Genomic DNA, 72,089 nt, shown 5'->3' with positions numbered 1-72,089 from the left:
CTGCCCAACTTACTGAGTGTACACAGTGACTTTATTCCCAGTGCCTTTCACACTGTCTCCGGCGGAGGTGCTGGAACGCTGTTCCAGCATGTTTCGCCAGAAAAAAAGCCCTACTTACAGGTAAGCCTATAATAGGGCTTACCTGTAGGTACTGTAAATATCTCCTAAACACACACCATTTAGAGCACCAGAGAATGTGCTCTCGGCATGCCCGTGCCGTTCCTTCAGAGCTGTGTACCATAGGAGTGACGTCATCACGGGTCTCGGCCATTCAAGCTGCCGGAGCCAGCACCCCCGGAAGAAGGAGCGGGTGAAGATGGAAGCCCTGTCAGCGGTGACAACTTTTTTCTTTTTTGGAGAGTACTACCGCTAATGCTGTCAAAGTGGAGCTTTGGTCAGAAAATTAAGTCTTGCTAGATTACTTCATACTGGTCCCTTTTGCAGGTATAACTGTGTGAAACAATAAAAAATAAATGTCTATACTATTTAACCACTTTAAGACCAGGCCTATTCTGACACTTCTTGCATATATGTAAAAATCTGCATTTTTTTGCTAGAAAATTACTTAGAATCCCCAAACTTTATATATATTTTAAGCAGAGACTCTAGAGAGTAAACTGTTGCCTTTTTTTCTGCCACAAAATATTTGCCAGCAGTTTTTATTTATTTATTTTTTTTAAAGATACAGTTTAATGAATTTTCGTGCACACAAACAAAATATAATACCACATTTTCTTGTAAAAGATAAAAGATGATGTTACCCCAAGGAAATAGATACTAAACATGTCATGCTTTAAAACTGCACATGCCAGTGGAACAGTGACAAACTATGTACATTTAATTATCTATAGGCAAAACTTTAAAAGCCTTTACAGGTTGCTTTCCTCATGATGTTTGCAGTAATACATGTGTGGTGCGGTTGCTGTTTATGTATGCACGCGAGACTGACATGTGCGCTCGCCTTTGCGCATGAGCATGGGGGACGTGGTTGATTTCAAATTTTTACGTATTATTTTTTTCTTTTTTACACTGTCTCTTTGCATTTTTTAAATCAACTTTATTGCTATCACAAGGGATGAACAACATCCCTTGTGATAGCATGGGCAGTGACAGGTACTCTTTTCTGTGATATCTGGAGTTTCTTCTGGCCTTAAAAGCATCAGATCAAACCAATCAATTTGATCTTATGTTTTCCCAAGCCATTAATGGGTAGTTTACATCTGGCAAAACAGGAAGTGACAAAATACTTGTTACTTCCAGTTTCTTAGACCATAGAGATGACCGAGGACGTTCTGGTCTTTGATTATCTCTATGGTCAGCTGGCGGACCTCCTTCCGCCGCCTGTAAAAGCGATCCAGCAGCTAATTAGATCCAGTGACCTGTCTAGGTCTATGGCAGGCTGTGCCTGGATGGGGCTGGACACTGCACAGAATGGTACCGGCAGTTAGAGCTCTGTGCGTTCAGGAACAAAGGTCTGGCATGCAGGTCTTTTGCATTCCAGACCTTCTTCCCTGAATGCACAGGGCCCTTAATGTGCATTGCGTTAGTGACAAAATGCTCCAGGGTGCCAAAGTGTTAATGGGCTCTCAATGTAAGTGTGGTAGGGTTGCCACAAGTTTAGTTTTGATAATGGCTGCATTTTTTAAATTGCTGGGCATGGTCATCACATTGTGTAGCAAACCAGAGCCCACTCTGCTTGTAGGCAGATTACCGACAGGTTGTTTAGCTAGACTGTGGCCAACCCAGGCTGGGAGTGGGTTGATGTTTTTCCCTGACTTTTTGGATCCATCCTACCTGCCTGTTATATAAATAAGGGAGAAGGATGGGTCCTGGGGGAGTCTCGGGCCGCGCAGGAGAAGAAGGATATGATCGCTGCAGAGGAGGACTGCTGTGCCTTGCAGTCCGCCAGAGGTACCAGGAGTCCAGAAAACAACCAGCTTCTGGAGTTCACCAAACGTGATCTACTACCTTGTTTAGGTATGCCTGGGCAGTCAGCCAGAGCTAGTTAGGGACATACTAAAGTTGTGGTTCATGTTAGGCTGTATTGTTTTTATAACCCAGTAAAGATTGCATCAACTGCTCTGAAGTTTATCTAACTAGTTGCCGACCGCAGATAGCTGAATGACGCTACACTGCGGCTGGCCAGTTCTGGGAGGGCGTCATATGACATCCTCCCAGAATGGACTATCCTGCATGCCCCCGAGGGCGTGCACCTGGTGATCTCCGTGATCGCTGTGTCCTACGAACACAGCTGATCACGTGATGTGGTAAAAGGCCAATCACAGCGGCTTTTTACCACGTGATTAGCCATGTCCAATGACACACTGATCACATGGAAATGCAATTGCCAGTTCTTGGCTGCACTTTCCTCACGCTGTCAGAACGTGGGGAAAGTACTGCCGAGAACCGGCAGTCTTCAGAGCAGAGATCGGCACTGATCATTGCATCATCTGCAGAGAGCCGGTAAGCGGCATTCCTCAGAGGGGACATCTACACTGATCATCTTGCATGACTACGCAATTGTCATTCAAAGTGTAACAGCCCTGAAAGCTGAAAATTGGCCTGGGCAGGAAGAGGGTAAAGTGCCCAGTAGGCAAGTGGTTAAAGAAACTCTGCTACCTTGCATAATCAGGGCAAAGTGACAGCATCTTTGCAAAGGGGCCCCCTGACCTATTGATACTCACTTTGCTTCCCTGCCATTTCCTGTCACAGCCAGCAGTAAAATTCTCGGTATCTGTCTGTCAGATGATAGGGGAAGCAGGAATATCACTCTCTCTGTTGTATGACAGTGCTTGAGCCTAGTGATTGGCTGCTAGACCCCAGTACTGTCATGTTCAAGAAGGTCACATGCATTCTTATACCCAGATATTTTGGCCAGTTGTGATGGAGAAAGAAGTAGCCGGGGAATGGTGACAAGGTGAGTATATGCAGAAAGAAGAAAGCTTTTGTAATAACATTGCCACTTTGCCCTTACAGTGGTTGTAAACCCTTACATATACCCAGTGAAGTGATTGGCCTTAGGCGATGCACAGAGATCAAACAAATCCACCTACATAAGTTGTACCTGTTTATCTAAAGACTTCTCTTTTCTACATCCATTCAAAGTGCAGAATTTACACAGGATCTCTCAGCTCTGAAAAGCAGTGGGCGGGGAGCTGAGGTTACATCAGTGAGGAGAGCTCTAAGAGCTGATTGGAGGGTAGGGTCACCCCCCCCCCTCCACAGGGTCACCCCCCTCTACACAGCACACAGGAACAGAGTTGGGGTTGTCAATCAGTGGCAGGTCCCTCCCCTTCACCATTTTTCTCTTGGTGTCAGGAAGACATGTCAGAGGTGACTCATGCTTATAGCAAAAGAACGAAGCAGGAGAGAGAAAATACACCTAGTGCTAATTGAGACCACTACACAGTACAGAGGGATATGATTTGTTCATATTTCATGTCTGAGGTTTACAAGCTCTTTAATGAGTAAGATGAAAGTGTCTCTTTTACCACTTGCCTACTGGGCACTTATACTCCCTTTCTGCCCAGGCCAATTTTCAGCATTCAGTGCTCTCACACTTTTGATGACAATTACTCAGTTATACAACACTGCACCCACATGCAACACTGTGTGATGAAATTTTCTTCATTTTTTTTTCTCCCAAATAGAGCTTTCTTTTGGTGGTATTTAATCACCACTGGGTTTTTTATTTTTTGCACTATAAATGAAAAAAACTGAAAATGTTGAAAAAAAATGTTTTTTTAGTTTCTGTTATAAAAATTTGCAAATAAGTAATTTTTCTTTATAAGCTTTGACCAAAATTTATTCTGCTACATTTGTTTGGTAAAAATAACCCAAATCAGTGTATATTATTTAGTCTGTATGAAAGCTATAGATTCTACAAGCTATGGTACCAATCAGTGAAAATTGATCACACCTGATGTACTAATGGCATCTCATTTCTTGAGGCCCTAACATGCCAGGACAGTACAAATACCCCCCAAATTACCCTTTTTTGGAAAGTAGACATTCAAAAGTATTTAGTAAGGTAGTTTGTCTACAATTCTTTGGAAAATGAAGATTTTGTTTTCACAAAATTGACATATTAACAAGTTATATCTCACACACAGCACAGGCATACTTGCAACTACACCCCAAAACACATTCTGCTACTCCTCCTGAGTATGGGGATACCACATATGTGAGACTTTTCCACAGCCTGGCCACATAGAGAAGTCCAGCATGCATGGAGCACCATCAGGTGTTCTATGGACATGCTGTAAATTACACATCTAATATCTTGACAACCTATTACACTTTTGAAGGCCCTGAAGCCCCGGGACAATGGAATTACCCACAAAATGACCCAATTTTGAGAAGCAAACACCCCAACCTACATTCTATGAGGCATATTGAGTCTTTTAAACATTGCTTTTTTTTCCACAAGTTTTTGGAATATGTGGAAAGAAAATGAAAATGAAAACGCAGGAGAGGGTCAGCATAAATCAGAACAGGCAGAGTTTGGCAACAAGGAAACGTACTAGCAGGAACAGGGGAACAGGAACAAGACCTTGAGGCAATTTGGAGAGGCACAGGGCAGGTTTAATTAGGGTGCCCTGTGTTCTCATTGGTGCGGCCGCGATCGCTAGTGCGCATGCGCAGCCGCCGCCGCGATCTCTGTGTTCGCTGGCTAGGAAGAATCGTCGATCTGCGCATGCGTGCAACGTTGAGCGGCCGGGATCACTGACATATTGGTTCTGGTAGTAGGCAGGAACATGGTCCATAGCACAGGTAGCAGACAGAGGTGTGGTCAGCTCATGCGGCAGGCAGAGGCATGATGGCAGTAAGTAGGCAGCAGGCAGAAATATCAGGCTTAGGGCCTCGGTCAGGTAAGACCTGGGCACAGGGGTAGAGGCTTTGTCGCACCCAATCCTTTCGAAGCCTCCAGAATAACCAAAAACACAGTTTTCTCCACTATGAAAAAATATTCTTAAGCCTTTCACATATGTGAGACCCCTGTGTTATCTTGAATCCTGCCACTACAGTAGCAGGGCAGAAGATCAGTCCAAGCAGCAGGCAAAAAACGTGATCAGTTAACAAGGTGAGGTCAGTTCAGATGGAAGGCAGAAACGTGGTTGATAGTTCAGACAGCAAGCAGAGGCATGGTCGAATAACAGGCCAGGGTCAGTTCCAGAGCAGGCAGAGGTATAGTCAGTTTAGGCGGCAGGAAGAGGCATGGTCGAATAACAGGCCAGGGTCAGTTCCAGAGCAGGCAGAGGTATAGTCAGTTTAGGCGGCAGGCAGAGGCATGGTCGAATAAAAGGCCAGGGTCAGTTCCAGAGCAGGCAGTGGCATGGTCAAAACACAGGCTAGGGTCAGTTCAGGAGCAAGTAGAGGCATGAGGAGTGTGAAGGCAAATGGCAGGAATTCAGAATTACATTTACCATACTTCAATAATATTGTAGAGAAGTATGGTAATGGCAGAAACAGTCACCTATGCAGAGGCCTGGTTCGGAAGGATACTGGGGACAATAAAAACTGGTGTCTCGTCTAACTCCTCTTCTGGAGCACACCCAACATTTTTTTTTACATCATTGACCTCTTTCTCTGGGAGGGACTTTTTTGGAAAAATGGCGTTCGTGGAGTCTGATCACTGCATATGAGTGAATGTTTTCTGGTGGGCCTCCAGGCTATAAAAGGGCAGGGACAATTTCCTCCTGCTAGCGAAGAAAGGATATGGGTGTCTTGGTGGATTTACGATAGATCACATATGAATTATAAATGGCCAAACTGAAAAAATAAATGGAGACTTTTTTTGTACCAATGGTGGGTTCTTCTTACAGCAAGGTAGGGCTGGATCATCTGATCATTGAAGTCGACTTCCCCCATGAACAAATTATAATGGTAGACACATTCTGGTTTTTGGATTGTGCTATTCCTTCTGGTGATTTGCACATGGGTGTCGTTGTAAATTGATGAGAGCATTTAGATGTCTCGTTTGTCTCTCCACTGCATAGCCCATATTTCTCTTCATTCCGAAAACTCATGGACTCCCCTCATTGTAGTGTTGTGTTCTCCAGCCTTTGCAGGAAGCCCTTCCTACAAGTTCTCAAGGTGCCATATGCTAGTGTTTTCCTTCGGTGAAGATTGCAAAAAAGGGGCAAACTGGTCTAGAAATGATCAACATAGAGATGATAACCCTTTTCAAGGAGTGGAAATACAAACTCTAAAACAATTTTTCCACTTGATCCAATGTAATCTAGGCATTCAGGGGGATGTAGTTGGGTGTCCTTTCCTTCGTACATGAGCAAGGCATACACGTACTCTGTGGCTCTGTTGCATAATTTGTAGCGATTAACCCCATATCAGGCCCTTTTGCTGGGGATAAACTGCTTGAAGCTCAGTCTGCCAATGAAGGGGACAAGCGACTCATCCACGCAGATATTTTTCTCCAGGATAAATAATTGGGTGGATTTCTCTGAGCAAAAATTAAGAATTGGATGAATTTTATACAATTTATCATATGCTGGGTCATTTTGGGGAGGGCACTGGGTGTTATCATTGTAATTTATGATCATTAATTAAATTAAATCTTGTTTTGGGCATGACTGATGAGTAAACGAGAATATGATGGATGAGGTGGGTGGACCAGCAGGAGTGTAATTCATTTTTTTGTGCAACCCAAAAAGGTTCTAAATTCCTCCACTATTAACTGCTTTCATTCATAGGGATGGGCATAACTTGAATCTGGGTGTGGGCTATGAATTGTTGAGCATAGAGGTTGCACTGGTCCACAACTGAATTTAGTAAGTCATTGGCAAAAATTAAATAAAAAAAATCAAAGGGGGGCAAAATTTTCCGTGTTGACCTGGACTCCTGGCTGGGTAATAAAAGAGGGGATGTTAGCCACTCCAGAGTTAGGGGGAAGCCACAGGAGGTTTTGAAGGCAATATGGAAAAGTGGCATGGGTCCTAAACCTTTGGGGCTGAGGTGACACCCCACTGGCCATTCTTGAGGTTCTCCATTTCTGGTGGATGCCACTATGCTAGTGGTGGATGCCACTGCTCTACTTGTGGATGCCACTGCTCTACTTGTGGTAGCCTGCTCCTCACCAGAACGCCTTCATTTGGTGGGCACATTTTCCTCCTCCTCTGATTCTGTAGCAGACTCACTGCTTACAACAGACTCATAATCCAAAGCAGAATCAGACTCAGGGAGCTCCCTGCTGCTCTTGTTGGTCATACTTAGGATTTGTTATGCCTCCTCACAGGACATACTGGGACAGATGTGGCTGCACTGATGGGTGCTGATGAGGTTGCTCTAATGAAGCTGCACTGATGGATGCTAAAGATGCTGCACTGCTGTGTGTAAAGAGGCTGCACTGCTGGGTGCTAATGAGGGTTCGCTGATGGGGGTACACTGATGGGTGCTGATGAGGATGCACTGATATAATGGTTCTTCAATTCATGTGTAATTTAAACACCACCACACCGTGCTGATCCACCACCCAATCGAATTGGATAAACACACCAGAGCTCCAGGCTGGTCAAATCATAAACCAGCTAACACACAGTGGCTCTGGGAGCAATGATCTGCAGCAATATCTCTGACTGCTACTCAACTGGTCAATCCTCATGAAAATGGATGGAATTACGTAGGAAGAAAGGAAGTGGAAACTCCATAGTGTAAAATCGTAAATAGCTTTATTCCATTTAAAAAATTAATTAAAAAATACGGTGCAACTCTGCATAGAAACCAATCAGCTTCCAGGTTTTATTGCCAAACTTAATTGAACGAGCTGAAGTTAGAAGATTAATGGCTACCATGCACAGCTGTACCAGATTCTGAGTGCACTAGTTTTAGAAAATCTACTCCATTATGTATTTGCTGTGTATAAGATGGGTAAGGTTTGGCCTTGGTGGTCAGTAATAACTGACTTCACACATTGTTTATCACCATTATATGTTGGATGGGAATAGAAGAAGGATAGTAATATTTCCAGTTCCTCTAACAGGACACAACAGACACTTTCTGTAATTGCTGAAAACTTAGGACTGACCCTTGATGTGGGACTGTGGCTTACGCAAGTATTTGCAAATGTGTGCAAACAAAACCCTCTGTTTTTATCACAAACTGTTAGACAGGACCAAATTGGTTGTTTTGCAGGCTGGCTGGTAAGTGTTGCTGGGAAATCCTTTGTTTGTTTTTGCATTGCCCTTGCATGTGTACCTTACTGCTAAGGCTGGTTATAGGTTTGGATGGTTGCCATTGTTTGTGTAGTTGGCTAATTTGGATGCAAGGATGCACTGGATGCCTTTGCTGTCATTTTGGTATAGCTGGGTGTCACATGTGTCCCTGTACCTTTAAGGAGGGATGGGCTCCTCCATGCACACCTGCCCTTAACCTATCCATTGATACATGTGCTCCTACTATGGATGCTTTGGAAATTTTAGTTAGGTCCACAGTATACAGGGGACCCTTGACGTGAGACTGTGGCTTACGCATGTATTTGCAAATGTGTGCAAATAGAACCTTCTGTTTTTAAAGCAAACTGGTAAACAGGGCCAAATTGTTTGTTTTGCAGGCTGGCTGGTAAGTGTTGCTGAGAAATCCTTTGTTTGTTTGTGATGTGCATTGCCCTTCCATGTGCACCTTACTGTTAAGACTGGTTATAGTTTGGGACGGTTGCCTTTTTTTTTTTTCTGTGTAGTTGGCTAATATGGACGCACTGGATGCCTTTGCTGTCATTTTGGTATAGCTGGGCGTCACGTGCGTCCCTGTACCTTTAAGGAGGGATGGGCTCCTCCAGCCAAACCCGCCCTTAACCTATCCATTGATGCATGTGCTCCTACTATGGAGGCTTTGGAAATTTTAGTTAGGTCCACAGTATACAGAGGACCCTTGCGTGGGACTGTGGCTTACGCATGTATTTGCAAATGTGTGCAAACAAAACCCCCTGTTTTTAACACAAATTGTTAGGGCCAAATTGGTTGTTTCGCAGGCTGGCTGGTAAGTGTTGCTGGGAAATCCTTTGTTTGCCATGTGCATTGCCCTTTCATGTGCACCTTACTGCTAAGGTTGGTTATCGATTGGGATGGTTGCCATTTTTTTGTGTATTTGGCTAATTTGGATGCAGGGATGCACTGGATGCTTTTGCTGTCATTTTGGTATAGCTGGGAATCACGTTCATCCCTGTACCTGTACCCTAGGTTTACACCTAAGCATTTTCTGAAGCATTTTGCAGAAACTCAGTACAATCCATTTAACATGATTTCCTAAGGGACATGCTCACATCTGCACATTTTCACCTGGTGTGTTTTTTGGAGAGGGACAGGGACATTTTTCAATGCAAAAAGTTGCATTTTTGGTTCTATAGACTTCAATGGAAACACTGCAGAAAAGCATGTAGTGCGTTTTTGCCACGTTTTTGATACGTTTTGCGTTTTAAATCTTCCTAGCAACATGAAAAAAGCCGCAACATGTGTCAAAAATGCAGATGCAAAACACAATGCAGAAACGTCTCAAACACAACCTGCATAGGTGTGAACCTAAGGAGGGATGGGCTCCTCCATGCACGCCCGCCCCTAACCTATCCATTGATACACATGCTCCTACTATAGAGGCTGTATTAGCAAATATGTGCAAACAAAAGCTTCTTTTTTTAACGCAAACTGTTAGAGAGGGCCAAATTCGTTGTTTTGCATGCTGGCTGGTAAGTGTTGCTGGGGAATCCTTTGGTTGCGACTTGCTGAAAACGTCCTGAGCCTGCAACAATGAAAATGAATGCAGCCACAACATCTAAAGACTGATAATCCGCAATATATTACATTTTTCTTCTTGGGTTTAGTTATTCCTAAACGTACATGCCACCATATTCCATGTTAACACATCTGGGATGATTATAGCTAGTTTTATTTAGTCTCATATTTGGAAAATCACTATATATGAGAACTTCCTGCTCATTCTTGATACAGTCTTATCTTGTGTATAGGGCTACATACTGCTAATTAAGAAACAAAGTGTAAGTATGCATTTTTAAACACTTGACCTATAGAATGGGGTTGATAATGACTGCGCTTCTTGAGAATGGATGGCAGGCTCATTTCAATGTCATTATAATTTCATATGACTAAACTAAATTTTAATTATAGAGTAGAGTTTGGCTTAGATTTCTATGTTGCTGTAGTTAGCGTGCTCTCTCCATTTATATAACACTTCTCCCAGTGTAATTCTCCTTAAAAATAAATGTATTTGAAAACTTGAAAGAGGATTGATCTAGAAAGTGGAAAAAAACTAAAAGAAGACTTCCTGGTTAATAGGAGTGGGTACCCATGCTGATGAGCAAATAGCTCATACCATTTACCAAACTGTATGAAAAAGAAACTGTGACATAATGTGATGAGCAAGACTAAGTAGTTGAAGTGTTACTAAACCCAGGGCCCTGCATTCACTATATCTGGTCTCCCACAGTACACATAACATGGAAGTGCAATTATTTTAGTAAGTGTAAACTGCTAAATACCTTTTTATAATCAGCAGTATATAGCAGTCTTGTGACTTTTATCAGTGTCCAGTCAAGCACTAAAGCTTGTAGGAGGAGTTTTCATTCTCCTCTCACTGTCCTATGAGACTGCAGGACCCCTGACCCTCTGTCTGAATAGTGCTGATTGACCCTGTGCTCATCACATGCATTCTCCCAAGGAACAAAAAAAAATCTCTAGCAATACACACCAAACAGAGCATGTGCAGCTTGCCCCCAAGGCTCTGTGCTATCAGGAGATGAGTCAGGGACAGTGGAAGAAGGGGAAGATCAGAGAAGTCAGGATCAAACATCCTTTTTTACACAATGCAGCGAATTAACTCCTTAAGTTCCACAGTGAGAATAACAAGCATGCTTTACTGCATATACAGATTGATTTGCTGTTGTGGATTTAGTAACACTTTTAAAATAGGGCAACTATACATGGTTAAAATGTAGAGGTGGCCACAGATGACTTTTTTTTTTTTTAATCAGCTGATAGAAAACAGACAGATTCCTCCATCCACACAATCGAGGCAGATAGAGGAATCCTCCCTGGTGGGATATAGTATTCTGATAGCTGTCGTAATACACTGATCGGTGGCTGCAGCCACTAATCTACAGTTTTCCAACAGTTTTGTTCAATAGAAGTCAATCTAATGTTCGACTTCTGTCAAGCAGGGATTACCATATATGGATTGAAATTCAGCCAGTCACCGCTGAACCAGCCAGGATTCGATCCATCTTTGGTCAGCGTAAGTTCACCTTCAGGAAGATTTTCCAAATAGCCACCTATGCAATTCTATATCTTGTCCCTCCTCTTCTGTTGTAAATGGTGCATGTCTTCCCATTACAAATGCAGCTTTTAGGGGGGTCTCTTCATAAAAAAATGCTGGTCCCTTCCCTCTGTCCTGCCATTTGCAGGACAAGCTGAACAGAAAGATATTCCAAATATCCACCTATGCAATTCTATATCTTGTCCCTCCTCTTCTGCTGTAAATGGTGCATGTCTTCCCATTAGAAATGCAGATTTTAGGGGGATCTCTTAACAAAATAAATGCTGGTCCCTTCCCTCTGTCCTGCCATTTGCAGGACAAGCTGAACAGAAAAATTTTCCAAATATCCTCCTATGCAATTCCATATACTATAGTACACACCAACTATCCTCCTGTTGTAAATGGTGCATGTCCTTCCATTACAAATGCAGCTTTCAAAAGGGCGGGTCTATCCACAAAAAATTCTGGCCCTCCCCTCTGTCCTGCTGTTTGCAGGACTGGCTGAGCTTTACACTAATGCCCCTAGTGGCTGGTTCAGAGAAGGAGCCCAGGCACTGAGCACTTGCGAGGTTTGAACTGCCTGGAGTGGAAAGAGTGCATTGAACATGTACAAAATTTAAACTGACAAGAATGGCTACTAGGGGGTGTATTACTGTAATGTTCAGCCTGTACTGCAAACAGAAAGATGGAGGGAGATGAGGGGCCTGCAGATTTTGTGGAGAGCCCCCCCAAACAGCTGCATCTGTAATGGGAGCATGTGCGCCATTTACAACAACTGGAACTGGCATGTACTATTCTGAGGACATCGTATTGCATAGGGGGATTTTTGGAAAGTATTCTTGAAGGTGAACTTAGACTTTACACTTGCACAATTACAATAATTTTTGAACAAATTTTTATATACTCGATTGCTTCTCTATACAATAACATATGGACTAACTTTGTTGCCATGGGATAAGAACTTTTTATTTTCTTAATTTATTTTTCTTTATTGTAGCTGGACTCCTGTATTGCTATCTAGACACCTGTAATGTAGTCACTGTCTAACATTTTTAAATATATATTCAGTTCATTACAATTCATACACATAAATGTAAATGAATCCATTATGTGATTGTAATCATAAAAAGAGTAGTAAATCAAAACAAAGCAACACTAACTAGGAATATTATATCACATTTACAGCACAGAAGAAAATGTGACAGCTACTGGTGCTGTACCATACAAAATCAAAGACACAGTAAACTGCAGCCATTACAGCATTTGCCAGTTTCTTTTTCATCCACTGAGAGCAAAGCTGTGGATGAGGCATCATTGCTGTCAACCTCATCATTCATATTTGCTGTTGCTTCTACAGTCCATCTTAGGACGTTGACTTTTAGCTCCATGTCAGTGATCATCTGGTCCACCTTGAAAATTTCATTTTCTAGCTCCGTGTGTTCCAGCTTGTCTTTGTTATTTGTTGAAGGTGACTCGTTGTACGTAATGTTCTGGACACTCAGTGCTCTGGAGGCAATAGCTGAGGTATTTCCTGGAAACACAAAAGGTACTTTAGAACAAGAAGACTGTTTTTAAAGCACAATAGATCTAGCATGGATATCTTAGCTAATAGTAAATGTAGACTGCAAAGTAGAGATAACTTAACTGTTTTCAATTTAGTGATGTAAAAAAAAAAATCTTTGCAACATAAGTCACTTAAAGTGTACAGCAAAATGTTTTATTTACTTGGGTAGGGTAGAGTGGGGAAGGTAGAGTAGAGGAATCCGGGGTAGACTGGGGAATCCCTGTCATGTTTTTATTGCTGTGTCCCTGCTGTGAAGGTTTACCCCTCTCTTTGTCCTGATGACCATCATCACTGAAAGAGAAAATGTATGGAAATCCACAATTTTACAGTTGTCTCCAGAACAGCAATAGCAAAATCTTTTAGTGAGGACGACTGTCCATGAGGGAATTTCCCTTACTTAGTAGACATTTCCTCTTACTTCTTTTTCTGACTCCACAATAGAAAATGAACGGCCACAAACAATATTAAATAAACGTACTGTTTCGTTAAGCTTTTTAAACTGGATTCCATCACTTTCACTAGTAACGCATAACATATAATTTTATGATTGGCCCATTACCCTCAAAATACTCAGAACCAAAGATGAGAAAAATTTAAACAATTCTGTGTATTTGGTAAAAACAAATTTTTTCACCAGGAAGGCAAAATCTTTTATTGAATGAAAAATAAAGCATAAGTTTACAGTACAAAACAATGGGTTGTATGAAGGTTAGACAGGAATGGTTACAAACAACCAAACTAAGAAAAGATCAACACGATGACAATATAAGTAGAATAGCAAACATGACATAGAAATAGAAACCTGTACAGAATATATTTCTGCCTGTTGCAGGGGAAAAGTAGCCAGTCAGCATATCCCTTTATGGAGAGAACATGTCTACCTCAGGAAAGGTACTATGTGTGAGTAACACATGCATCTATACAAGAAATAAACAGATAAAAAAATAAATGTACAGTCTAGATGCCAAACCTATCCCATCTAGGTGCAGGTATCTGCAGATTGCAACCAACAATCCCATATTTTATTATATTTGCTGGGACAGCCTAAATTAACATATAACATTTTCAAATGTAGAGCGTTGTTAAAGTCTGCCATCCACTCCTCAAATGTAGGAGGGAGCGCCTGCATCCAATGGCGGCTACCAATTTCCTAGCACTAAACAAAGTTTCATGTAAAAGTGTAGTCAAGTACCTATCAGCTTCTGAATAGGGTTAAAGGGGAACCCATGCGGTCATGTAAAAACTGGATTACCTGGGTCCAAAATCCATTTATCCGTGGGCATTACCATATCAAATGAGCAAACGTGCCCGGGAATGCATGGCATTTAGGACAATAAGAATCCCTATCAGTTCTAAATTGTGTAAGTCAAGATATGGTGAGATATGCCCTATGCACAATGTAGAGTTGGGTAAGATGGTCAGGTATCTTAGGTGAAACCTTTTTGCAGTTGTCTAGGACTTCCTCCCATTCCTCATCAATAGCTCCAATGTCTGTTACCCATCGGGATTAGAGAGAGTAGGCCAGATCAGAGACAATTGGGGTGAGGAGAAGGTCATACAGAGAAGAGATCAGTTTGCGGGGTTCTTAACACATCCAGTAAAGATAGTGAGGTGAGGGCTGGGATTCCATTAATGAATTGAGACATTAGGGCATGTCATCAAATTATTAATTTTAACCATTTGCTGACCAGCACTAGTATATTTACTGCTGGCCGGGAACATGAGCAGGCACAGTGATGTACCTGTATGTCATCCTGCTCATCTGCACTGACACACACCCCTGGGGCATGCATAGGTGTGATCCTGTGACCACAGTGCTCGCTGACCAATCGTAGCGATCACATGATAACATGTAAACAAAACTTTTATGAATGGCAGCCATTCATAACGGCTTACTTACTATTGTGATTGATCACATAGTGCAAGGCCATATACAGCGGCCTTGTACCATGTGATAGCTGTAGCCAATTACAACATCACAATAGTAAGCAAGCTGTCATGAATGAAAGCCATTCATGACAGTTAAAACGATTGCTTATAACAGTGATCATTACAGTAACAGTATGTTAAAAAAATAAATTAATTTAATTTCCTTATTTTCCAAAAAAGCTCTGACAAAAAATTATAACTTCAAAAAACTCACCGTGCCTCTTAGTGAATACCTTGGACTGTGTACTTTCCAAAAAGGGGTCATTTGGGGGTATTTATACTTTCCTGGCATTCTAAGGCCTCAAGAAATTAGAGACAGCCGGTACATCAGGATTAATTATATATATATATATATATATATATATATATATATATATATATATATATATATATATATATATATACATACACACTTACTATAGTCTGTAGACTTTATAACTTTCACACAGACTAAATAATATACACTGATTTGAGTTTATTTTTACCAAAAAAATGTAGCAGGTTACATTTTGGCCTACATTTATGAAAAAAGATTACTTGTTTGCAAAAATGTATAACTTTATAAACTGAGAAAAATTAGTTTTTTTTTTTAATTTTCTGTATTTTTCATTTATATAATGAAAAATAAAAAACCCAATGGTGATTAAATGCCACCAAAAGAAAGCTCTATTTGCTTGAAAAAAATATATAAATGTAATTTGAGTACTGTGTTGAATGACCGAGCAATTGCCAGTTAAAGTAGCACAGTGCTGAATAGCGAATAAAAAATGCCCTGGTCATGAAGGGGGTAAAACTTTCCAGAGGTCAAGTGGTTAAACACAAGTGATTACCAAATGTCATGCACTGTACATGTTGAGTCCCACATGCGATATGTCAGAATCCCCTGGGATACTGTAGGCCAACGTTGCCTTTTTAAAGAAATCTAATGTACATTAGTCAAACAGTATGTAAGATATAAGAAACTGCAGGATCTGTTTGTATACTGTGAATGATTTTGTATGGGTATGCGGTACAGGTAATTGCAAAAGCAGAACCTCAGAAAGTTAGTAGGTAAAAAGTCAGATGGCTCACACCATTTTACTCAGTTTTCAACTGTTCCCAGTTGTGACTCTATAGACACATTTATTTATGATAGCTGATAGACTGACGCTTTAACAGTAAATGTGTGTTATGGGTCATAAAGATCTTTTGAAGGTTAGATCATGTCAACACAGCAATCAGAAATTTAATGTATCATTAACTTTGGTGCTCACTGCAAAGATAAAATACAGTGCTGATAATACGCACTAGGACAGTCCCCTGTTGTGTTATGTAATGGGGGCAGAAGCACACATCTTCTTATTGCTGGAACAGGAAAACGCCTTCCTTTGTTCTTTTCCCATAGAGACATGTGTAACAGCTTGAAAGTCTTCAGTTATTAAATTAACAGAATGTGTTTTTGTATTCAGAAATACAAAACCTATTTAAGCAGGTATTGCAATGGATATTTGAATTTATGTGCAGTGGTAGAGGGTTAATTGTTGCCAGTGGAGGCTATCAAATACAGCAAGGATTATTTTAGCACTTACATTGTGGCATATAAAATTATAATTGAGCATATCACTGGTTTCCAATGATTACACTCAAGGTATTTTTCAATGGACCTACACCAATAGACATGTACAGTTTTTAAAGACTGATTATATTTGGTAAATAAAAAAAGTATGATCTCAAATCAAATTTCATCCTGCATAACCTGACTGTTAATTTCATGTTTATTCTTGCAGATGATTGTAAAACTAGGGAAGGAGACTAGTCTCCTGACTGCCTTTCTGTATAAAGAATAGTGGTTCCTGAGTATGGCATTTTACTTTAAAACATTATAATGTTAGACCTAAAAATGTGTAAATGGGTAGGACCAATTCCTTTCAATTCATATTCAAGTATGGTTCATAATGCTTGGTAACAGTATTAAAAAAGGCATTCAAGAGAGCAGTCCCTAAGGGCCAGTTCATAGCACAGAAACAGAGTCCGGATCCGTTTCTGCATGCACGTTTTTGATGCGCTCCAGTGCGTTTTCCCCATCTTTCTTTTTTCTTCTTAACCACTTGCCTACAGGGAACTTTCACCCCCTTCCTGCCCAGGCCAAGTATGAGCTTTCAGCGCTATCACACTTTGAATGACAATTGCGCGGTCAACACTGTACCCATATGAATTGTTTAGCATTTTTTTGAGACAGATAAAGCTTTATTTTGGTGGTATTTATTCACCACTGGGATTTTTATTTTTTTTGCTATATACAGTTATGTTCAAAATAATAGCAGTGTGTTGAAAAAAAGTGAATAAAATCCTTCTAATAGCTTTTATTTCCATACACACAAATGCATTGGGAACACTACACATTATATTCCAAATCAAAACATGAAGAAAAATATATCAAATTTGTGTTGTTCCTCTAAAAAAAAAGTGAAGAAAAGTGAATATTAGACTGTTGAAAAAAATAGCAGTGTTTGTATTCTTCTTTACAAACTCAAACATTCACTATATAAACTGAAAAATGTTTGAAGATTTTGCTTTCCTTTGAATCACTTAATATTTAGTTGTATAAGCACTGTTTCTGAGAACTGCTGTACATCTGTGTTGCATGGAGTCAACCAACTTCTGGCACCTGTGAACAGGTATTCCAGCCCAGGATGATTGGACTACATTCCACAGTTCTTCTCTATTTCTTGGTTTTTGCCTCAGAAACTGCATTTTTGATGTCACCCCACAAGTTTTCTATTGGATTAAGATCCGGGGATTGGGCTGACCACTCCATAACGTCAATCTTGTTGGTCTGGAACCAAGATGTTGCAAGTTTACTGGTGTGTTTGGGATCGTTGTCTTGTTGGAACACCAATTTAAAGGGCATTTCCTCTTCAGCATAAGGCAGCATGACCTCTTCAAGTATTCTGATGTATTCAAACTGATCCATGATCCCTGGTATGCTATGAATAGGCCCAACACCGTAGTATGAGAAACATCCCCATATCATGATGCTTGCGCAACCATGCTTCACTGTCTTCACAGTGTACTGTGGCTTGAATTCAGTTTTTGGGGGTCGTCTGACAAACGGTCTCCGGCCACTAGACCCAAAAAGAACAATCTTACTTTCATCAGTCCACAAAATGTCTCTTTAGGCCAGTCAATGTGCCCTTTGGCAAATTGTAACCTCTTCAGCACATGTCGTTTTTTTCAACAGTGGGACTTTTCAGGGGCTTCTTGCAGATAGCTTGGCTTCACATAGGCGTCTTCTAATTGTAACAGTACTCACAGGTAACTTTAGACCTTCTTTCATCTTCCTGGAGCTGATTGTTGGCTGAGTCCTTGCCATTTTGGTTATTCTTCTATCCATTTGAATGGCAGTTTTTCGCTTTCTTCCACGTCTTTCAGGTTTTGGTTGCCATATTAAAGCATTTGCGATCATTTTAGCTGAGCAGCCTATTATTTTCTGTACTTCTTTATATGTTTTCCCCTCTCCAATCAACTTTTTAATCAAGGTACGCTGTTCTTCTGAACAATGTCTGGAACAACCCATTTTTCTCAGAATTTCAGAGAGAAATGCAATTGTAACCAGCATGTACAACATTTTGCTGCCTTCCTTCTTTAAATAAGGGCAATAATTGCCACCTGTTTTTCAAAGAATGAATGACCTCACTAATAGAACTCCACACTGCTATTATTTTAAACATGCGCTTTTCGATTAGTGATTCAATTACACAGAATCAGCAGCATGCATGTCATGACTGTTGGGTCTGTTGGATTTCTATTACTCTATTGCACCTGCTAGTAAATTATTTGCCATGTAGAAATATCATTTCTACCAAAAACAGTGATTGATCAGGTTAGTGATGTCTGGCTGCTATTATTTTGAACACAACTATAAATGAAAAAGTCCAAAAATTGTGAAAAAGTGTTTTTCTTATAAAATTTTACAAATAATCTTTCTTCATAAATCGTGGCCAAAATTTATTCAGTTATCTTTTTAGCAAAATAAATTACCCAAATTAGTTTATAACCAAAAATTATAATTTTTAAAAATGTTTTTTTACTTTTTTTTATATTTTTTTTTTTTTTTACATACTGTCACCCTAGCAGTACAGTGTCACCATGGTGACACTGTACTACTTGTGTGGGGTTATGAAGATTTTTTTTTTTTCCACACTGATTGCTTTTACACCCATAAAGGCTGTAAAAGCAATTATTTCTCCTTCTCTCTGGCTGCATTCTTGTAACCATTGTGATTGGTCATAGCTTGTCACATTGTACAAGGCTGTTGTGAATAGCCTTGTACCATGTGACCTCTGTGATCATTCACAGATTTCACTAGTAGTAAGCCATGATGTCAGAAGTGATATCTTGCTTACTACTCTTCATGTGATCACTGATTGGCCAATTAGTGATCACATGACCGGGACCTCGCACAGAGGTCCCGTACAACGATCGGTGTTCCACTGTGGGCAGGGAGCGCACACAAGCAGGGTGCGGGGAGGCCGTTTATAAATGGCCACCTGCCCCTGCACTGCCACCGTCTGGCCGTTTACATACAACGGCCGGATGGGAAGTGGTTAAATAGTGACATGCATTCTAGGTATATTCCAGTGTGTTTTTATGCATTTTGCCATGTTCCGGTACAGTTCAGTGCAGAAAAAATGCAGCATGTTCTACTTTTTTTTTCTGCACTGGAACTGACTGCACTGGTGTGAACTAGGCTATTGGAACTCATATAACTCACTGTCCATACATTTTTGGTGCAGAAAAAAAACACACTGGACTATATCTAGTGTGAACTGGCCCTCAAACAAATATACCAATTCAATGACTGCTGTATGATTGGTTCATATATAGTGTTCATATGTGAAAAATATAAAATAAACAATGTTTGTCAGATCCAGAGGATTTCAGAGTGTCTGCAGCACCAGGTAACCCAGCTCTCCAGTCTTAAGGAATATAACAGTTGACCATGTTGGATAGTTTTGACCAATCACTTGTTTCCACTAGGATACGTCAGAGACCGAGGTGGCTGGTTGATTGCACACCACTACCTCTCTTTCACTGACAATGCCTGTGTCCCTTTCTGTTAAAAGAGTATATCTGCAGTCAGATCATGTCCTTACATCCAATCACCTTGTAAAGTTTTTTTCTCTTTAAAAGAGAAGTATGGTTTTCAGTAAAAAAAAAAAAATTATATTCACCTAGGTGAATGCAGCATCAGTCCCTGCCAAGAACTGAGCGACCAAAAACGGCTGATCACTGTGCTCAGGCTGCTGAGAGCCGGTGACTGTCAGTCACTGGCTCTCTGCTCTGCTCCTCCAGCGCTTACTGGAGTTCCAAGCTGTGGAAGGGGCAGGGGTGGGTATCTTTTCAGAGCCTAGACTGGTTCTGTGACGTCAGCCGGCTTTAGCCTGCTGTCGGTTGAAAACAGATCACAGGAGTGCAGATCGAACAGCACTCTTGTGATCCATAGGAGAAGTACAGACAAAAAAGCTTTGGCTATACTTCTCCTTTATATAGTACGAAAATCTTACTATTTAAAAGAGTATCTGTGCATTGGAAGCTGTGTGAAAGAAAAGGAAACAAAGGCCAAAGCACTAGTCACCAGTATCATCTATAGGCCTTCAGCAATTGATTATATCTTGCATGGTGCCTCTTTTGTAGGCAGCCATCTGGCAGAGGCAGAGCTTTGGTTAATAATGTCAGAGCTGCTCCCTTGAGGACAGGTAGGGGAGTGTTCAAGAAGCAGCAAGAGAGATGCAGAAAGCACAGATCAATAGAATTAATGAAGCAGAAGCAGAGAGATCCTTGCACTGCAGACTGTGAGCATCAACTTACTCTCCAGCAAGGAGAACAGTGAGCAGCACAAAAGGAACATAACCAAATCTTTTCAGACTAGCAGTCACAGGCACAGTTCCTAACGCTGCATGACACGACAGAACAGGTAGTGCACTGCTGTTTTACAGGGTAAATTGTAGAAAATCTTTCTACATACTGCTTAGCAGAATTAATAAAAAATGTATGTTTCCCATAAGATAGCAAATCTGCACTTTTTAAGGTAAGGACCACTTTACATACATTTTTTTCTTCTATTTTAATTATTTTTTATACATTAGATAAAAATAACCATTTATTGTTTATATTAGGAGACTCTAATACTAATTAGTAATTACTAATTCGTTAATACTCAGTGCTGTAAAAGTATATTTAAAAAGTGAATGTCTTTGTGACCTGTTTACAGAGAATAACTTGTCACATTGCTAAATGGCAATTTGAGCATGTGTTTTGTAGAAGTTTATCAAAGTTTTTAATTATTTGCATTCCTCACATCTCAGTTTGGTACATACTAGTAACTTTTGTCATTTGTTTCCAATTAATTTGTTTGTATGACCCATGCTTGAGGACAAAGCTTTCAAATCTTTCTTCAATGACTTGGACAGTATAACATTATGAAAGCGGATAACTATCAGGGGTAAGGTGCATAAGTTTACAGGGTCACTATGAAGGTGAAAGAAGATTAGATCTAAATACTTTGTAAGATAAATAGCTTGATATGTTCAGTGAGTTTGTATGTAGTAAAGGGTGCTGAATGTTCCTGTAGATAAAGCAAAAAGTTGATATCCTTCAAGGCCCCATTTTTTAAACAAGGAACTTTGCTTATGTATAACGTAGAATAAATCTACCCAAAGCAGATACATTCTGTCTTCGGTGGATGATCCTGGATTTGATCATATGCTTGCTTCTTATATCTCTAAGGAACCCTGCTGTAAAAATGATCCATCTCATATTCCTGGGTGTAAAAGAGATGTCTATTGTTGGTGTAAATTCTCTTTCTTTCTTTATTTTGCTCATTACTAAAAATTCTTTACTACATTTTGGAGCCTGTGACTAAAGCACTGGCATTTATTTGACATTTTTACCAGTCTATTTTTAGCTGATTTACTGAAATCACTAGTGTAGCAAACTTGCTCATCAGAGATGGACACGGAGTTCCCATTTTTTATTAGAGTATTCCTCAATCCTTTATTCCCTTCCCCCTCCCTTCCTGAGAGACACAGGGACAGATGTGTGTTTGTGTGTGTTAAAAGTGGCTGGCAGGCTAGAACAGCAGGAGGCCCAGAGCTACAAAGCCCCCCCCCATGGAGCCAGAGCCTGCTTGTCCCAAGGCCCCTGTAAACTCTCACCTCCTAACCAAGATAAGGTAGTTTTTCCCTGGACTTGAAGAAGTTGGAACCTCATAAACCCTACCAGCCAGGTGAGAGAAGTTAAATGAACATTCCTCAGGTCAGCTGTCACCTATGTTTCATATTATGGATTATGAAGCTGTCAGTTTTAATGCAGTGTCCATCCGACTATCCCGCCCAAAACAGGGTATTGGCCAGTTACTCAGAGCCACCCCCCCTGCTGGGGGACTTTAAAAGACAGGCTGGCAAGCCTAAAAAGCAAAGCTAAACACATCTCCTAATTTTCCATCGTAATAACGGGAGATCAAAGACCCTTTCACTCTACAACTGGGATTTGCTTACATCAAAGGCTTAAAATGGCAAGTAACTTAACCCTGTAACTTCTCCCTGTTATCTCTTTGCTGTGCTGTTTTATATATATATATATATATATATATATCTTAGTTACATCTTTCTTGTAAATATTTTATTGCACCTGTTTGACTCTTTTAGTAATAAATCTTTCTTTCTGAAAGTGTTAAGCTGTTCCTAAGTGCTTACTTGCAATTCACGAATTCCTGCCTTTGAAGAGACGCTACTGTTTGTTTTAATCTCTGTATAACGGGCCTATGGACTGTGTTATATAGACCATTATTTCAATCATTATAGTGTATATTTGATAGGGAGAGTTTCCCCTTTCTCTGACAAAAAGTGGTAGTGGCAGTGTGAAGGGTTAGTTGTGTAATTAACCCGACCCAGTAACAAGCGCATTCAGGCTGCAGGCACCGATTGTAGTCCATTAGCTGGAAAATCGCTGTGCAGGGTGCAGCTGGGTGTGGCCTTGTTAAGCGTGTCACACCGTGGGTTTAGATCGGCCGGTCCTTCGGTCACGAGTTTGGTGAGAAGGTCTGGAGTCTGACGCCACGATTGTGACGTATTGGTGGTCGCGGTCATGGGATTGTCGCATGTTGGTGGCGGCGATCCGGCGACCGTGACAACTAGTTGTTTACAGGGCTCAGTTGCTTAAGCCCAAATTTACATATGTAGCCTAATGAGTCAGAGAAGTGATTCTAGTTGCCAATAAAACATATTTGGATAATACTATAACTTGTACCATATTAAAAAGCCAGAGATAAAGTTAGGCGAAATAAAACATAGCAGCAGTGACAGTATAGAGTGCCATATAGAGTATGTTACAGTATGGCCATGAAGATAAGAGGTTTATGTGAGAAAGAAAAGGAAATGATCTCTGTACCAAGTAAACAGATAGTGTAGCAGAGAAATATGTCTCTATATTGCAATCTTAGTCTCCGATGCAAAGGGAAGAGAAAAGGATCTCAACAGCTCACAGGAAAATATCAATTTAAAGGTTTTCTTGCCCACTTGTATTCTTCAGTAGCAAAGTTTTTTTCCAGAAAATGATCTCTCACTGAGTTACAACAAACAGAAATTAAATAAGCTTCCTGACCAACAGTGTATAATTTCCTGCAAGTCAACATACCCTGGCCTGAAGGCAACAGCAGTGCCATATTTGTCTTAAGGCTCATTTACGTCTTGGTGTCAAAAATCTAAATTGACCTTCTTTTTGTAATGCAATGCATCACTATGCTTGACTGGGTTTTGTGACAAGCTTTTGGGTATGCCCCTTTTTTCTAATGTCCAAGGAATATTGTTTGGACCTTGGAAGAAGGGGATATACTCTGAAAACTTTGGATTCAAAATGTAACTGTTGGTGTAAAAAAAAGTATTACAGACAGTACTCACCTGTGTTGATGCACTAATACAGCTACAGTCAGCTGGGTTTTTAGAATTTTTGTGGCCACCTTTAGTAACTGAACCAGAAAAACATAAAGTAGTCTTCTAAATTGAATGACTGATTAAGCATGAAACTATATCTTGGGGGCGCAGAAAGAATGGTATATTTCTGGTAATACTGGGATTTACATGGCCTTCTTCTTTAGCAAAGGAACTAGAAAAGCTCAACACAATCTCACAGTAAGAATACTATTACTTATTTGGGAGTCTTTCACTTTCTAGATTGGTATGCCATGACTTATGAAATTTGGATGGCCATTGTCTTTAATAAGTGAAACAGAGAAACCTAAAGTAATCTCAATATCTGGCTTACTAAACACATAAACACTATATTGTAGGAAATTAGTAAAATCTATTTGGGGGTCCATTTGGTGACTGCCTATGTAATTTGCAAGCACAGACACAAAGGTTCCTGTACATCATGTGACAAGGAGCATGGAGGTCAACCTGCTGGCTACAAAAGAATTTAACTACCATTTGTAACGTTGCATGTTCAATAGACTAAAATTAAATGTACATTTTATGGTTTATGTTCATTATCTCCCTTTTTCTCAAGGTATAACAACTTTAAACCTGGAATGTCTAAAACTTTAAAGATAATCATCGTATATAGAAACCTCAGAAATTCCAACAGAGTCGTTCTTGAGTCCATCATCATCATGTTTTAGGTAAGCACACCAATTTTTTACTAAATTGAGCCTAGAAATTAGTCATGGACTCCTACCTTTTAAAGACTGACAATTTTTTTCTTTGTATCCCAAAAAGGATGGCCATCACCAGGTCACGGTGGCAAGCTGACCACAACACAGAAATGGTCCTTCACCATTTAACAGTGTTGGTTGTGGCCATCCACATTTAATAAAACGTGCATCAAAAGAAAAGTGTAAAATTGGTTTAAAGTCTGATAAAAAAAAGTACTGGTTGAGGTAGGATCATTTCCTAGTCAGCTAAAAAATATGCCTGAAAAACATTCTGCTATTTTTAACTCTGCAATAAATATAATGTTAGGTTTGTTTATCAGTGACCAGGAGACTGAACAGGCATGTTTAGAGGAGACATTATATGGTGACGCAGGGAGACATAGGAGTGTGACTAATTCAAAATGAAACAAACCTTCATGTTCAGTAATGCCTCAAACAACTGCAAAAACCATGTACGGACATGTCTTCTTAAAGCACTGCTTATACGATATAAATTTTATTTTATTTTTTATGCCTTCCACACCTGCAGAATCTGCAATTTCTTCCCAAGATGTGTTTTCCACATATGTAGAATATGTAAATTCATGGTTAAATAAGCAATTGCCTTCTGTTCAGAATCCGTTGATGGAGTCCTTCAGATACATTTTCTACATCTGCAGAATCATTATCCATATCTTCTGATATGCCCTTTACATCTAAGTCTAAACCACTTTTGGTACCAGACCCTTTGTCTAGTACAGCTACTAAATTATACTTTATGAAAGCGTACCCATAGCCATAGATGCAACTAATGTATTACCTATCGAAGGGCATAAAGTCTACCTTTGTTCTGTGCCAGGTGTGCAATTCAAAGTAAATTACCTTTTTGTTTTCAAAAGCCAAGAATTGTTTTGCTCAAGTTGTATAGTCTTCAGTACTAACAGATGAAGTCAGTTCATTATTAGCTGGGAATGTGAAAAAGTACATGTGTACACAAATACATATCTCTGTGCAGGCAAAGCATCGATATTGAAACTATAATCAATGTTAACCACTTGCCCTCCAGAGGATTTACCCCCCTTTCTGACCAGGTCATTTTTTGCGTTACAGCGCTGTGTTACTTTAACTGACAATTGCGCGGTCATACAGTGCTGCAGCCAAGTTAAATTAATGTTCTTTTTTCCTCACGATTTGAGCTTTCTTTTGGTGGTATTTGATCAACACTGCATTTTTTATTTTTTGCTCTATATAAAAAAGACAGCAATTTTGAGAAAAAAAACAATATTTTTGACTTTTTGATATTAAACATGTCCAGTAAAAAATTGAAACAATCAAAGTTTGCCATAAGTTTAGGCCAAAATGTATTCTGCTCCATGTTTTTGCTAAAAAAAAATCTGAATATGTGTAAATTAATTGGTTAATGTGAAAGTTATACCTTTTACAAATGGAAGTATATATACTGGGATCTTAATTTTTTTATTTTTACTATTAATGGCGGCAATCAGCGACTGATAGCAGGATTGTGGGACTGTGGCGGGCATTCTGACACTTGGGGGAACTGACTTGGTATCACTGACATCCCCAGTGACACCCATACAGTGATCAGTGCTAATAAAAAGCACTGACACTGTACTAATGGCACTGGGCAGGAAGGGGTTAACATCTGGGGCAATCAAAGGGTTAACCGTGTGCTGGATGTGTTTTACTATGGGGCTGTGCCTGTGTGCTTCACTGTAAGCACACCGCTTTGCATGGCTGTGCCCTGCACAGCCATGCAAAGCAGTGTGCACAAGTTGACAGGGAGGAGAACTGTTTTGGTTACTAACAGTTCCCCCCCCCCCCCCCCCCCCGTCGGAGATCAAGTAATCACCAGCCGGGACCCAATGATTGACAGTCACGGCCGCGAATGGTGGCACGCCCCCTACCTGGAAATGCGAAATCAAGTATATATACGTGATTTTTCGCACCCATGCTGCCTTGTAGCAGTATATCTGCTATAGGGTGGACAGGAAGCGGTTAACCTGAGAAGAAAGCAAAAGTACATGAAAACTCAATCAAAATTATGTAAATATTCTTGAACTTCATAGCATAGTTAACACTTTCCACAAACGTGTACAAGAAGTTGAGGCCCTGTGTAAGAAAAAAGGCACATAATGCCACAAGCAGAGGAAGAAGTGGTCTGATAACAGTCATTTGATTCCTATAAGGCTACGTTCACACTAGCTTTGTCAGCAGGCATCAGACAGGCATTTGGGAAGCATTTTTAACGCTTTTCAAACGCCTATGCAAATTCTGCACATGGCAGAACACAGTACTGTTCACATTGAAGCGTTAGCGTCGCGACAAAACTGACGCCTTGTGTCAAATCAGGAGGAGTTGAAGCCTCTCATTCAAATCTATGGTGTCACTCCTCAAATGCCTGGCAGGCGTTTGCGGTGTGGTTGCGGAGCGTTAATACCATTTAACTTCATTATAGGCATTTGTGGTGCGGTTTTAACACTTGGCAAACGCCTATCAACTGCCTAAAAACCACGTATAGGGTGTTTGGGGAGCGTTTGACGATCGTTAGACAGGCATTTGGGAAGCATTTTTAACGCCTGTCAAATGCTATAGGGGCGTTTGGCAAGAGATAGAAATGAAGCTAAGTGTGAACGAGCCCTAATGGGCAACGTGGTGAAAAAGCAAATAACTCAGAATGTTAGAAAAGCTTTCAAATTCAGTGTGAAAATGGAAAGTAGACATGATACCTATTTAAAGAACAATGCAGCATAATTATGCTATACTGTATCTCAAAGAGGGAAGGAGAAGCATTACTCTTCATGTAATGTTGGTAACATAACTGGAGAAAGCATGCTTGGTATTCTGAAAAAGAAGTTCTCCTTGAGTATTGTTAACATTATTGGCAGCTTATTTGATGGTGCTGTGATCGAAGTTGGAGCTATAATGGAGTACAGGCCCACAATAAAAGAATGCCATGCAATTCTATGTATACGTAGTGCTGGACTAATTCGGTGATTAGTGATGTTACAAAGTGTGCCACTCTAGTGAAATCATTAATTGTATATTATTTAACTGTAATGCTTGCAAACCAATCTCCTGAATCAGCTAAATGTGACAGTAGAGCTGTGATTGGGGCCGAATATCTGCTTCATGGCTTGGGCATGATATGAAATATTTCCTATCACATCCCTGTTTATGCAAAAATATATTACTTGTTTACGTGGATTAGATATTTCACAGGCAGGGCAAATAGGAGACATTCTCAAACACCAATTTAGGGTGCTCATAGGTACCATTTCAAAGCCAGTTACAAGGGTGGAATCATTTGTCACAAAGGCAAGCAGTACCCTTCTGGATCATTTGTGAATTCTGCAATCGAAGGCCATGAAAAAATAATTCCTGGAGAATTGTTACAGAATGAACCCTTTTCTAACCCTCGTGAGTGGTTTCAACGTTTCAAGTGTTTTATGTAGTCACTGATCAGGTGCCAAACAACCTAAAAGAAAAATTCTCCAAAAATAAAACCGTTCTCTCTAATATGGTCTAGTTTGACCCCAGACAATATAGTCAGGGCAAACAAAGTGACATGCCAGCAGAAGCTTTGCTAACTGTATCACAGTTGGCTGATGTTTATACTGTTCAACTCAAAGTTACCATAGCGCGTCCGGTGAGTGCGCATTCCTTCTATTTTCTGATGAGCACAATCACCTACCAGGATTCGCAGGATTTTATATATTATCATATAGATGTACTATTTGGATTTGGCATAATTATTTTATTATAGCGCTGCACTTTATACGTTTTGTTTACTGTGGGTTTTATTTGGTTGCCTTTTGTGCACAGCTGCTAATTTATCTTTTTTAGTGCGCTCACATATTATCCACTTTTTACAGTTCTCTATAATATGGTCTAGTTTGACCCCAGACAGTATAGTCAGGGCAAACAAAGTGACATGCCAGCAGAAGCTTTGCTAACTGTATCACAGTTGGCTGATGTTTATACTGTTCAACTCAAAGTTGAACTTCTTACTTTCATAGAAAATTATACAGTTCTAAGGAAACTATACCCTCCTGAAGATTTTCTTGATGGTATATAGCATGTGAGAACTTGTACAGTACTTCTTACTCTTGCATGCTCTCAAGTGTCTTATGAAAGTTTTTCTCGAAGTTAGAAATTAATTAAAAAAGGATTAAGGTCTTTGGATGATTGGACAGGTTCTTCTATGTACAATTGTGCTCAAAAGTTTGCATACCCTGGCAGGAATTGTGAAATTTTGGCATTGATACTGAAAGTATGAATGATCATGCCAAAAAAATGTTTGTTTTTTATTGAAGGATAGTGATCATATGAAGCTGTATATTATCACATAGTTGTTTGGCTCCTTTTTTAAATCGTAATAACAGCAATCACTCAAATGGCCCGGATCAAAAGTTTACATACACTGGAATGTTTGGCCTTGGTACAGACACGCACAGGTTAAAATGGCAATTAAAGGTTATTTTCCCACATCTGTGGCTTTTAAAATTGCAATTAACATCTGTGTATAATTAATCAAAGAGTTTGTTAGCTCTCACATGGATGCACTGAGCAAGCTAGGTACTGAGCTATGGGAAGCAGAAAAGAACTGTCAAAAGACCTGTGAAACAAGGTAATGGTAAGGTCAAAGATATCAAAAGCCTTGCATATTAAAGTCAGTACTGTTCAATCACCTATTATGAGGTGGAAGATTCAGGGATCTCTTGATACCATGCCAATGTCAGGTAGACCAAGAAAGATTTCAGCCACAACTGCCAGAAGAATTGTTCGGGATAGAAAGAAAAACCCACATGTAACCTTACTAAAAATACATGCTGCTCCGGAAAGAGTGCAGTTGTTTCAAGGAGCACAATACAACTATACTTGAACAAAAATGGGTTGCATGGTCTGGTTGCCAGAATGAAGCCTTTACTGTGCCGATACCACAAAAAAGCCCAATATGCCCAACAACACCTCGACATGCCTCACAGCTTCTGACACACTGTAATCTTGAGTGACGAGACCAAAATAGAGATTTATGGCCACAACCAAAAGTTCTATGTTTGAGAGGGGTCCACAAGGTCTATAGCAACAAGAATACCATCCCCACTGTGAAGCATGGTGGAATCTTGTGAAAATTGATGGCAAGAAGAATGCAGCATGCTATCAGAAAATACTGGCAGACAATTTGCATTCTTTTGCATGAAAGCTGCACATGGGACACTCTTGGACTTTTCAGCACAACAATGACCCCTAGCACAAGGCCAAGTTGATTCTCCAGTAGTTACAGCAGAAAAAAGTGAAGGTTCTGGAGTGGTTATCACAGTCTCCTGACCTTAATATCATTGAGCCACTCTGGGGAGATCTCAAACATGCAGTTCATGCAAGAATACCAAAGACTTCGCATTACCTGGAGGCATTTTGGCAAGATGAATGGGCAGCTTCACCACCTGCTACAATTCAGGGCCTCATAGACAACTATTACAAAAAACTGTAAGCTGCCATTGATGCTAAAGGGGGCAATACACAGTATTAAAGTGTTACTAAACCCACAACAGTAAAATCAGTCTGTATATGCAGTAAAGCATGCTTGTTATTCTAACTGTGGAACCGAGGGGGTTAATCCTCTGCATTGTGTAAAAAGGCTGTTTGATCCAGACTTCTCTGATCCTTCCCTTCTTACAGTGCCCCCTCTTACCTCCTGATAAGACACATTGTGTGGAGACACTCTGCACATGCTCAGTTTGGTGTGTATTGCTAATGAATTTTTTTTTTCTTGGGAGAGTGCATGTGATTAGCACAGGGCCAGTAAGCACTGCCCAGACAGAGGTCAGGGGTTCTACATCCCCCTAGAGCAGAAAGAAAACACCTCCTACAAGCTTTAACATATGCTTGACTGGACAATGATAGAAGTCACAAGACTGCTTTAACTGCTGACGAGAAAAGGTATTTAGCAGTTTATATTTACTAAAATATTTGCATTTCCATGTTCTGTGTACTGTGGGAGACCAGATATAGTGAATGCAGGGTCCTGGGTTTGGTAACACTTTAAGAACTAAGAGTATGCAGACTTTCGAACAGGGGTCATTTCATTTGTTTATTTGTTGCCATGTTTTGTTTTATGATTGTGCCATTCTGTTATGTTCTACAGTTGAATATGAATCCCATAAGGAAAAAATGAAATTTTAACTTTAAAAATGGGACATACTACTACCAATTCTTCAAGGGTATGCAAATTTTGAGCACAATTGTGTGTGTGTGTGTATGTGTATATGTATGTATGTATGTATGTATGTATGTGTGTATATATATATATATATATGTATATGTATATATATATATATATATATATATATATATATATATATACATACACACAGTATATATCATAAATATAGGCATAAAGGCAAGTCCTTTTACATTTTTGGATATATACTGTGCAGTAGTTATATATTCCTAATTAGGTATTTCATATATGCAAATAATCAATATCCAGTTGCTCCAAGTCAGTTCAAACGCAATAAAATCATACTAACAGTGAAACATGAAACAACCAGGTGCACTATAGCAGGGGTTAAAATTTCGAGTCCAGATCTACTAGCTGGTCACAAAACTTACTCTACCAGTTGCCCCACCCAACCTTGCCCAGGTCCGCCCCCAACCCCGCCCCTTAAAGCTTATGAAATTACATTTTTCTTTAGAATTAAGAGTCCAAAATATAAAACTGTACACAGCAATGTATATCCCAGCTCCCCTGTACTCCATTATAGTGATATGACATGTATACAGTAATGTATATCCCAGCTCCCCTGTACTCCATTATAGTGATATGAAATGTATACAGTAATGTATATCCCAGCTCCCCTGTACTCCATTATAGTGATATGACATGTATACAGTAATGTATATCCCAGCTCCCCTGTACTCCATTATAGTGATATGTCATGTATACAGTAATGTATATCCCAGCTCCCCTGTACTCCATTATAGTGATATGACATGTACACAGTAATGTATATCCCAGCTCCCCTGTACTCCATTATAGTGATATGACATGTATACAGTAATGTATATCCCAGCTCCCCTGTACTCCATTATAGTGATATGACATGTACACAGTAATGTATATCCCAGCTCCCCTGTACTCCATTATAGTGATATGACATGTATACAGTAATGTATATCCCCCTCCCCTGTACTCCATTATAGTGATATGACATGTATACAGTAATGTATATCCCAGCTCCCCTGTACTCCATTATAGTGATATGACATGTACACAGTAATGTATATCCCCCCTCCCCTGTACTCCATTATAGTGATATGACATGTACACAGTAATGTATATCCCAGCTCCCCTGTACTCCATTATAGTGATATGACATGTACACAGTAATGTATATCCCAGCTCCCCTGTACTCCATTATAGTGATATGACATGTACACAGTAATGTATATCCCAGCTCCCCTGTACTCCATTATAGTGATATGACATGTACACAGTAATGTATATCCCAGCTCCCCTGTACTCCATTATAGTGATATGATATGTACACAGTAATGTATATCCCAGCTCCCCTGTACTCCATTATAGTGATATGACATGTACACAGTAATGTATATCCCAGCTCCCCTGTACTCCATTATAGTGATATGACATGTATACAGTAATGTATATCCCAGCTCCCCTGTACTCCATTATAGTGATATGACATGTACACAGTAATGTATATCCCAGCTCCCCTGTACTCCATTATAATGATATGACATGTTGTATACAGTACTTACTCCTAGTCCCTCCGAGTCCCCCGCGGCAGTGGAGAGGGTGTCTCTTCTCAGTGGAGGAGAGCGGACCTCTCCTGCACCTGTCCCCTCAGCGTCGGTGCCGAAGAAGCCGGAAACCGGAAGTTGTAAACCGGAAGTTGTAAACCGGAACTCGGCTTCACAATGAGGCTTGGAGCGGAGGTGCAGTCGCTCCATGCTTCATCTGTGCTCGCTGCTAGCCACTCGCACAGAGAGGAATTTCTCCTTGCATTTGGCGAGCGGGCGAGCGGCTTTTTCAAGCCCTGCACTATAGTATGCTAATTTGCAGGATGACTAATAAATTGATGGTAATTTGTGCAGTCCCTCTGGGAGCCCTCTCCGACCTATCCCTCCATACAGGGAAGACTGATAGCAGTCATTGGCTTCTGCTGCTATGAGTTAGCAGGTGACAGAGCTGAGTCGCACTGTGTGTGTCAATAAATGCACACGGTGCAGCTCAAGATCGAGCCCGCATGAAGCACCCCCCAGCTAGTGGTTCAAGTGGGGATTACCTTCCCTGGGAAAAGGCAGTCCAAACAGCAGGTTTTTTCTTAAAATTCTGACTTGTAGTCAGTTTTATTTAGGGGATTGCACATAAAACAAACAAAGTAAAACAGAAAATAAATCCTTGCCATCCAGGCACTAACTAAACAGGACAGAGTCATCTCTAACAGGTGAAGGGCTTCTCCCCATCACCAACAAAAAAATACAAGTGTTTTGCAAACCTTTTCCTTACAGAGCAATTTCCACATGTAGCTCCCTGAGTCCTAGGCCAGAGCAACCTCTTGTTCCAGCTCTTCCTTATTTATCTCACCTACTGCTGGTCACAAGTGGAAAGCAAAATCTGGTTCGCATCTCACTCTGCCAAGGTGACCTAGAAAATCCCAGCTGGATTCCACCTTAGGCTGCTTTCACACTGGTTCACCTCAAAAATGCTTGAAAAATGACTAGCATTTTTGGAGCATTTTTGAGCCATTTTTGAAGCATTTTTCAAGCGGAAAAGTAAAGAAAACATACTGGACTGTTGCTGGGTGTCTCTGAAAATATCAGTTGAGCTTGTCCCCTTTACAATAGTATGTACAGTATATTTGCTTCTAAAGAGTGCAGAGCAAAAGTTGTTTCCTTCTCGAATCAAGCTATAGAGAGGGGAAGTGAGGGGGATAATGCACTGAGGGGTAGTAAGGGGGGTATATCATGAACACTGCTGCCAGGCCCATCTACCTTACCAACCACTCAATGTCTGCTAACGCTCTCTGCCAATCCAGCCACTGGCTTCCAATTGCCAAGTGAATTAATTTCAAAATACTAGCAACAACATACAAATCTACAACTCTGCACCAAGCTACATCACCAATCTTGTCTCCAAATACCACCCAAACTACCCTCTCTGCCCCTCTCAAGATCTCCTGCTCTCTAGCTCCTTTATCTCCTCCTCCTCATGTTCATTTCCAGGACTTTTCCAGAGCCTCTCCCATTCTCAGAAACTCTCTCCCTCAATCTGTCTGGCTATCTCCTACTTTGGTTGCCTTTAGACGATCCGTGAAACCTCATTTCTTTAGGGAAGCCTATCAAACCTCCAGCTAACAACTGAAACTGACTTTTAACTCTTCCATCAGCTCACCCCCCACAGTTATAGCCTTTTGTACCATTTGCCCCGCCCTATTAGTTTGTAAGCTCTTATAAGCAGGGTCCTCCTAATCAGGGGTGGACTGACAACTCATGGGGCCCTCAGGCAATAGGGGACCATGGGGCCCCTGTGTCCTTGCCCAAACTCAAAAAGCCTATGAAAAAGGTACCAGGTTCATCTCATGGGGCCCCCTACTGACCCCGGGCCCTCGGTCAGTGCCCGAGTTTCCAAATGGTCAGTCCGCCCCTGCTCCTAATCCTTTTTATTTTTTTGTATTGGGGCTGTACTATTTCCATTTAGTTTGTAAAGTGTTGTGCAAACTGTTGGCACTATATAAATCCTGAATAATAAGTGCAAAATTTTAATCCTTTCAAATAGAAAATACAGCCCAATATTATTTACTCTATTATTGTTCCAATATGCAACTTGGCATCCCAAAGTAAAGCAAAACTATAGATATATACAAACTATCTAATGTATGGTCAGGGATACAGATTTGTTTGTAAACATATACTGTACATATTCAAATCATGAAAACTATTCAGCCGCAGAGAAATGTCTAGTAAGTAAAGCCCAGGGAACACATTATTGAAAATAAGCACTATTAAATTTACAACAAAATAATGGTTACTGTAATTGTATTGTACTACACATTGACTCACAATATCATTCATTCTAAAATTCTGCTTATAACAAATTTTATAACAGACTTTATGACTAAGTCCGATGACGAAACACGTAAAAGTGACGTCAGACACATGAGAACCGGAAGTGGGGTGGCGGCCATTTTACTAGTGGCAAAAGCACACCAAACAATCTGGAAACTGCAGATGATTGCTGAAAGGTCTGATATTACTGGACTATGCGGTTTTAAAGAGTGTATACTGTGAGTATACTGAATAAAGTTGTTACATGATACAGTGGCATTATTACACTATTATATTCCCCATATATTTTGGCAACTTGGTGGAGTATGGTGTAAGGAAGAGTATGGAGCTGACTTGCTGATGGATCCTGAGGACAGAAGGAGAGAGGGATAACCATAAGGATCCTATTTGGGGGCTATAGAAACTTCCATTGCTATTTGGATAAGGCATAATTATTTTATTGCTCTGGTAAGGGTATTTATTCCTTACTTTAATAGAAGTGAACACGGTTTTTCACTTGTGTGGCACAACGCATGATTCACTAATACACTTGCACTCTAATCAATGTAGAGGATTCACAAGTGTGTTCATTTGTGGAGTGCATTCATTTATAGTTTATTTTTGTAAAAGGATAATGCACTATGTATTTTTTCTTTTCTTTTTTGGTGATTTTGATCGTGCAAGCCTGTGGGAGGCTTGCATATTGAGATTACTGTGTGGATTCACATATGACAACTACAAACACTGGGGTTATAGTTTTGGACTTTGGAATTTTGGACATAATTTTGATTTTTGATTTTTTTTTAATTTGTATTATTTATATTGAGTGTCAATTTGTGATTATTAATTTAACAACTTCAAGGGTGAAGGTGGATTTTTGCTACTGAGGTATATTTATTTATATTTAGTATATTGCTAGTGGTTTGGAGTGGTATCTATAACAAATTGAGGCTATTAATGAAGTGATTTGAAATCTAATCTTGAGCATATAAAAGCACATTACATTTTTATCCTTCTATACATTGACACTATACATTTTCTCTTACCTGCAGCACCAGTCTGTATCGCTGGCTGATTGTTTGCGGAGAGGGGAACAGACTGGCCTAGCTCATAAACCTTACACATGTCATTGTGGAGAAGCTCCAAGCTACTGGAAAACTGGACCCACAGGCGCTCTAACTCCATGCGGTCTTCTTTGCTCAGTTGTTTATTCCGAAGAGCAGATGTCAGTTTGCTCCTGTTTCCTATTGCCAGCTCCTGGGCCTTCTCTCTGGTGCGTCTCAATTCATCACGAAGACGTTTACTGTCAGAGGAGCCTCCGACAGAGACTGCCAGGTGTCTGTAGCATGCCACCACCTTCCCATCAATACATAAAAAAAGAAGGAATATAAAATGATATCTTTTATACTTATAAAAAATAACAGTCATTCTTTGTGACATTTTCAAAAAAAATTTTGTAGAAAAAATATCTTCGCAATGCCTAGCTCTTGGGGAAGGAAGAGAAGAGCACACCTAAACAGTGACAAGGCCTATATGTGCTAGTATGATTCATATGGAGTAATTTTAGATATTGTGTGTGACCCCGCTATCTGCACCTCTTAGTAAGCCACTGTCCACCTTGGAGGTACCATTACCAAAGCTGGTTTAAACTCTGTGCCAACCTTATGCATTCGGGCAGCGTGAAGGGTGAGTGGTTCAAATATGCTCTGCCACTTTATTTTAAATGGAAAAAATACAGCATTTACTGAGTATAACATTAACATGAGTCATCAGTTTTATGAATAAATCAGGCAATTCCTATTTTTAAGTTCAGTAAGCCATCATGGAAAGTTCGCAACATTTGAAACAAAGAAAATCACCTTTTAGATGATGTATAACACATTCCAGACATTTATATTAAGGTGATGTTAAAGATGATTAAAAAAAAATAAAATAAGATAGAGGTTATACTTACCTGCTCTGCGCAATAAAATTGCACAGAGCAGTCCCCTACCTGTTCTTTGAGGGTCACCTCCTGGCACTATTCACTCCTTCCTATGGATGCCCCTAAAGCAAGCCATGCGCTATGGGGGCACTCATATAGGCACACTCCAGGCTGTGTGTGCTCTGTTCACAGACACACACAGCGCCTATAAGCCATGACCTCTTCTCCCTCCTTACAGGGGTTTTACTGACATCAGCAGGAGGCTATGACTCCGCTAGCCTCAGTGTCTCCTGTGAGGCCAGGAAGAAAGGAGAGCATTGTCTTGTATTGAGCTGTATTGTTGCTGTATTGTCTCCCGTTATATTGTAAAGCGCTGAGCAAACTATTGGCGCTATATAAATCCTGTATAATAATAATTGTTGAAGCGAGGACAGTGCTAGAGCAGTGAGCAGAGCGAGGTGTTTGGAGAGGGGATATTAAGTGGGGCATTTTTTACCTTTAATATGCTGCAAAAACAATAGTGATCAATCAATTTAAAATAAGTCCTGTTGTTTTGTGCCATGAAAATAATGAAAGATAAAAGGCAGTTTAAGCCCCATACCTGATAAGCATCTCTATTTTATTGAAAATATCTGTTCTTGATAATCACTATTTGTTCCAACAAATAAAAGACTGTTGACATTTGTACCTTTTTTATTAGTACAGTTCATTTTTTTGCCATTTTGAGCCAGACTAACAATTTAATGTCTTGATCCTGTGGGCACCAAGAGATATCATCATCCAAGACTTTACAGAGGTAGAAGTAACTGAAAGTGTTGGAAAACCTTGTTTGATCACCTTTGTTTACCAACGATAAGCGAATGCAGGATGTATCTACAGCACAATTTCCTCTTCTTTCTCTACAGGCTACAAGTGTTATGCAACTGTATACATTTAGGGGCCTGAAAGCCATTGCTCGCCTTGACAGTGATTGGATCATGTTTGCATGACTGCTTATACTTTATTGTTTATGGCAGCCCTATAGAAGAACTCCTTGAATAATACATTTTTAAAATATACATTGGATCAGCATGGTTACCTGTAATTATCAATATGTCATATCCAGAAGGCTGCAGGAAAGTCTCAAAATTACATACAGCAAGCATTTGCTTGCTCTGGGGAAGCTAAAACATTTCCCCTCTAGTACAGTCAAGATGAAGAGTCGCTTGCTTGGCACCTCATGCATTCAGAAAACATGTTGTATTCATTTCAATTGATACAAGGTGTCTTCTGATTGGACCAGGGTAGATCGTAATGTCATTAGCCCCTTCTCTCCACCTCTTCCAATCAAAGAAAGCATTGTAATCATTAAAACTAATAGAAGACGTTTTCTGAAAAGAGCTAGCAGCTCTCTGTCTTCACTGTACCAGAAGGGAAGTAGCTCCAGCACTGCCGAAATCGGAAAGCGCTTCCTTATACGTTGCACAGAGTACTACGATGATTTTGAGACTCACCTGAAGCCCTTCGTATGTAATATATTGATAATTACAGCTATCCAAGCTGGCCCAATGTAAATTTAAAAAAGATAGACAGATTTCAGCTTTAAATCTTTCTAAAACACAGATCAATGTAAACACACTCCAAGAGATAGACAAACAAAACCAGCGCTCCAATCTTCATGCAAACCAAGGAATTGCCAAAATGCCAATCGAAGAGGTGCTGCCTTTCTGAGATTGGGAAATCTGGCCACTGGTAAATGAAAACAAACAAGGGCGCACTCTCATCGTGCATTACCGTGGTATACCATGTAATTTATTAGATAAAAAAGGATGTATACTCACAAACCAACATGATTATAGGCAGTATGGGTGATCCACAAAGACAGTCACAATACAACTGTGTCTAATGATGCGGATAAGCTGACGTGTTTTGGGGGCTGAACCCCCTTCCTCAGAGCTCTGAGGAGTATTGTGACTGTCTTTGTGGATCACCCATACTGCCTATAATCATGTTGGTTTGTCAGTATACATCCTTTTTATCTAATAAATTGCATGGTATACCACGGTAATGCACGATGAGAGTGTGCCCTTGTTTGTTTTCATTTACAGATCAATGTAAGCATCTATTGCATACTTACCAACATTTCCCCATGTCAAAGTTAGCCCTGCCCACAGTCCACCTTAGGCCTGCCCAGTGACTGGGAGATTCTGCACAGTAACCAGATTGTCCCATCCAGACCTTGCCCACTTACTGAAAAGGCCTGTCCAAACCCTGTCTCTAATTATGCAGGGACCTCCCCCTTGCAGACCCCAATCACCATAATGAATGCCTTTTTTGAGATACTGTGCATGTGCCCTAACATAAAGGGGAACGTTTGGGAGCAAAAATTGCAAACAGACAGGACTTTGAATGGAGAGGAGGCATAGCATATCTCTTCTGCATTAAAGATTCTTACCTGCCTGTATGCCTTCTACACTGAGCTGTGCACGTACATGTGAGAGGGTAACGTCATCTCAGCCTGGCCACTGAAAATGGCAGAAAATTGGTACCCAGGAGCCGACTGGTCGGAGATGTCCATGGCCGGTGTGGAGCTGAGGGACATGGCAGTGCTGTAGAGAATAGAGCTGAGTATAGTTCTGCTTTAAAAAGGATGACAGTGAGATCCTGGGACATTGTCTAGGACACAGCATCGTCGGGACTGGAGACCAAAATGCGGCACTGTCATGGCTACTTTTGGACAGTTGACATTTACAGTATGTTCCTGAATAGCAAGAAAAGTCAGCCCTTTATTAAATACAATAAAGCATGTGTTGCTGAAGCATTTGTGGATATATATATATATATATATATATATATATATATATATATATATATAGCGACAGTCACATAATGTAGTGATAAATTGATTTTGTCACTCAGTAAAATCAAAGCAAAAAAGAGCAAATATATGTCTGTGCTGGTAGCATATTCTTATACTTCATGCAGTGAAACTGATGCTCCTCACAGTCTTACACCTACACACATAATCCTACTATATCTATTCTTATCCTACTACACTCTCCTCTTCCATGGATCCCATTTAGTATGCAGCACATATCCTTGTAATGACCTTCAGCAGTAGACATAGCACAACTAACAGAATACAAAATGGCTGCACAATATTCTAGAAATGTATCAGAATCAAGCAGAACGATTTATAGAGGTGGCTTGAATGTGAATATGAAGAACAAGTACAATAATTAAAACAAGAAAAATGCACTGTATTAGCTGTATTTAATATGGCTTGCAAAAAGTCAGCTGCAGCTGAATTTACAGCACATTGCTCTTAGTAAATATGACCTTAGTATTAGTAAGAAGTAACAGATAAGAATATGTACCTTAGTCAGTGCTTCCACCACTGCGGAGCATTCTTCTCTGACTTTCAGGGAGTTTATGCATGCTTCATTGCCTACCTTGTTATTTTGGATAGGCATTTGGGCTCCTTTTTTCCTGGGAAGCCTCCAAAATTAGGATCTCTGCAGTCTATCAAGTTGCATGTTGTTCTTGATCTTCAGTACTTGAGTTTGCCATGTTTAGCATTTGAAGAAATTCTAAATCACTCTTTAGTCCATTGAAGAGAATGATTTAGTAAATGTTCACCAATAAAACACAGAAAAAAAAACGTAGAGGAAGCTTTCCTGTATTCACCACCAAAACAAGCATTAACAAGAAGAGTGCTGAGAAGTAATCCGAGGGATTATGAAAGGAGGTCCTAACCCCGTGTGAAATGATAAGGCCTTTGTAAGCTCTTTATCCTAGACTCTTAGCACTGGAGGAATTCTTATGCTCAAGTCTCTAAATTCAGAATTAAAAAATATGTCTGTCACATCTTCTGGAAACTTGATTAAAAAAGGAGACTAAAATTTGAAGAACTACTCATTAAAAAAATGAGTCTGCTCTAATTAATATGTAGGATATTATTTTAAAGGATAAGTGAAAATTCATGTAAAGTAGATTTATCCTGGCTGCCAAACCTCTAAAGCAGTGGTTCTCAACCTGTGGGTCACGACCCCTTTGAGGATCGAATGACCCTTTCACAGGGGTCGCCTAAGACCATCGGAAAACACATATTTCCGATGTGTAAAGAGCAGCTACTGTGTAGAAAGCAGCTGCTGTGTTGAAAGCAGCTACTCTCTTGAAAGCAGCTACTGTGTTGAAAGTAGCAGTATTGGAGGTAAAATGACACTTCATGAATTATAATTACTTGGTAAATAATTTTATGGTTGGGGGTCACCACAACATGAGGAACTGTATTAAAGGGTCGTGGCATTAGGAAGGTTGAGAACCACTGCTCTAAAGTATCTATCCTACCCTACTACAAATGAATACAGTATGTGTCTTACAGACACAGTGGGGTTTATTTACTAAAGCTGGAGAGTCCAAAATCAGACTCCCTTCTGCATAGAAACCAATCAGCTTCTAACCTCAGCTTGTTCAATGAAGCTTTGGCAATGAAACCTGGAAGCTCATTGGTTTCTATGCAGAAGGGAGTCTGATTTTGGACTCTCCAGCTTTAGTAAATAAACCCCAGTGGGTCCTCATAGACATTTATGGGGCCATATCCTAAGCATTTCCAGCTTGGATGTGCACTATCTACTCCACAATTATACAGGCACAGTCAGCTTGGCCAGCCAAGGCAAGTAGGCAGGTTACCAATAACGCCAATGTAAGAAAGTACTTAATCACTGATAGCAATGTAAGGGGCACATTACCAATCACACTAATGCAAGGAGCACATGACACTAACATAAGATGACACTTTACTGCAGGGGAACAACACACTATGTATACTGTGCTATATGAATATATTCTATAACGCTGCTGTCAGGATACCAATGCAGGGAAAGAAATAGAAAACTGAAAAATGGCAAGACGTTTGCTAGTATAAGTTAAAGTGACACTTAACTCTGGTTTAAATAAAACATTTTAAGTATATAGTCTGCATTAAAAAATGTACAATCTATTGCTCCCAGCTTTTTCCAAATCTCTAGATAATTTTTTTTCCTGCTGTGATCTGACTTCCTGTTAGCGGGAGACTGTGCTGGTTCTCTATGGTCCCACTGTAAGTAGGAACATAACCACCCTCTCTTCACTCCTGAGAAGGACAAGGACATAGGACTATGGGATTTGTAGTGTGCATAGAGCAGTGTACATGGCCACAACTAAAATGCACTGCTAGTTCCAAACAAACTAAATGAGGGGTAAAAGAAGAGGTTCAGAAGCTTACAGAGGATGTTACAAGGAGGCAGGAAAAATGATTTAATGAAACATAGATTACAGGGCCATTAAGTAGTGAATGTGCATGGATTATTGAGAATAAGGAAATTGTTTAGTGTTATTTAAGTTGTCATAAATGTGAGTAATTCAAATTAAGCATATAATGTAAAAAAACATAAGCGGTGGTCACCTTCAGTGAAAGCCATAGATTCAGAGATATGGACAGTTAAAATTATGTGCAAACCTTTAACTCTTGCTGTAGGAGTCCAGCTTGGCCCCTTCCCCACCACCTGTGCCTCTTAATAATTCTTTAAAACAGGTTTTTTGAACAAGTATTCCTTGGAACCTTGGGGTTCCTCCAGAGGTTGGTAGGGGTTCCTTTAGCAATGAACAGTTTCTAACTCCCATTGATATTAATTATATTTTTAACTGTTTGTAAGGAGGACAGTCTTCTCACTGGTCAACAATGTTAGTGTCCTTCTCCCATAGACCAATGATATACAGTAAGGGGTTATTCTTCCATTGGCTACCATTGTATGGGACCATAAGAATGCACTTTTTCACTGACCACCAGTGACCACTGACCATCAACGTTAATGTTTCTTTTCTAGCCATTATTATTATTTGTTCCATTTCATGATCGTTACTGAAACAATTTTACTTATACATAGCCCAGGTGATTGTTAAACAAAAACTATCTGTAGTGTAGCCGCACGTGATGGCTGCATCTTAACCCAGCTCCTCACCTTCCTCACATCTCCATTCAGCCCAGCCAAAGTCAAGCCTGCTACCCTGAATTCTTTTCCCCCTACTCCTGGGGCCCCACAGACCCGGTGGGAACACACTGTAAGTGGGGATCACTGAGCCACTGGCCTTGATCCCTGGAGAAGCCGCTCTGAGTCTGCAGGAGAGTAGCGGCCACCTTCTTCCTGTGGCTCACGAGCGTCTCCCCAACCTGCAGCCTATTGTGACTGTCTCCAGCTGTTCGATGCAGTTCTGGCAACCTCTCTCCCTGGGTCTGGACTCCCATTTGCTGCTTGTTACTGGTGGCCAGCCTGCCACAGGGGGATCCCCCACTCCAACTCAAGGCTCCCTGGGCCTCAGGGGCCTAGCAGGCCATGGAGACCTCTGCACAGAACGGAGGGCCAACATCCCTGAGAAGGATCCCACCAGGATGCAGGAGGGGGTGGGGGTTTGCTTCCACTACTTAATCTCCTGGCTGAACTTGCCTCCCTTGCCAAGGCATCGCCAACACCCCGGATATCCTCCAGATCTCCTGAAACAGCACCAGCCAGGGGCAGCGTACCCCCATTCCCTGCTCCCCACCTGCTGCACACCCTCTGTGAGTCCCGATGACAAAAACCCCCGTTCACTGCAGCCTCCTGCTACATCTGACATATAGGGGTCCACAGGGGAGTCTTTAGGAAGCCGCTCTTGCCATAGCACACCGTCCATCGAAGGGACATACCACCACAGGGGATCATGGGGAAAAATTCCCTAGCCACTCCGGCCAAGTGGACCAAATCTACAGTTAGCTCCACCAAGGTTGCTAAAAGACCTCAACCTAAAATGGCCTCACCACAACCTTCGCCTGAATACTCATTCCTTTCCAAAGAGCTTGGATCTCAACAGACTCATCCAACAACAGTCTTTCAGCTGCACAAAAGGAAGAACCTACTGATACGACAATCCAAGACTCAGTTTAGCTTGAAAAATTTTAACTCCTCCTTCAAAAGGAACTGAGCACAGCCACGGTCATGCAAGCAGCTTGATAAAAGAAGGACTTGGCCTTTCAATCCCATAAATACCAAATATTTTCCGATCTGGCCCTGCAAACACTCCAGAGATGCAGAGAACTGAAACCCTTCGTCCAGATGCTACAAAGTCAACACACTAAATATCGCTGGAACTTTCTGTTCAAACTAACCTTTTCCTTCTAAGGTCATCCTTACTCTTTCACCACACCATTTGAAGCCCAAGAAGTTCTTACCAAGCTGCAGCTCATGCTCCCGTCCTTAACTGGCTCACAGGCCTCAAAGACCTCCCCCCCGTAAGTCTCCTCGCCTCACCCCTTTTTGGTAACCTCTCTTACAAAACAAATCGGTTTCTTGACCAGAAGTTCCAGAAGAGGACTGATTCTCCATTATACCCTCCTTTCTGAGATTTACATACTTGAGTGGGTTTTAGCTACTTAGGACCTTACACACCTTTTGGCAGGATGTACCCAACTGAACCCTTCAACGCATTAACCTTTTATGCTTGTTTCTTGTGTTATTACATTTTTTTTCTTTCTTATATAGCATTGAGGGCTTGCTACCATATTTTGGAACCTACTGAAGTTTAATAGTTCTCCACCTGTTTCAAGAGGGGAGCAATGGGCGGTGGAACCATATTGCTCCTTCCATTTAAACACTTCATCCATTAGATTGTACTACACTGGAGTTTCTTAACCCAGTCAATCGTGGTCCCCCCGGTCCCACTTAAATGCTCAGAGATCAATCATTGCTTTTCATTAGTATCATTTATATATGCTAATGAGCATATGTATAAGTCGACTTTATCACTTACAGTCATCTCCCCCCCCCCTTCCTTTTTTCCTGTACACCACTTTCTTCCCTTCTCCCCCTCTTTTCTTTTTTCCCTATGGTCAGGCAATAGATTGCTAGCTCTTTCTAAAACATTCTCTGATTTACATAATACAATGTGTGCCTTGTAGGTTTTTGGTGACCCCCAACTATGGCAGTCCATATTACCACTGCCTTTAATCGCTTAGACAATCCCTCCGTCCGACACCCCTGTGGTTGAGCCTGCTACAGCTTCTCTTGCTGTATTCCCTCTCTCTGTTTTCTCAATTTTTCTTTTTTCTCCAGGACGTCGAAACGCTTAAATACACAAATATTTTAAATTGTCTGATCCACCATTGAGTCCTTTAGCTACTCTACCTTCTATCCACCATTATGGCTACTTCCAAATTTGTCACAGTGTCCCATAGCATACAGGATTTACTATGCTACTATGCTTACTATGCTTCACTTCGAGCCCACATTATAGGGCTGCAAAAAAACAGATTACATAGTTACATAGTTAGTCTGGCTGAAAAAATACAATAGTCAATCCAGTTCAACCATTAAAAAAAAAAAAAGTTATAATCCTTCACTGACAGTTGATCCAGAGGAAGGCTAAAAAACCAGCAAAGCATGATCCAATTTGCTCCTGCAGGGGAAGAAATTCCTTCCTGATCCCCCGAGAGGCAGTCGGATGTGCCCTGGATCAACTTTACCTATAAATAGTAACCAGTAATATTCTGTGTATCCAAAAAAGAATCCAGGCCTTGTTTTAAAGCAATCCACTGAGCTGGCCAGAATCAACTCTTGAGTGTGTCTATTCCACATTTTCACAGCTCTTACTGTGAAGAAACATTTCTATGATTTCTATGATTGGAAATTAAATGTCTTTTCCTTCAGATGTAAAGAGTGCCCCCTTGTTCTCTGTGATGACCTCACTTCAGATTCTCCACATCTTCTAGCCCTAAATACTTCCACAAGAATTACCCCCAGGTGTTCCAAGCGGCCTTCGAGGAGAAACGGAGAGGCGTCCTAGTGGCATTTCACAAAAACACCCCTTTTTACATGCTTTCTTGAAATTGCAGACCCTACTAGTACTACAGGGGACAATCTTAGATGTTGAAGTGACCAAAGTTAACTACTGTGCTCCTAACGCTTATCAGTCCCACTTTTTCTCCCACTTACTGAGGGTAATCTCTTCACACAAGCAGGGTACCCTGATCATGACGGGGGACAGTAACTTGGTGCTGAATAAGCAACTAGACCGATTTCCCTCCCAACCCCCCCCCCAACTGATCCTCCTGGGACTCCGCCAAAGCTACCTCACAAAGAGATTTGTAGACCTCTTCTTTGAACACGCTTTAGTGAATGCTTGGAGAGAATTTATTCCTAGGGCACGAGATTTTACCTATTACTCAGCGCCCCACAACTGTCATACACGAATAGACCATTTTTTTTATTCCCCAAGCCTTTATCCCAGATGTTCTTAACATTAAGATCCTGTCCACATCGTGGTCTGACCTCTCAACACTTCTACTCACCTGTAAATCACTGGCTTCAACCCCCAAACACTACTCCTGGCTTCTTAACAATCTTGTGGGAGGCCCACAAAGCTACACTTAGAGGGAAACTAATACAAATTGCTTCCCGCAGAAAAGAGGGAAATAAATTCCAGAATGACAATCTTATCCTCACACTTAGTACAGCTAGAAACCCAATTTAACAGTCCTGTTCAGCCTCCCTACGTAAACAACTAGAAGCCATCAAGGTGGAACTAAATCTTCTCCTCGATGATAAGGCCGAAAAACAACTTAAATACTACATCTGCACCAACAACCCGGATCTGATGTTAGCCAACCACCTCAAGCCCCAAACCCGAAATACTAACCCGATTAATTACTCCTACCTAACAAAGTCATTACAGCCAACTCTTCTAAAATTGTGGAAACCTTCGCCTCGGCCCTATCCACATTATATCTGTCCCTGCAACCTTTCCACAAGGAATAGGCAGACGACTTTTTTCGGGACATCCACCTCCCCAATCTATCCCTCCCCATGTCAGACAAATTAAATGCTGATATCACTGTTTCAGAGGTCCTTACAGCAATCAAAACACTCAGGACGCAAAAACTTCCTGGACCCGACAGTTCATCGGCATTATACTACAAAACATTTTCTGACTCCTTGGCCACCCACTTGACTAAATTTTTTAACCACTTACGCTCCCATTCAGATCTCCACACATTGTCCACAGCAGCCCAAATAGTGATGATCCCAAAACCTGGAAAGGATCCCCAACACCTCCACAACTTTAGACCCATTTCATTGTTAAATGTTGACATCAAAATCCTAGCCAAAATTCTCGCTACCAGAATTAACTCTTTCTTACACCATCTCATCCACAAAGACCAATGGGGCTTTGTCCCCCTTCAACAGAACTCTGACAATACCTGCAAAGTTATTCATCTTATCCATTTGCTGCAGCAACATAAATCTCCTGGTCTGATTCTAAGTCTAGACATTCACAAGGCATTCAAATCACTTTCCTGGGAGTACATGTACAATGTTCTAGACCAGTCTTTCTTAACCTTTTCAACACAAAGGAACCCTTAAAATAACTTTCCAATCTCAAGGAACCCCTGCTAAAAATTACTGTATCTATAACTCATGATGCATTAGTAAGATGGTCATTGGGAAGAATGCTCCTTACACTTGTGGTCAATGGGAAGAATTACCCCCTTACAGATAGCTAAAAAGATCAATGATGTCAGTGGGAACTTATCTGAGAGCTAAAAATTGCTCATTTGCCAAATCAGATTCCTCCGATATCCCCCCCCCACTCTCTGTTGAGTGACATGTGGTCTGGATAAGGCTGAGGTCACAGGCAAGTCAAGGCTCAGCGGGAGAGCTCCAGGGCTATAAAATTCCAACTGAGCTGGTGCCTAGATGTCTGTTAACTTCTCAATCTGGGATATCGTAAAGCCATAAACCATGTCCTTCACTGAGGTCAAAGACATTCCAGATAAACAGTAAACCAGACACCACATTCAACATCCATTTTCCCCTATGATTACATATCTTGGATTATGAAAGACTTACATAAAACACAGGCATATATTCAGAACAGTCACTTTAATACAAGTCGTCTGATATATTACACCCCCTATCTGACATATACAGGAAAGCAGAAAATGATATCTCCTTAACCGTCACAACAGGTATGTCATATTTCATACCTAGATGTTCAGCAGATGCGTCTGCATATTAATCTACTAGTGGCAAGGCTGCTAAAAGCACTGAGAGTAATTTATGGGCCATAAAATAAGCTGTGAGGGATTTTTGTTCTAGCTGGGGTTTCCACCTACACCTCCCTCCCCCAAATGAGGCGATTGGTTCTCTGCTTCAAGGAGACACCCTGCTGAGTTGCTAGAAAAGCTGTTATGCTTGGAGCCAAAAGCTAAGCTGAGTTGAGTTAAGTTGAAGATTCTCCCTTTTAACATCGGAACTAACTTTGGGAGATAAGGCATCCTTTTGGCTCAGGAAACTTGATCTGCTTAAACCAAGGCTGACGGCAAGTACTTTATCCCTCTAAACTTCTTTCTGTTATCTCTTTGCTGTGTTATTGCTCTCTGTATATTTATACAGTGAGGAACGGAAGTATTTGAACACCCTGCGATTTTGCAAGTTCTCCCACTTAGAAATCATGGAGGGGTCTGAAATTCACATTGTAGGTGCATTCCCACTCTGAGAGACAGAATTTAAAAAAAATCAGGAAATCACATTGTATGATTTTTAAAGAATTTATTTGTCTTGCACTGCTGAACATAAGTATTAGAACACCTGAGAAAATCAGTGTTAATATTTTGGTATAGAAGCCTTTGTTTGCAATTACAGAGGTCAAACGTTTCTTGTAGTTCTTGACCAGGTTTGCACACACTGCAACAGGGATTTTGGCCCACTCCTTCACACAGATCTCCTCTAGATCTGTCAGGTTTCGGGGCTGTAGCTGAGCAACACAGAGTTTCAGCTCCCTCCAAAGATGTTCTATTGGATTTAGGTCTGGAGACTGGCTAGGCCACTCCAGAACCTTGATATGCTTCTTACGGAGCCACTCCTTGGTTATCCTGGCTGTGTGCTTCGGGTCGTTATCATGTTGGAAGACCCAGCCACGACCCTTCTTCAATGCTCTGACTGAGGGAAGGAGGTTGTTGCTCAAAATCTCACAATAAATGGCCCCATTCCTCCTCTCCTTCATACAGTGCAGTCGTCCTGTCCCCTTCACAGAAAAGCACCCCCAAAGCATGATGTTACCACCCCCATGCTTCACAGTAGAGATGATGCTCTTGGGATGCAATTCATCCTTCTTTTTCCTCCAAACACGACGAGTGAAGTTTAGACCAAAAAGTTCTACTTTGGTCTCATCTGACCACATGACTTTCTCCCATGCCTCCTCTGGATCATCCAGATGGTCATTGGCAAACTTCAGTCGGGCCTGGACATGTAATGACTTGAGCAGGGGAACCTTCCGTGCAATGCACGATTTGAAACCATGGCGGCGTGGTGTTCTACCGACAGTGACCTTTGAAACTGTGGTCCCAGCTCTCTTCATGTCATTGATCAGCTCCTCCCTTGTAGTTCTGGGCTGATTCCTCACCTTTCTTATCAGTGATACCCCACGAGGTGAGATCTTGCATACAGCCCCAGTCCAAGGGAGACTGACGGTCGTCTTTAGCCTCTTCCATTTTCTAACAATTGCTCCAACAGTTGATCTATTTTCACCAAGCTGCTTGGCAATTGCCCCGTAGCCCTTTCCAGCCTTGTGGAGGTCCACAATTTTGTCTCTGGTGTCTTTTGACAGCTCTTTGGTCTTGCCCATGGTAGTAGTTGGCGTCTGACTGATTGTGGGGTGGACAGGTGTCTTTAAAGAGATCAGACAGGTGCTACTAAGTTAGATTAATGAGTGGAGTAGAGGTGGACTTTTTAAAGGCACAGTAAAAGGTCTTTGAGAGCCAGAATTCTTGCTGTTTCTTAGGTGTTCAAATACTTATGTTCAGCAGTGCAAAACAAATAAATTCTTTAAAAATCATACAATGTGATTTCCTGAATTTTTTTTTTAAACTCTGTCTCTCACAGTGGGAACGCACCTACAATGTGAATTTCAGACCCCTCCATGATTTCTAAGTAGGAGAACTTGCAAAATCGCAGGGTGTTCAGATACTTCTGTTCCTCACTGTGTATATATATATTGGCCACATCTTTTTCTGTAAATATTTTTATTGCACCCTTTTGACCTTTTTAGTAATAAATCTTACTTTCTGAAAGTGTTGACCGGTTTCTAAAGCTCGTTAATGCAAACTAAGAACCCCTGCCTCTGAAGAGCGCTACTGTGTGTGTTTTAAACTTCGGTATATCTCTGCCTGCGGTGACCGTGGTATACCGACGCTTATGCAAACCTCATAGTGTTATTGCTGATATTGCCAAGTTCCCTCTTTCTCTGTACAAAAAGGAGGTGGTGGCAGTGTGAAGGGTTAATTGCGTAATTAACCTGACCCAGTAACAATTGCTCCCAGGCTGCAGATACACAGATTGTGGTCCATTAGCTGGAAAATCTTTGTGCAGAGTGCAGCTGGGCGTGGCATTGTTACGCACGTGATAGCGTGGTTTTAGATTGGCTAGTCCTTTGGTCACGAATTTGGTGAAAAGGGCTGGGGTCTGACGCCACGATCGTCACACCCCTAGCAACCTCTGGAGGAACCCTAGGGTTCCACAGAACTCTGGTTGAGAAACCCTGTTCTAGACAAATGGGGATTCCCATCTACTTTCACATCCTGGTTGAGGGCCCTCTACTGTGGACCCTCCGCCACGGCTCGATATCTCTTCAAACAATCCCCCCTTTTCTCCATTCATAGGGAAGCACGCCAGGGGTGCCCCCTTTCCCCAATACATTTTGTTTTAGCCTTGGAACCTTTGCTACACCTTTAGAAGAACCAACCCAGACATCAAAGGAGTCACAGTTGCTCAGCAGTCCTTCAAAGTTGGCACATTTGCAAATGACTTGCTTCTGACTCTGACTTAGCCACACACCCCATTACCTACCTCTTCTCCATCCTAAACCGATTTTCTAACATTTCGGGTTTAATAGTAAAGGAATCCTTAATCCTCAGCCCTCAACCATTCCCTCTGCGTAGCAGAAATAAATTTGCTAAAACAAAACTACAACTTTACCTAGCCCTCCGTGCAATTAGAATATCTAGGGATCAACCTTACTAACTCCTACTACACGCTCTACAAGGCCAATTATACCTCAACATTTCGTTCTCTTAAAATTCTACTTATATCCTGGTCTCACCAACCTCTCTTGTGGATGGTTAGAATAAATGCAGTAAAAATGACTATCCTCCCCAAACTTCTATACCTATTCCGCACGCTCCCTGTCCCTTCTTATGCCCTGAAGTCTTTTCAAAATCACATTTTACGCATTATTTGGGCCAAAAAAAGATCTCAGGTCACCAAATACACCATGCTCACACCGGAAACGGGGTTTAAGGGTTCCCAACTGCTCCAAGTACTATGCGGCGGCACAAATTGCACCTATAACCTCATTATATGCAGCACAAGCCGTCATATGGGTAACTTTGGAAGTGCTCTCTTGTCACCCAGTCTCTCTCTCCTTTCTTTTATGGCTCCCCCTGAGATCCTAACCCACATCTATCAGTCCTCTAATGGCCCACTCACTGCATATATGGGACTCCACAAAATACATCAGTGGCCTAATCTCCCCTCATCTACCACTCCTCCCCCTTGTGGGCAATCCTCTGTATCCACCTGGCCTTGAGTCCCCTAATGTCTTCCATTGCAGGACTTCTTGCAAATTTCAATGTATCCATTAATTTCTCATGGGCCATTCTGTTTACACCTGGGCAGAAATAAGGGACAAATATCATCAAGTACCTCCTGCAGAACGTTTTTGATTTTTACAGATTAAACACTGGGTAACTTCGGTCCTTGCGAACAAAGACCTGACCACACAATTATCCCTGATTAAACACATATGCCATCGGATGCCTCTCTCCCCTAAACTTATCTCTATCCTTTATACACAATTGACTAATCTACAGAACCCCAACAATTACGCATATGTTTCCAGGTAGGAAAGAGACCTCAAAGGCACTAAAGATTGTGCATGCTGGTCACAGATATGGACAACTCTGACCCCATGCTCCATTAACATCCTCACCATGGAATCGGCCTTCAAAACGGTGACAAGGTGATACTTGGTCCCGTCCCATTTAGCACTTCTCCACCCATCAGCCCCTAATATTTGCTTCCGAGGTTGTAACGCTCCAGGAGATATCCTACACATATGGTGGACATGCCTTATGCTTTCCCAGTTTTGGTTGAAGGTTCTTTAACTACTCCATTCATTATGCACTTGTCCCTTCCAAAGAGACCCTTGGTATATTCTCCTACACTTAAAACCCCCATGGCTTGTCAAAACATCAATTCAAACTAGCCACCCATGTACTATTGGCAGCTAAACAAACCATAGCAAAAGCTTGGAAACAGCAGTTCATATCCTTCACAGAAGTTCACTGCTGCCTTGATTTCTGCTTAATAAATGAAAAATCAGACACCCATGAAAGATTCCTTAAAACTTGGACTCCATGGATCCAACACGCCCACCCCGAGTTATCAGTAGACAGCTTCACCTCATCAAAGCCTTAAAAGACTTCATAAACCGAACCCGAGTGCTTTAGATGTTCACGCTCTGATCTGCCTCTACTCTCTCCTCTTTCTCTTCCTTTTGGATATTTATTTTCTGGCTCCTCCACGGGGATGCTTCATTAACCAAGAGGTGTTTTTTAAATCTCCCGTCTGGATAGCATACTAGCATATCCTTAACGACATAATCCATTTATTAATGTCGGCTGACGAGCTACAGATAGGTAGCTCTTTCTTTGTTCACTAACCAATCAACCGACACAATGTTTGATATTTCTGTTCTCTTGATAAGACATCTATAACGTTACTTATTATAGTTATGTTTTATTTGTGTATGACCGCTGTTGACTGCTGTTCATTATTGCAACTTCTAGATAGCGGTCGAGTTTGTACTCTGTACTTAATAACATCAAAATTCAATAAACGTCTATTGAAAGGAAAAAAAAACTATCTGTTTTCTAGACTGCATTTTTTATTCTTTTATGTATTATTGTTGTTTCAACATACTGACCACACAAACCTAACATGAGCTAGAGATGTAATAATTAATATAGGATATTTTTTCTCAAGTCACAAGACTTCTCTAACTGCTGATGAGAAAAGGTATTTAGCAGTTTATCCAAATAAAACTCTGTGTAACCAAAGAAAAGTAAAAACTTTCACCCTTGAAAGTGCAAAATTATTAGTATAACCTTTTCAAAAAACAAAAATCTCCACAAATGTCCAAAGTGTCCACAAATATCAAATCTTCCAAAATGATGTCCAAATCTTCATTCCAATCCAGAATACCTCAAACAAAATATAAACTAAATATAGTGCATTACCCTTTAAAATTGAATAAAATTCTGTGAAATCATGCACAAATACTAGTGAGAATATAACAGCACAAAAGAGAAAAAATAAATAAATAAATAAATAAATAATATGAAATAAATTTATATTGTATAGTGTTTAAACATAATGTGAAATTCAAATTCAAAATCCACACTGGTGGTAAAGTGAATTAATTACTCCAAGTGTAATATAACACACCACACAAATGCAATCGGTGACACAGTGCACTAAACCAAATGAGTGCCCTCACTCTGTGTTAAGATTACACACTATTACCCTCATTCAAATTAAGCAGGCATTTTCATATTTTCCCAGAACAGGTGGCTTTTCCTCTTTAGAGGGGAGTACAACGAAGTCTCCCCATTCCTCACAAAGTAGAGAAGAGAGAAACTCAGTGGAGTAGAATACAAGAATTTAATAAAAATAGTATCTGCTTACATTAAGGGATCCCTTAAGAAAAAGTCAGAAGTGACGAAACGTCAGACGCAAACCGGAAGTAACATCGCGGCCATTTTGGATGTGGTCTGCTAGTGGTTGGATAGTCCTTTATGTAATGTAAGCAGATACTATTTTTATTAAATTCTTGTATTCTACTCTGCTGAGTTTCTCTCTTCTCTACTTTGCCATGTTGTGTGTACTGTGGGAGACCAGATATAGTGAATGCAGGGTCCTGGGTTTAGTAACACTTTAATACCACTTTAAGATTAAAGCTTAATTTATAAAAAAGAGAATACTGTTGCCTACTAAATGACCTACCGTAATTCATTTATTTTGTCATACCTTCTGAGATGGGTAAGAGGGATACCTACTAGCCAAAACTATGAGGGCAAAGGACACACCACTGCCACATCCTGTTACACAGAAAATGAATACACAAAAAATGATCCGTTAAACCCCAAGTACTTTTTTCCACTATTATTACTTTAAACTGGCTTTTGAGATTTTTTAAATGCAACAATTTAGAAACTGAATGAAAGGTTTGATAGTGCGTTTTTAAACAGATTTGTGTAGCACTACCCCCTTTCGGAGTCGCTGAATTTTGTGTCCCCCTATAGTCCTGCACAGCCAGGCAACATACATTTTCTTCCCCACTTGCACACTGGGAACAGTAAACAGTCATTGAGCTTGTTTTTTGTAGTTTTATTAAGGGATATTGAACTTGATGGGGTTGTGGGATGCCCAAGGAAACTACAAATATGAGGACAAACTCCTTAGCAATTATGTGCAAGTCCACAGACAAAAAGGTTTCTTCTCAGAAGAGCTCTCCAGCCCTCCTGGTGTACCACCTCTGACCCCAGATGAATTCTTCTCTTCACCCAGCTGCCTGGGGGAACCCCTGGGCAAGGGGACCCAGAAACTGCCACTTTAGCAAAGTGGCCCTAACTGAAGAACTAGTTGGGTAGGCCACCTGACTGCCCTCTTCCCTTATCTGGCCCAGGGAGTGTAGGATTACTCACTCAGTCCTCTCCTGTGAGCTTGATGGGTTGGTAGCTGCCTTCAGGCCCCATGCTCTGCTGGCTCCTTCTCTGCTCCACAGGTGGTCCTCTCAGGGGATGGTGGGGCTGAGAGATCCTCATTTCCAGCTCCTACCTGCAGGTAGGCCCCTCTCCTGGACCCCTCCCAGGTTCCACACTCCAGCCTTCACTCCATCCTCCACCCAACACTGAAGACTTCTTGATCAGGCTCTCTCATCATTAAGGGCTGCCATGACCCTGTGCCAAGCATCCAGCTTAGGGATTGGGCAGAGTCCCTTGAATATGCAGATCAGCCCCTTATCACCCCTCTGCCTTCTAAAAGCTTTTCAAGCTTCTAGAGCAGGGGGAGGTATTAGGGTATCAGGGAACTGACCTGCAGAGCCGTTTGCCCTGATCTAAATTAACCTGACTGACTCATCTCAGGCTGCTACTCAGCCTCTATCTAAAAACCTATATAGCTCCCCCTGGCGAACTAGAGGGGTGCTACATATGCATCTCACACTCCCCTCCCCACAGACTGACAATGCTGCCATCTAAAGGTGTCCCTCTGCTTCTTCATCCAGAGTGGGGGAACTCTAATACAGGAGGTGTGTTATTGGTCAGATCACCAAGTTAAAACAGAGGGGAAAAAGTCTGAAAAAATAAAACTAATGCAGCCACCACATCTAAATATTAATATGCTGTAATTTATTACATTTTTGTTTTATTACTGCTTTAAGATTAAAGCTCAATATATTAAAAATAGAATACTGTTGCCTGCTGAATGACCCAATTCATATATTTTGTCACATCTCCCAACTTTCTGAGATGGGTAAGAGGGACACCTATTAGCCAAAACTGTGAGGGCAAAGGAGACGCCACTGCCACAACCTGTTACACAGAAAATTAGTACACAAAAAATGATCAGTTAAACCCCAAGTGCTTTTTTCCACTACTATTTCTTTAAACTGGCTTTTGAATTTTTTTTTTTAAATGCAACAATTTAGAAACTGAATGAAAGGTTTAGAACTACACTTTTAGATAGAGCATTTTTAAACAGATACAGGTGAGACTCGAAAAATTAGAATATCATGCAAACGTTAATTTTATTTCATTAATGCAACTTAAAAGGTGAAACTAATATATGAGACTCATTGCACGCAAAGCAAGATAGTTCAAGCCGTGATTTGTCATCATTGTGATGATTATGGCTTACAGCTCATAAAAACCCCAAATCCACAATCTCAGAAAATTAGAATATTGTGAAAAGGTGCAATATTCTCGGCTCAAAGTGTCCCACTCTAATCAGCTAATTAAGCCATAACATCTGCAAAGGGTTCCTGAGCCTTTAATGGTCTCTCAGTCTGGTTCAGTAGGAATCACAATCATGGGAAAGACTGCTGACCTGACAGTTGTGCAGAAAAGCATCATTGACACCCTCCATAAGGAGGGAAAGCCTCAAAAGGTAATTGCAAAAGAAGTTGGATGTTCCCAAAGTGTTGTATCACAGCACATTAATAGAAAGTTATGTGGAAGGGAAAAGTGTGGAAGAAAAAGGTGCACAAGCAGCAGGGATGACCGCAGCCTGGAGAGGATTGTCAGGAAAAGGTCATTCAAAAGTGTTGGGGACTTTTACAAGGAGTGGACTGAGGCTGGAGTCAGTGCATCAAGAGCCACCACACACAGACGGATCCTGGACATGGGCTTCAAATGTCGTATTCCTCTTGTCAAGCTGCTCCTGAACAACAAACAATGTCAGAAGCGTCTTACCTGGGCTAAAGAAAAACAGACCTGGTTTTTTGCTCAGTGGTCCAAAGTCCTCTTTTCTGATGAGAGCAACTTTTGCATCTCATTTGGAAACCAGGGACCCAGAGTATGGAGGAAGAATGGAGAGGCACACACTGCACGATGCTTGAATTCCAGTGTGAAGTTTCCACAGTCTGTGTTGATTTGGGGAGCCATGTCATCTGCTGGTCATTAAGTCCAGGGTCAATGCAGCCGTCTACCAGGAGATTTTGGAGCACGTCATGCTTCCTTCCGCAGACGAGCTATATGGGGATGCTGACTTCATTTTCCAGCAGGACTTGGCACCTTCCCACACTGCCAAAAGCACCAAAACCTGGTTCAATGACCGTGGGATTACTGTGCTTGATTGGCCAGCAAACTCACCTGACCTGAACCCCATAGAGAATCTATGGGGCATTGCTAAGGGAAAGATGAGAGACATGAGACGGAACAATGCAGAAGAGCTGAAGGCCGCTATTGAAGCATCCTGGTCTTCCATAACACCTCAGCAGTGCCACAGGCTGATCGCTTCCATGCCACGCTGCATTGAGGCAGTAATTGCTGCAAAAGGGACCCAAACCAAGTACTGAGTACATATGCATGCTTATACTTTTCAGAGGTCTGATATTGTTCTATGTACAATCCTTGTTTTATTGATTGCATGTAATCTAATTTTCTGAGATTGTGGATTTGGGGTTTTCATGAGCTGTAAGCCATAATCATCACAATTATGACAAATCACGACTTGAACTATCTTGCTTTGCATGTAATGAGTCTATCTCATATATTAGTTTCACCTTTTAAGTTGCATTACTGAAATAAATGAACTTTTGCACGTTATTCTAATTTTTTGAGTTTCACCTGTATATGCATCACATCAAAATGAGGAAACAAATGAGCAAAAAGGGGCAGAGGGGCATTGTTCCTAAAGAGGGTTAGTCCCTCCAAATTAGGGACAGTTGTGATTTTGTGATGGGAACTATGATTTTGTTAATGTTCTAATACAGATCCATTGGTATATGCCTGACTTTTTGTCTATGGTTAGTGACCCAGATTGCCTGACACTGCTCTGATTTCCTGCTCTTGTTACTAACTCAGTTTATCTGAACCTGCTCTCATTTTGCACATCTATTAGTAACATAACATAATGTACTAGATGTTACTCCAATCTCCTGATCCAGTTACCAGTTCAGCTTGCACTTCATTTAACCTCTTATACTTGAATGCAGTCTGTAACTGACCTTTTACAGACAGTTTCCATAGTGTTATAATTAACACATGGCTTGTTCGTCTTTCGCGAGCATTGGGTTCCCTATAGTGGTGTTTTAGAGGAAATGGAATTCAGAGGACATGGATCAGTCTTATACTAGAGAAGGTCACACAAATGATTTGCTCGCCTCTTAACCTTTTTAAGCTAAACTGCTATGCTTATGAAAAGCGATCTCTGTGCAGGTCACAATTCAGAGGTGAATTGATTTGACATTTCCTACTGCCTGTTTTAACAATGTAATTACAGGACCAATATGCAGCAGTCATGTGCATTGCACATGGTTGATGGGGGATTACAGCTCTTCTCCATTCGCATGAATGGGTCACATTTGGTGTGTTTACTGCCAACCGAATGCAACAGGAATGACAGTTTTTGCCCTTGGTGCGAAGCATAGCAACTGTGGCATGTGAACACCCCCATTCACGGCCTTTGCATTTGCATAAGTGGGACACGTTCGGCATATTTGCTGCCCATGGAATGTGAAAGGAACAATAGTTTTTGCCTCGAGTGCGCAGCAAAGCATTGCAAGTGTGCTAATGCCATGTGAACACCCACATCCACTGCCTTTGCAGCTTAAGGAGGAGGGCAGTTAGGGGGGCTCTAAAAACACAGCTCAACCGGGCATTTTTAACACCTCCCCAACTGCAAATCTAAACAAGCCCTTACTGCTGCTGCCATAAGTATTACTGTGCGACAGTATTGGTACATATACGTATAAACTCACAGTAGCAGCTGCGGGTATGGTTACTTTTTCCTTTGCTGACTTGGGGTTTCTATATAGAAGTGATCACTTCTACAGCAAAATAATTGTGTGTTCCACCCCATCATGTGTACCGGACTCACATGTGCCCCCCATCCATTTCTGCTCTCAGGTTGGAGGGGAGATGAGGTCTCCGCTGTGGTCAATGAAGAGTTCTGTTGTGGCCCACTTATAGGGGTTAGCACAGTGGCTGAATGGTTAGCACTTCCACCTGGCAGTTCTAGGGTCATTGGTTCAAATCCCAACCACAGCACCACCTGCCTGGAGTTGCATGCTCACCCTGCACACACATGGGCCTCCTCCCACTCCTCCAAGACATGTTGGTAGGCTAATTGGATCCTGTCTAAATTGGCCCTAGTAAGTGTAAGTGAGAATGTAAGTTAGAGACCTTAGATGTGCACCATTTGAGGATTAGGGACTGATGTGAAAGTACAATACAGTGAAGGAAATAAGTATTTGATCCCCTGCTGATTTTGAATGTTTGCCCACTCACAAAGAAATTATCAGTCTAAAAATTTAATGGTAGGTATATTGTAACACTGAGAGACAGAATAGCAACAAAAAATTCAAAAGAAATGCATGTCTAACAAATTATGTTCTGATTTGCATGTTCGTGAGGGAAATAAGTATTGGATCTCCTATCATTCAGCAGGATTTCTGGCTACCAGGTGTCTTTCATACAGGTAACAAGCTGTGATTAGAAGCAGTCTCTTAAAGGGAGTGTTGTTAATTTCATTTTGTTACCTGTATAAAAGACACCTGTCCACAGGAGCAATCAAATACCAAACTCTCCACCATGGCAAAGACCAAAGAGCTATCCAAGGATGTCAGGGACAAGATTGTAGACCTACACAATGCTGGACTGGGCTACCAAACTATCGCCAAGCAGCTTGGTGAGAAGGTGACAACAGTTGGTACAATCATTCACAAATGGAAGAAATACAAAACTACTGTTAGTCTCCCTAGGTCTGGTGCACCATGCAAGATCTCACCTCGTGGAGTCAATGATTATGAGAACAGTGAGGAATTATCCCAGAACTACACGTGAGGATCTTGTCAATGATCTCCTGGCACCTGGGACTACAATCACCAAGAAAACAATTGGTAACACACTACGCCGTCAAGGATTGAAATCCTGCAGTGCCCGCAAGGTCCCTCTGCTCAAGAAAGCACATGTCCAGGCCCGTCTGAAGTTTGCCACTGAACATCTAAATGAGGAGAACTGGTTGAAAGTGTTGTGGTCAGATGAGACCAAAATCGAGCTCTTTGGCATCAACTCAACTTGTCGTGTTTGGAGGAGGAGGAATGCTGCCTATGACCCCAAGAACAGCATCCCAACTATCAAATATGGTGGTGGAAACATTCTGCTTTGGGGGTGTTTTTCTGCTAAGGGGAAAGGACAACTGTGTAAGCCGTGTACCGGGGTGGGCTCCCCAGGATACAGTGAAGTCACGAACGAGGAAAGCAACCCCAACACCCGCTTTTGCCACAACAGAATTTTTACTTAGATACTTAAATAAACACAACCACAAATGCTGGAAACATACAATAAATTTACATACACCCAGCCCAAAGGCTGGGACCCTTGTGCTGCACAGCATGGCGCCTTCTGATGGATGAAGGTAGAAAGTGAAGTAATTTACCTACTGGTGGGCACAAATAAGCTGCCACACCTTACCTGTTATTAACCTAAAAGAGCAGGAATCAGTGTATGGGTGTTTGGTATGGGCTAGCCTACGGTGCAGCACAACAGCTTACAATCTTACACAAATCTACAGTATTCCCTCTCCCATAACTGGTCCTGTAGCACGTGCCTGAGTATTCCTTCTGAGCAAAACGCCAGTCTGGCTTGAGTTTGTAGGATTTTATCAGCTCTCCAATGTGAAATGTCACTTTCAGTTGTGGAGTCCTTCCAATAATCAGTAACAACACTTGTGGCCTGACACAAACAGAGACCCTAACTAACTAACTATAGGCCTGGACTCAGTCTCAAGGCACCAACACTGAAATGAGGTGCGTGCACGATCTTACCGACCCGGGTCTGCCTTGCATCTGCTGTTGACTCTGAACAGAACAAATGTCTCTCCAACAAGCATGCGGTCTCGCCGTATATGTTGCTTAGTTCCTCTGCTCTCATCAGCCTTCCTGGCAGCAATCTCATCAGCTTCCTGGCAGCAATCTCGTCAGCTTCCTGGCAGCAATCTCTGGTTACTGAGGGATGCTTTCACACCTGGATGTCATCAGATTCTCAGCTCACACAGCCCCTTATTCACCATGCTCCAAAACATGGCTTCTCACTCTCCTTCCTGTTCTCTCCAACTCTGTGTGCAAAACCCCACCTCTTCATGAATATACAAATATATCTATGCAGTCTGAGGCTGTGTTAGAAAAGCAGTGACATCTTGTGGCTAAACCGCAGAATGTCAGTCAAAACATTAATTTACTTCCACACAGTGTTCAAACAATGAGAGCTGTTTCCCCATCTCACAAATGCACCGCATTAAAGGGACGATGGACTGGGCAATGTACCGTCAAATCTTGGGTGAGAACCTTCTTCCCTCAGCCAGGGCACTTTAAATGGGTAATGGATGGGCGTTCCAGCATGACAATGACCCAAAACACACGGCCAAGGCAACAAACATCAAGAAGAATCACATTAAGGTCCTGAAGTGGCCTAGCCAGTCTCCAGACCTTAATCCGATTGAAAATCTGTGGAGGGTGCTGAAAGTTTGAGTTGCCAAACGTCAGCCACCAAACCTTAATGACTTGGAGAGGATCTGCCAAGAGGAGTGGGCCAAAATCCCTCCTGAGATTTGTGCAAACCTGGCTGCCAACTACAGGAAACGTCTGACCTCTGTGATTGCCAACAAGGGATTTGCCACCAAGTACTAAGTCATGTTTTGTGAAGGAGATCAAATACTTATTTCTCTCATGAACATGCAAATCAGTGCATAATTTGTTAGACATGCATTTCTTTAGAATTTTTGGTTATTATTCTGTCTCTCAGTGTTACAATACACCTACCATTCGATTTTTAGACTGATTATTTCTTTGTGAGTGGGCAAAAATTCAAAATCAGCTGGGGATCAAATACTTATTTCCTTCACTGTATATATGTAAAACGCTGCGTAAATTGACAGCGCTATATAAGTACCTGTAATTCATAAATAAAATAGGGATTGCTTTTTTGCTGCTGCTATAAGTACAGTCAGGTTCATAAATATTGGGACATCGACACAATTCTAACATTTTTGGCTCTATACACCACCACAATGGATTTGAAATGAAACAAACAGGATGTGCTTTAATTGCAGACTGCCAGCTTTAATTTGAGGGTATTTACATCCAAATCAGGTGAAGGGTGTAGGAATTACAACAGTTTGCATATGTGCTTCTCACTTGTTAAGGGACCAAAAGTAATGGAATTGGCTTCTCAGCTGTTCTATGGCCAGGTGTGTGTTATTCCCTCATTATCCCAATTACAATGAGCAGATAAAAGGTCCAGAGTTCATTTCAAGTGTGCTATTTGCATTTGGAATCTGTTGCTGTCAACTCTCAAGATGAGATCCAAAGAGCTGTCACTATCAGTGAAGCAAGCCATTATTAGGCGGAAAAAACAAAACAAACCCATCAGAGAGATAGCAAAAACATTAGGTGTGGCCAAAACAACTGTTTGGAACATTCTTAAAAAGAAGGAACACACTGGTGAGCTCAGCAACACCAAAAGACCCGGAAGACCACGGAAAACAACTGTGGTGGATGACCGAAGAATTCTTTCCCTGGTGAAGGAAACACCATTCACAACAGTTGGCCAGATCAAGAACACTCTCCAGGAGGTAGGTGTATGTGTGTCAAAGTCAACAATCAAGAGAAGACTTCACCAGAGTGAATACAGAGGGTTCACCACAAGATGTAAACCATTGGTGAGCCTCAAAAACAGGAAGGCCAGATTAGAGTTTGCCAAACGACATCTAAAAAAGCCTTCACAGTTCTGGAACAACATCCTATGGACAGATGAGACCAAGATCAACTTGTACCAGAGTGATGGGAAGAGAAGAGTATGGAGAAGGAAAGGAACTGCTCATGATCCTAAGCATACCACCTCATCAGTGAAGCATGGTGGTGGTAGTGTCATGGCGTGGGCATGTATGGCTGCCAATGGAACTGGTTCTCTTGTATTTATTGATGATGTGACTGCTGGCAAAGGAGCAGGATGAATTCTGAAGTGTTTCGGGCAATATTATCTGCTCATATTTAGCCAAATGCTTCAGAACTCATTGGACGCCGCTTCACAGTGCAGATGGACAATGACCCAAAGCATACTGCAAAAGCAACCAAAGAGTTTTTAAGGGAAAGAAGTGGAATGTTATGCAATGACCAAGTCAATCACCTGACCTGAATCCGATTGAGCATGCATTTCACTTGCTGAAGACAAAACTGAAGGGAAAATGCCCCAAGAACAAGCAGGAACTGAAGACAGTTGCAGTAGAGGCCCGGCAGAGCATCACCAGGGATGAAACACAGCGTCTGGTGATGTCTATGCGTTCCAGACTTCAGGCTGTAATTGACTGCAAAGGATTTTCAACCAAGTATTAAAAAGTGAAAGTTTGATTTATGATTATTATTCTGTCCCATTACTTTTGGTCCCTTAACAAGTGGGAGGCACATATGCAAATTGTTGTAATTCCTACACCGTTCACCTGATTTGGATGTAAATACCCTCAAATTAAAGCTGACAGTCTGCAGTTAAAGCATAGCTTGTTCGTTTCATTTCAAATCCATTGTGGTGGTGTATAGAGCCAAAAGTTTTAGAATTGTGTCGATGTCCCAATATTTATGGATCTGACTGTACCTGCAGCACTACCCCCCCCCCCATCCCCCGAGGTTGCTGAGTAATGTTCGGGTTCCCTGCCATGCCTGACCCCACTCTGAAAGCCCAACCTCTGCTGACACCACCATAAACCTCAAGCCAGAGGGACCCACTGGCTGCAACCACAAATTAGACTCAGACAGTTTAGAGTGAACTGATGTCTTAGTTGTATTGAAATTAACGTTTATGCATGAAATAATGGCTATCATTTGGAGTAATTTCAAGAAAAAGTCAAACACAGCAAAATCTCAATCAGCCATAGATGTCCTGCAATTCAGAATTTAGCCAGTAACCCCAATCTTGAGATGTCTTTCCCCAGTGAGCAAGAAAAACTACCAAGCAGAGTGGCTGGCTCACTTTGGGCTCTCAGGAGCAGGGGAAAAGGTACAATTCTGATGCTATAAAAAAACAACTTTTTAACTGAGTAAGTCACTGTCCCTTTGAACTGCAGTATAAGATCTTCTGCATGCTTGATGGGGCCCGAGTTGGTGAACTTTAAGAATTCAAATCCCTCTGGGGGCAAATATAGAAGTACCTTAATAGAGTGTGAATACAAAGGAAGGAGTTTCCCCTTTAAGTGGGAGGTATCCTGGATGGTACCCCTTTAACACACACAGGGTAAGATGTAAATTTTAAACAGGGATTAAATGAATGCGCAGAGCCCTTTCTGTGGGAATTAATTCCTCTAGTGACTCCATTGGCAAACTGCAGCATTACAAGAGCTCTTTGGTGACTGAGGGTCAGCTGTAATGGAAGCAATGGTATGGATTAACTTGCGGAGGGCAAGACACATCAGTGGGCCTTTGTGATTGAATTATGCTGAAAGTGTAGTATCTGGTACGCCGGGTGAACTAGGCCTTAACATGTGTAATTTGTAAACAGTGTCAGTTAAACTGGGCAGAAAGCAGCAGACTTTAATAATTTCATTGGCAACTTGTATGGCTTGAGATTGGAACACTCTCACCAGAAACCGTGGCACCAGTCAAGTAGCTGATGGTCTCTCTGTAGATGGAGGCCCCCAGTGTTCCTGTGATTCCTCCTTCAGAGATCACTCCAGACAGCAGCACTGTGGACCACCAGCCCATGGGACAACTCACCAAACTTGTCAGCGGTCAACAGCTTCTCCATCTCCCTTCTCTTTCTGCAGCCTGGCTTGGCCCGGTCCTCCGGTGTCCCATATGGCCTTCACCTCCACACTTGCACTCCAGTTCTCACCCCCTCACTTTCTACCCCAGGTTTCCGGACTTCTGAACCTCCACCCACACATCAGCTTCTCTGGGAAATGTAGTTTGTTAGTCCCCTGTCACACAGCAAAGTCCTGCAATCAGCCTACAAATCCCACAATGCTTTGCAACAGAACCTGCACAATTGGTCTGCAAGACACTGCCATCTTGTGTCTATTTAACATCCTGCAAGCAGCATCATGGCAGGGTGTTACATACCATTCCTGTTATTTATGTTCTTATCTATGTTGGCATCTAGTGGTAGGTTAGTGACATGGCAACTGTTCATGCCGAATTTGAAAAGTACCTTCTATTTTCCCTTCCTGTTTAGTGCTATATGGTACACTCCTAGTAAATCCCTTCCTGTTTATTTTCTTGCTCCCTCTTTTAGTCTGTAGTCTTCATAACAGACACTATGCTATGAGAATAATTGTCTTTTATACTTTAAGAGATTGAAAAAGCATAATTTATAATGTACTCTGAGAAGCAAAATTGCTTTAGATTCAATTTCCATGTCTTTTTGGAGAGTTTAACTGTCTGTGGAGGGTACTGAATCAGCAGGTAACCACACTGTTTGGGCAGTTTGAGATCTATGGAAGTATGCCAATGCATACAAAGTGGCATTTGAAATAGAATAGGTCAGAGCTGTCAGATACTGGCCACCATTGCCAGGAAAACTACTGATTGAGCACAATCTGCACTCAAAGTGGTAGTAAAGGCTAAAGTTTTTTTTTTTTTTTTTACCTTAATGCATTCTCTGTATTAAGGTGAAAAATCCTTTCATGTTTTGCTCCCCCAGCTTCCTCTAAATACTTACATGAGCCTCTCTCTCTCCCCGCTAGATAAGGGACATCAGCAAGAGCCATTGCAAGCAGGAGACCCAAGATGAGTAGGTTTGGGACTGCTCTGTGCAAAACTACTACACAGAACAGGTAAGTATAAACCTGTTTGTTAATAAATATATATATATATATATATATATATATATTTATTTATATATATTTATTTATTTATTATTATTATTATTTTTTTCTTTAATTTAGACTTTTCAATTTCTTCAGCTCTGGTTGGGGGAATGCAGAGGAGGTATTAGTCTTTCAAGAGGCCACTGATGCTTCTGTAAAGAGTTCCTGTCATTTTTGCTTGAACATTGTGTCCTCTATACTAACATTGTAGAGGAAATGCCATGCTTAGTAAAGGATAGACAGGCTATATAAATAAACACTGATCAGTCATTCTTTATGACCACCCGCCTAATATAGAGTAGGTCCCCTTTTTGCCAACAAAACAGCCCTGACCCTTCAAAGCATGGACTCCATTAAATTTCTGAATGTATGCTGTAATACCTGCCACAAGCTGTCAGTAGCAGATTCTTTAAGTCCTGTAAGTTGCGAGGTGGGGCCTCAATGGATCAGACTTGTTTTTCAAGCACATACCGCAAGTGCTCGACTGGATTGAGATCTGGACAATTTAGAGGCCAAGTCAACACCTTAAACTTTTTGTTGTGTTCCTGAAACCATTCTTGAACCATTTTTGAAGTGTGGCAGCATGCATTATCATGCTAAAAAAAGCCACTGCCATCAGGAAATACATTTCCATGAAGGGGTGTACTTGGTCAGCAGAAATGTTTAGGTAGGTAGTAAGTGTCAAGTAACAGCCACATGAATGGCAGGGCACAAGATTTCCCAGAAGAACATTGCCCAAAGAATCACACTGCCTCCGATGGCTTGCCTTCTTCCCATACTTCATCCTGGCGCCATCTCTTCCCTAGGTAAGTGACTCACGCACATCCAGCCATCCACCATCCACATTTTTCTTCAGACCGGGACACCTTTTTCCATTGCTCCATGGTCCCGTTCTGATGCTCACGTGCTCATTGTGACATTTTTTTGTTGTGGACACAGGTAAAAATGAGCATCCTGACCAGTCTTCAGCTATGCATCATACGCACAAAAACTGCAATACTCATTTTTTCTGTTTCATACACATCAGTATCAGGGACAACATGTTTACTTGCTGCCTAATATATCCCACCCACTGATAAAAAATCTTGGAACATCTTAACTATGTAAAAGTAGCATGGAAGAAAGGAGAGACTTTATGGAATACTTGGTCAGTACTGCAAACAAGATACACTTCTAGGGACAGAAGTATCTAATTAGAATATTTAAATTTTTTAACCTTTTAGGTCTCCTTCACATGTGCAATATGGGGCATACACCAGATTTAAGAGACAAGTATCAGTAGTTTCTTGCGGCGGGGATCACACTTGTATGCGAACAGTGGCGACTGCTCACCCTGTACAAAGTAATGACAGGCTGGGAGAAGCCATTGTTGTTCATATGTATTGATACATGCAGTGGTTATCTGCAGTTAGGGATGGATATCTGGGCCAGGATGCATCTTTCTACATCCAGTAGTAATCATCTGTCCCTAACAATGTATGTCCATTTACCCACAGACAGCCACGGCCGCTGTCAGCTTGTCATTCATACACACAGGAAGAAAAATCTCAGTTAAACCTAAACACAGATGATTCTAGCCTCAGGAATCCGTAAGTTATTGCCTCCAGATGTCGCAGACTGGCCCTAATTGGGCAGCACAGTGGCTAAATGGTTAGCACCTCTACCTGGCAGTACTAGGGTTGCTGATTCAAATCCTAAACATGGCTTTACCTGCCTGGAGTTTGCATGTTCTCCCTGTGCCTGTGTGGGTTTCCTTCCACACTCCAAAGACATGCTGAAAGGTTAATTGGCTCCTGTGTAAATTGGCCCTAATATGTGAGTATATGCATGATTCTAGCTGCAAGAATCTGCTAGTTACTGCCTCCAGAATTTGCAGACTGGCACATTGGGCAGCAGCACAGTGCCTAATTTGCAGACTGGCACATTGGGCAGCCCTAGTATGTGAGTGTATGTATGATTCTAGCTGCAAGAATCCACTAGTTATTGCCTCCAGAATTCACAGACTGGCCCTAATTGGGCAGCACAGTGGTTAAATGGTTAGCACTTCAGCCTGGCAGTACTAGGGTCACTGGTTCAAATCCCAACCACGGCACCACCTGCCTGGAGTTTGCATGTTCTCCCTGTGCCCGTGTGGGTTTCTTCCATGCTCCAAAGACATGCTAGTAGGTTAATTGTCTCCTGTGTAATATGGCCCTAGTATGTGTATGTATGTGAGTTAGGGACCTTATATTGTAAGCCTCTTGAGGGTTAGGCACTGATGTGAATGTACTAGGTATGTAAAACTACCAAAATGATATATGAACCACCTGCGCTACCCAGAATACACTGATATCCCAAGATTGGCAAGCTGCTATCACCTGGCTATACACCTGGATAGAATGGCTAATAAAAAGAAAGGAATGGTGCTGCGCTCCCACACAATTGTTGGCTGGGACACTGTTTTTTGTAAGCGTGATGAGTTTTTAATAAAGTAACAATTTTAGAGGTACTGCACCATGAGCTTTTGTTCTTTATATTCTGAGTGGCTATCCTAATACCTTATGGAAAGGGTGGGGTTTGAATGAAGTGGATCCCCAGAGTCCCAGATTCTCCTGCAGAGTATTGCTCCAAGGGTAGTGGAGATCGGTTTCCAAGCCAAGCTTTGTCTCAACATTCTACAGATCATTGCTCCCAGAGCAGAAAGCGCTTATGCTGATTTATAATATGATCAGCATATTGCTCTGGTGAGTTTATTCATTTTATTTGATGGTGGATACACTTGGTGGATATCGTTTGGAATTTTTTTCCTCAATATCACTATATTTTTTTTCCTCAATATCACTATATATTTTTGGGGGACTTTATATGATTTATATGATTTTGATATATAATTTTTTTGGGACTTTATATGAGTTCTATGGTTTAGATATATATTTTTGTCACGGACACTCACTATATATTTATATATTCTTTACTAGCGCAGTCTGTTTATTTTGAATTTTGATGCACCTTAGTATTATAGGGTGGATGTTGCAGCTGGTATAATTTACATAGATCTTTTATTGTGAGTTTCTTGGCACCACCTATATTCATCTATATAACTCCCACACAATTGCCTATATATTATAGATACGCAAAAATAAATAAATAATAAATAATCCTCTTATATAATACACTATGTAAGATGTATATATATCTATTGTTATTATTAGGTATGTAAAGTGTTTTGTAAATTGACAGTGCTATATAAGTACATGTAATAAATAATTGCCCATGTAAATGAGGCTTTACTGTTCCTGGAAATCAGGGTCAGTTAAAAAAAAGTTAGCTTCTGGGCCTTATCGATTCTTCATTTTCCTCTTCCCTGCAATCTTGGCCTGTAAATTCTGTGTGTATGTAATATACAGTATGAGAAACATTAATATTTGTTCTAAGCAGTTTGATTACTCAGTGCTCACGCTAGCCCTTCATTTTTTTTTGTACTCACTTGAAGCTTTGGCTGCATAGATGATATCTTCCACTAGATGGCAGTAAATAGCTTTCTTTACTTTGTTTACTTAGAAAGCTCAGGAATGAAAATTCAGCAGCTATACATAGCATCAGAGTCATTGGAAATGTCTTTCTAATAATTATCACTGTAGCATCTTGACCGTATTTTGAAAAGTCACACACACACCACAACTGTATAAATTATATTGAAAGGTATGTTTTTGTAATTTTATTTGCTTGCTTTGACAGTGTTACCACAACTGAAATGTGAAATGTTTAAAAAAAAATGTTTGGGTGTAAAATGATGAGAGGGAAGAGGAGATATGAAAAGCTGGAATTGAAAGGGGACCATCCGTCTGCAGTTAGTTTGTAATAATATAAAATTCCCAGTAGGCCATTGACTGTTCATGAGATTGTCAGACGAGGGCACGATGCCAGGTGAACTGATGCGAGCAGGTACAGGCCCTGACAAAAGGATGACAGGACATAAGACTGAAGAACTAATAAATTGGTATAAACACATACTGGCTATGATCAGATTTGTTCAGAGTGTTGACAGATTAGATTTTCTCCACACTTCCTTTTTTACAAACAACAGAATTACCAGACATGAAGTGAGAAAATGTGCAAAAAGGGACACAGATAGAAATAAGAATCTGAATGGGGGGTCTGTGTGTAGCACCCTGACAAATGTTAAGCCAAATTTAGTTTTTAGCATAATAATATTCTATAAAAAATAAAATATTAATGCGACGCTTGTACTCAAATGGTTTCCAAAATATATAAACGCATGAAAAAGTCCAAATAATTCAGTCTATTTTTGTGATCACCACGTTAAAATTAATACATAATCATATTCATATTCCAATAATCACCACGTGAATATTAGTGAAGCAATCTGCAGTTGTGCCGTGCTCCCCTCTCAGGTATGCACTCACCAAACATATTTGCCTTCCATTCTCATGGTTGGCGTTTTGAGCTTTTGGATATATGATTCTTTGAGCTTTTGGATATATGATTCTCCAAGAAATAGACCCCTTTCAAGATAAAGAATGGATTCCTGCAATGATGACTCAGAATCTCCAAGATATATATTAATATATATCTTGGAGATTCTGAGTCATCATTGCAGGAATCCATTCTGTGTCTAGGGGTCTATTTCTTGGAGAATCATATATCCAAAAGCTCAAAACGCCAACCATGAGAATGGAAAGCAAATATGTTTGGTGAGTGCATACCTGAGAGGGGAGCACGGCACAACTGCAGATTGCTTCACTAATATTCACATGGTGATTATTGGAATATGATTATGAATTAATTTTAACGTGGTAATCACAAAAATGGAATGAATTATTTTGACTTTTTCATGTGTTTATATATTTTGAAAACCATTTGTTTGTGTATAGGCTTTGCATTAATATTTTATTTTTTTTTATAGCATATTATTATGTTATTTTCTGTATTAATTCAATGTGGCAGCATGTTATGAGATATTTGTACACTTTTTTTGATTTACACTTATACATTCACAGCGCAGTTTGTTTTTGAGGGTTTTATACCTTTAAAATATATTTTTTTATTCAAATTTTATTTTTTGGCTTCACTTTACTCATTGGAGTTTTGATCTGTTTATTTATCTGGTCAGGGCTTCATAGGCTGGGAGATTGATTGATTTTGCCTGTTTCTGGAGGTAGCTTCCAGAAAATAGAGCAGGGAGGGTCAAACACCAAGTTCTGAATATTTATCAAACCCTGGCCAATTCCTGGGAGGGGGTACCCAGCAGGTGGCTGAGAAAGGTGATAAATATTTGTGAGGCCTTCCCAGAGTGTTCTTTCCTCCTCCTGGAGGGTTCCAGTTCACCTGGGACCTGGGAGGCAGCTAGGATGTGAATAGAATTGTTTGTGCCTCAGCAAGTGCTAAGTTGGGGGCCTGCAGAAAATTGCTAAAGGACTTTTTCTGGATTGCATCATTCTGTGAAAGCTGGGTGGCAGACATCTTGTAGGATATTGTAAGTAAGACCTGGTTTTGAGCCTGCTTCTAGAGGAAAGTGAGTTCCAGGGGTTACTGTACAGACTGGGTCTGCTCCTAAAGAGACTTATGTAGCACTATCCCCTTAGGAGTCGCTGAGTTATTTTCAGGCTCCCTGGCACTCTGAACCACTCTCTGAAAGCCCAACCCTTGCTGACACCACAGTACTCTTCTGACTAGAGTACATTATCACCAGAAAATAGACTCACACACATTGGAGTGAACTGATAAGATATTTATGTTAACCATTTGCCTACCGGGCACTTTCACCCCCTTCCTCCAGGCCAATTTTCAGCGCTGTCACACTTTGAATGACAATTGCGCGGTCATACAACACTGTACCCATATGAAATTTTTAGCATTTTTTTGAGACAGATAAAACTTTATTTTGGTGGTATTTATTCACCACTGGGATTTTTATTTTTTTTTGCTATATAAATGAAAAATTCCAAAAATTTTGAAAAAGTGTTTTTCTTATAACATTTTACAAATAAATAATCTTTCTTCATAAATCTTGACCAAAATGTATTCAGTTATCTTTTTAGTAAAAAAAAATAACCCAAATTTAGTTTATAACCAAACATTATAATTTTTCAAACTTTTTTTACATTTTTATTTTATTTATATTATTTGTTTTTTTTTTTTTTTTTCAACATACTGTCACCCTAGTAGTACAGTGTCACCATAGTCACTACTTGTGGGGGGTCATTTTCATGTGGGGGGTGATTGGCCAATCAGTGATCACATGATCGGGACCTCACACAGAGGTCCCGTACAGCAATCGGTGTTCCGCTGTGTCCTCCAGACACAGCGGGCACCGGATCGTGGTGCCACGCGCTCCCAGGGAGCGCGCACAGGCTAAAATGGCGGGTGCCATTTATGAACGGCAACCCGCTCCTGCACTGCTCCCATCCCGCTGTTTATATACATGGGCCGGAAGGGAAATGGTTAATAGCAAAAAGTCAAAAATATTGTTTTTTTTTTTTCAAAATTGTCCATCTTTTTTTTTATAGTGCAAAAAATAAAAAACGCACAGGTGATCAAATACCACCGAAAGAAAGCTCAATTCATGGGAAAAAAGGAAGTAAATTTCATTTGGGTGCAGGGTTGCATGACCAGGCAATTGCCAGTTAAAGCAACGCAGCACCGTAACACAAAAAATGGCCTGGTCAGGAAGGGGGTTAAATCCTCAGAAGGGCAAGTGGTTAAAGGGAACTTCAATGGATATTTCCTGTGTGGTCACTTCCTGCTGGTAGGTGATTGCTGAGTGGAAGCCCTGTGTCACGTACCTGATGGGAGACTGAAATGACGAGGTCGACCTCACTTGTGTCACTAGCCCTGACCCCACTGGAGTTGGAACAGAGGGAGTCTAGGACCCAGGGGAACAAGAGCGCCAGTAGTTGTTGTTCGCAGCTCATGCAGATGATGACCTTGGAAGACTGATGATCTTCTGAT

General features: G+C 41.0%; 1 protein-coding gene across 1 annotated transcript; it reads right to left on the bottom strand.

The window, feature by feature from the left end:
• Positions 1-12,217: 12,217 nt before the first annotated feature.
• LOC149458435 (regulator of G protein signaling 9-binding protein B-like) lies at positions 12,218-40,135 on the bottom strand. Its single transcript, XM_089682161.1, is given in 4 exon segments — positions 12,218-12,527; positions 12,530-12,808; positions 35,579-35,888; positions 39,813-40,135. Coding segments are annotated over 4 exon segments (756 nt in total). The 5' UTR covers positions 39,909-40,135; the 3' UTR covers positions 12,218-12,456.
• Positions 40,136-72,089: the final 31,954 nt, after the last annotated feature.

The sequence above is a fragment of the Staurois parvus genome, unplaced genomic scaffold (genome assembly GCF_062004578.1).
Source record: "Staurois parvus isolate SC_StPar_1 unplaced genomic scaffold, SC_StPar_1.0 ptg000287l, whole genome shotgun sequence".
NCBI lineage: Eukaryota > Metazoa > Chordata > Amphibia > Anura > Ranidae > Staurois > Staurois parvus.
This window is presented reverse-complemented; position numbering and strand designations above follow the sequence as displayed.